The sequence below is a fragment of the Ischnura elegans genome, chromosome 7 (assembly GCF_921293095.1).
Source record: "Ischnura elegans chromosome 7, ioIscEleg1.1, whole genome shotgun sequence".
In the NCBI taxonomy this organism is placed as follows: Eukaryota; Metazoa; Arthropoda; class Insecta; order Odonata; family Coenagrionidae; genus Ischnura; species Ischnura elegans.
The window spans coordinates 61,513,472-61,585,560 of NC_060252.1; positions in this window are offsets into that span (position 1 = coordinate 61,513,472).

Sequence of the window (72,089 nt, forward strand, 5' to 3'; positions counted from 1 at the left end):
TCTTTCATTGATGACCGCCATATTTATTTTGTGCCTTTTAGGGATGTTATTAAGTTTTAACTCGTGATTGCCTAAGCCTTGTACATTCCATGTGGCTATGTATAATATATCCGTTATACCAGTATTCATGTACTTTCTTTTGCCTAGTCGTCGTCTATTGAATCCTAACCTGTTCCGAGGCTCTCTTTGAAGCTTATGAGTTAAAAAAGGTTTTACATGGGCAGGTTACCGGCCTGTCGCACAACCCCCAACCTGGAGGAGCAGTGGGCTACACTTAGTCAGTCCCTTCGACCTGTTTGGCTTGGGTGGCCCCACCAGGAGCATACGCTCCCGCCAGCATAGCTCTCCGGGTCATTGGGGCACTCAAACCTCTCCTCCACGGTAAGGTGATAGCCCATGGAGAGAATTTCACTAGTGGCAAGTGCTGGGACTAAAATTTACGCAAGGCGCACATCTGAACCAAAAATTCGCAACATACCGCCCACCTCTTCTATAACGAAACAATACGGAGCTTGCTAGCAACTTTATTTTAATTTTTTATCATTCTCGGAATTAAATTCGCAACAGGAGGGTAAATAAGTATATTTTGGAGTTCAGAAACTTTAGAGATACTGTTTGACGGAAGGGCTCAACGCTCTTGACTTTTTCACCACCGGAATGGCTGTTTGCTGAATTTTACTCGAATCATCACTACTTGTGGACAGTGTTACACCGTATAACACCATAGATTTCTAATATCCTTCAGCTGAACTTCATCAATATTGTATGAACAATTTGGGTTTGACCCATTACATTGGCTTCAACTCCGCATTGATTTGGCTTTCAAAGTACATAAGATGCATTCACATCGTTTGTCAATTTTTTATTCATATTATCTTGTAACTTCCCACCCTTAACATAACGAAACTTCTTTGATTCTTATTCTATCACCAAATACCACGATCATAATCTTCTTCTACTTTTATTAGAAAAGAATTGTCCGCATTCTTTCCCTCCATACTAGCATTTTATTTTACCATATACATAACTTTCCTGATATGAACTTTTTTCCTGCTGCCGTCCTTTACAATGCTATTCTATTTTTAAAATAAATTCTTTGCTTGATTTTAAAATTATTATATATTTATTTACCAATGTCATAATCATATTGGATGGCTAATCAGACAATTTTATATTTTAGCATAACAAAAATATTTTTTGAAAGAAGCAATGCAAAATTGGCAGTATTTTCATAGCTACGAGAAGAATTGCAAAAGACATTTCAATGGAGTATCAGAGTCAAAAAGAATAGACAAGACTAGAATTGCATTCAAAATAAATTCGATTTACTCCCAATGCTCTGGTTCTAACAAGCCATATTGTACGTTTCTGAAAGCGTAGCGCACTGTAACCGTCCGTCTCGTCGGTGAACTGAAGAAATTGGATTAAATGTCGAAAATTTATACTCTGCGCATAAAAATGAAGAGTGTAGCTGCATTGAAAAAAGGCTCTGTTTATTTACATTCTTCGATAAAATTCTCTAGAGACTTTCTTTGTTTTCTCTTACTTGGTGCAAGAGCGAAGTTTCATCATTTACCATAAAGCTGAGTACCAACCGGGAAATACTAACTAACGAAACGAAAGGGAAAAAATGAAATTAATTTTTAAATTTAAAGGGAAATAGTTTATTGTGGTAATAGATATTCGATCTTTAACAAAGATGAAACTTCGTAACACACTCACATGAAGTAAAGTGAAATAGAGAAGTACATACATATCGCATTATACCATGCGCAAACTCTCTTTGTGTCTCAGATATTTGGTCGTTTAAAAAATTTATTTTATCCTTAAAATTATTCGGGAATAATGGATAAAAGAACCTTCTTTTAGCTTAAAATACTTTTTATGCTAATTAGTGCAATAAGTATTTTATTTAAAAAGCTTATTTGAAAGCCCTTCTAAGATTTTACCGCTTCATATTCAAAGGTTATCAGATGCGTACAAATTTTCTTTCGGATATTTCACTCAATTACTTTCTAAATTATTTTGGTTTAATTAATAATTACGCATTATTAAGAATCGAATAGTGAGGAATTACATTGTCGATCGAATTCTCATATTCCTTTTTTTCGAAGGCTGGGTGACTATGATGTTGAAGAGTGAACTGAAATCCAAATATTCCAATGAAACGTTTTACCTACATTTTCCATTAATACCTACGGCTAGTTCCCTAACACCCTGTGCCACTTGCCCATATTTCAGATCGCTGGAAAGTATTTAAATGGCGATAGGAGGACAACAGCTGAACAGGTACAATGAGTTAAAAACGTTTCCCAAACAATTAAGAAACACCACCAACGTTCTTCGCCATAAATGGATTTTTTATATGCTTGCGTAAATTTCTTGAGCCACACACTAGGATATCGAAATAATTTGCGAAGGATATTTTTTTAATCATGCCATCAACCCAATGTATTTTTTCCTTCATGCGTAATGTATTTTCAGAAAAAAATCGAGGGTGGTCGTTTTTCGCTGAATTTGTCCACTTTTGGCCAAAAATATATTGTTAACGTGAAGACACAGGAAAAGAAATAATCTGGCAAGTTATGAAAAAATTATTTGAAAATATTTATGCGAAGTTTCAACTTCCTTGCTAAAAAAAATCGATTTGAGATTTTGGCCAGCTTTTTTCGATTCTAGCCCACTGTGCGTCGCGTCGGCATCAATGCAGTTCCTGACCCGGTTAAGACCCCGAGAACTCTTCACAATGTCATTCTTATAGTTTGGGATTCTCCCACTACATGGGTGTTAATTCACCTTTTCCGAGAATGTGAAACAGCGCGGCTTTATAAGATTTTAGCGAGCCCCTGTGACAGTTTTCGTTTGAGCAGTTTTTCGACCTCTTCGATTTTAAAAATGGCTGACATTAGAAAGGTGAAAATGGAATCGAAGGCGACGTTGCAAGGCATTGGAAAGAACGAACAGCAAAGGTGTTTCGTGAAGTGGGAAAAGGGTTTGAACCTATGCGTCAGTGTTAATGGAGAGTACTTCGAAGGTGACTAACATTTATGGCACAAACAAATAAAATCTGAATTTTTATAAATTTTTTGTTATTTCTGGGTACCCTCGTACCTTGAAGACTACCAGTATCGTGATAAACCCTTTTACCTGACACTTTCCCATCAGGGTGGCATTGGCAAAATATAGGACGAATTTAAACGGTGCTTGTGGTTGTTCGCTCGCTAGCTCATGACTAATCAAATGATCATTCACTTTCACGCTGCCTGATCCTGACCGCACGGATCGTCGCGTAAGTGGCAAACATCTCTCTGAAACCGATTCGCTGTAATTTCGTTGCCCGAATGATGGGCGAAAGGAACCCTTAATATGGCGTCCAACCGAACCTCACCTTTTTTTACTGCTGATATACATATATAAATACTCGGTTGGTAGCGGTACCCTCGAAGAGTGCGAAAGGGTTTTTGTGCACTCAGGAGGAATTTATCCCAGTTTGACACTTTCTTAGGTTTACGAGGTTTGATAAAATAAAAAAATAGGTAATAGGTAAGATAGAAATAGAAGAAATAGATACATAATAGATAACAAGATGTTTAAATTGTTATGTACACAATTTTGTAAAATGTGCCTTAAATATTAATTTTATTACCTTAATCATAACTCATCTCATTTATAAGTGATTTAAGGATTTTGTTTCTTAAAACTCAATGTTTGATTTCAATCTCTCGTGTACGTAAGAAGTATTTTACTTTAGAAAACACAGTTTCTGGAAATTTTCGTCATCAGTTTATTACCACGATTATGTTTTTACATTTTATTCTAAGAAAATACCCCGCGAAGTGTATGTTAACGATTTAACATGCATGATATACAGCTAATTCATAGCAATTTGTTAATTCTCCGTTGAATTGCTATTATAAGGAGCATAAATATTATTATGTTTCGGAAATTATGATGTCATTTCAAATACCTATGGAGCCAACTTTTCGCTTTAATTTAAAAGACTCATGAGGGATGATAAACCAAAAAAACTACACAGATCTTAAACAAAATTATAAATCCAACACAGGGAAGATTTTAAGATCATTTAACCAAACCCTCAAGAACTTTTCAAAATAAATATGTACTGGTCATTGAATCTAAAATATTTAAAATTTTATCTAACATCTAGGAAATAGAACAGGTTGAATTGTTGATATTTTGGTTTTCTTGTTTAAATCTTGATGATGAGATGGAATGCGAATTCTGATTTTTTAATTCAGACGATAATTTTTACGTTACGAGCGATGTTGTCTTGTGTGCGCAGGTCACCTCCTACGCCTCACAATCATTAAACCAAAAGCATTGATTGCTTCAACTCAAAAGAGAGTTTGAAAAATGTATTTCGGAGCGAAAATTTATCTCCCAACAATTTTGGTTTGCTCTGCGAGCGAAGAGTAAACGTGGGATGAGTTCAAAATTCCGCTGACCCGTTTTCGTTCTTTGAAAAATCGTCGGTAAGCCTTTTGCCTCATGTCACACGCACTTAACCCTTTAAGCTTAAACGCTTTGATCAATAAATACCTTTGTTTGCGCGGCCACGGAGAGGATGACGCTGTCGCCAAATCGTGACCAAAAACGACCGGCAATTGCAAAAATTAATGAGGAGGTCGTATTCCCGCTCTGGAATGGAGGCTGGATTTCGGGGATGGGCAAGGTGGCGGGGGAGCGGACAATTAATTAGCGCTCTTCGCTCGCGGTCATCCGCTACACTCGCACCGCCATCAAAAGGATCGGAATATCCCTGCCTCCTGGGGGGAGTAGGGGAAAGCGCGGAGCCGTAAGGTTCACCTCCCCGCAGCGTATACTAAAACTAGAGTATATTCCTTGGCATTCTGCTCAGGCATTCCAATCGGAAATGAATTTACATTCCTGGAATTCGGCTGTCGGATTTTGTGCTGCAGTCCGGTGATGATACTGGCGGTAGTCGGCTTCGCGAAACCTTCTCTCTCCCGTTGGAGGTGCGGGAAAGGAATATGTGAATGGTCCTAGTCCTCAGCTGCGTCCTATGCCGGGGACATGTCTCACCTGTGCTCCGTAATGTTGCGCCGTCCTCCCATTGCGTTGGTGATGGTCAAATGGAAATGATGGTCATCGTTAAATGACGTCGGGTTGGTCGCTGTTTTCAAGGGACGCTCAAGTATTGCATATACAAACCCCTACGCTCGTGGGGGCTTACGAGTTTGCTATTTATACTGGCAAATGAGAAGGGGGTCATAGCATTGCTTACTGGATGTTATCACAGATCACTGAAGAAAGGAGTGGTCGATTGGAACGTATTGTTAAGTATATTCAGAACGGCAAAATATTATATAGGGTTGAATGTGCTGATAATTATTCATTTCGAATTCAACTACATTAATTTAATAGCACGTTTTTATAGTTCAAATGTATCATTGCTATAAAAGCTCATAAAAATTCGTAATAGTTGTTGATATATTTTATGAATCCAATATTAAAACTTGAAATATCTTGCATAAAATATTCGGAAGCGGATATTTAGAAAAATTCATACGTTTTTCTTACGAGGAGGCGGAATGATCGCAAATGTCCAAACATATGTTTGCATAAAACTTGAGCTCTCCCTAACGCTTGTGGCGACCATAAGTGGTGCCATAATATATTTTATTGGTGCTCATTAAACAAGGCCCTTTACAATCACAGTCTCTGACTTAGATAAAGAAACAAACGCCATAACCTCCTTGGCAACAATAAAAAAAACATGATGGAACCACGTACAGTCGCAACTTGCTTGTTGGCAAAAAATTGTCTCGTCTCCATGACGGTGAAGAATTTACTTTCACAATGAAAGAAACAATTCTTCAGCTATTATCCACGCTTTATATTAAAGCCGCACCGAGCCATTTTCCCGTTTCCGGGTAGCTGTCATTTTGAAGGTGCCGAGCACCAGGTAAATACCAGTTTAATTACGGCTTATATGGAGTGAAGGAACGAAAATTCTAGGGAAGGGGTGGTGGAAGGCAACCACTGATGGTTCTGTGTATGACACTAACCAAGCCAACCTAGTACCGATTAGTTGACTAAAACCAAATACAAAAGAATATTAAATGCCCAACAAGGACGGAAATTTTGGTGGAGGGAAAGGGACTCATAAATGCGTGACTCACAAATGATGACGTTTAGGTAAGGTAACTTCTGTAACGGTGCCCAGAAGTCAAAAAATGGTCACACAGCAGTAACATGTTGTTAAATTATCATCATAATTATATGTTACGGTATCAATACATGTATATAGGTTGTTTGAATAATAATAATAGATTCTATGCATGCATATTTTTGACTGATTACTAAAGTGGTGTTTTTATTTACTATAATATAAAAACTCTGCAAAGTAAAACTTGAGTTAATTCTTTTAATTATATGAAATTGACCACAAATTACAGCTAAAAGCCACTGGACTCGATACAATTGATCTTGTTCCTATTTGAATCCATGAAATTTCGTAAAGCGCACCCAAGCTATCCGATAAACTCCGAACATTACGATTCGTTTACATGCATGAAGTTCCAATCGCATGCTGGTGATTGGTCACCCCCCGCCAAATACCGTAGGGGTGACCCGCAGGGTATTATGTAGATGTTGATATATGTAGTTTAGGAATTAATGGTCAAGTATAAAATATGAGGTTGGAGAAGCGTGCGAGAAATAAAAAATAATTTCAATGAAAAAATTATGGTTCTTTTTTAATAGAAAAATAAAAATAATGAAAGCACCGGACTCCGAAATTGCCCTAGAACTCCGTACTGCCAAAAAAATCACGGGGGATGAATTTGGTTGGCCGAGGAATTTTCATCATGAAAAGGTACTTTATTGCAGATATCTATCCTATTCATATGTCGAGTGTCGCAATTCCCAAATTTATTCATATCAAACTAAAAGCGCGCTATTAAAATTGCTGTTACCCAAGAAGCGGTAACTGAGCTGTGTTTAAGATTTTATCGGTCACATACTGAGGCATGAAAATCTGATGAATACAATTGCCGAAGCATAAGTGGTTGGAAGATTGATAAAAAAAGGACTCAGAAGAAAAAATTCCATGTTTTATGAAGGGCACTGATAAAAAGAAAAACGTGAGTTGAAAACATTGGCGGACACGAGAATTCATCGAAGAACTCCCTCAAACCGATTCCATTATCTTTAACTGATAATTTTATGATGATGATAATTTATTTTCCAATTGAATATGAAATATTACTAATTAATGTGGAAAAACTTCCTAAAAACCTTAGATATTTTGAAAACTTGTAACCAATGGCTTTTTCACAGATTTAAAAAAGATTATCATCATCATCGCCAATCAACAATTCCATGATTGGGTTGATGCAGCTGTCATCGCAATACTCCTGTCAAATCATATTTTCTTACGTATCTTTTTATCCTCTCACTCATCCTTCTTTACTCGTTCCATGTTACCGTTTTTTGCCACCCACTCGTTCCTGCATGATTGTATTTGTCAAGCCATCATGCCTCAAGATTTGGCCTAATTCTGCCTTATTTTAAAATTTCTGCGAGACTTCTCTTCTCTCCTAATATTCTAGAGAATTCTATATTACTTACTCACTTGACCCATTTAATCCTCATCCTTCGCACCGCATTTTGAAAGCCTCCATTCTTGATTTCTCCGCTGCTTTAATTTTCCACGCCTCATTTTCCGTAAAGAAGGAAACTGAAAGTATAAGTTATAATATATTGAGTTCTTACTTCTATTCAAGATTCAAGACGATAAATTAAGCATATTATCAAAAAATACGAAGCATGATGAGAATAGAAATTAAATTAAATTTATTCATAGAATAAATGCAAACATGTAAGAAATGTGGCTGTAAATGGGGAAGAAATGATCACCTAATCAGCAAAAGACGTGCTAAGGGAATTAAATTAGAGAAAGGTATTTCTTTGACATAAATATACATGCTGTAAAAAAATTCTCAGAATATAAAAAGGAATAGGTGTTTCCAAGAAAATCTTATCACACTTTTGTTGCCGTTTGCGAAATAAAAATTATCATCGTCATTTGAATGCAACGAACTCATTACACTTTTCCAGGAAAATAAAATGAGGATTCCTATTAAGAACCACTCGAAATCAGGAAACGAGAGTGACAACCTAATTATTTTGGAATGAAACAGATTGGAGAATTTGCGCCAGTAGATTTTAATAAATAACACTGCTTTAGGCTCGGTACATACTACGTGGGAAATTTAGTGTAGAGAAATAAATTTTTCTGACCCGTACATCAACGAGTTATCTGGTACCATCTGCGTAGAAAATTTGCTAGGAATCATAAAATTTATTCAAGCAATGTGAAAATGAAGACATATTCAGGTTGTACAATGAAAAGAAGTCGTAACGAGCCCAAGGGATTGATTCTATTGAGCTAAATTAATTATTACCCCTTTACTATGGAGTTTGTTGAGAGATTTTATGGTAACATGAGAAAGATTTCAATCGTAACTAAGTATTTCGTAATTGCAAAATTTTTCTAGTCAAGTGAACTTGGGAACTTGACGATAGACATGTTTGTTTTCATATGGTACAGAAAAGCTACTTCAAAAACTAGCTTAAAATCACGAAATATTGAATATTATACATTTTTGATTTCACTGTAGCTGTAAGTGTAAAAATTATCAATTAAACAATAGCTTTTGACCACGTTATTTAAACTGGTTACCTGTATGCCATGGAGTAAATGATTATGTTTGCATTGTTTATGAGACTGCACATTATGCAATCCAAACAAACGTTAGCCAAAAATTAAATATAAAAATATTAAAACATGCCGGTGACAAGGGTTCATTTCTGTTTTCCCTGTAATTTTGAGACTACTCCACGAAAAAGGCTAATCCATTTATGATATTCAACTTATGGTGCAGCAGCAGTTGCACACGTCATGTTGTATCGTATATGATATTGTGACACTAGAGGATGTATTTGCTGCAAGCATTAATTCTGGTTCAGCGGAGAGATTTACGGGAACTACACCGCGAGTGTTCATCTCTGAAGACAACTGTTTCGCTGGCATTGTTGCTGGCTTGGTCAAAGGCGGTGAAAATCCGAAAAAAAAATCTCTCCGCTGAATCTTCGCCACACCGCGAAAGCCTACACAAGGAATACATCCTGCTGTCTTACAGGTCCAGAATATTCATATTTTGAATAGTCAATGAAGGTTTCATGCGAAAGTTTTCGTCAGTAAATGGAACTTATTAAATTTATTAATTAAATCGGAGAACACTCCGCTAAGCCAAATGATTATTTCATGGAAAATTTCAACCTTGGTATAAAGTTGGAAAATATAAATTTTCAAATCGTATTTACATTCTGAAAAGAAATTGTGTGGGAATCGTATCACCATTAATTTGATTAAAAACAATTCGTAATCCGCAATCGATTAGCGATAGTTAACTTATGGAACAACAAAACCTGTACGCATAGTTTACATTTTAACGATAATTTCAATTGCTAACTGAAAATTAGCAAATTAATGTTGCAAATCAAAACATAAGGAGCTCTTTTTATATTCAGGAGCTCTGAAAACTCGTGTACACTAAAAGGAGGAGGAGGCGCAATAATATTTTTTCTTTTGTTACAAAATTGTTCAGGATTGTTTTAAGTTTATTTTGAGGATAGAGCATAAAAAGTTGACTTAATTTCCTTCCGACGATCCAGCCGTTATATGTAGTCCTCAAGGCTTATAACTTGATTAGGAAACTGGGAGACAAAAATCAAATATAGAATATATGAACAAATATTGTATTTAACTAGATTAGCAAGGAATTGCAACACTAAATGGTTGAACTTCGTCCCCAAGTTTCCACGAGGATGACAATATTACTGTCAGAAGGTTGGCGAAGAACAAAATCGGCAGTAATCGGCACGGCATGGTATTTAGAGAAGCCGACAGACAGCTGAAGTCACTAGCGCCGTGGGGTGGAGGGAAACCTGTAGAAGGCATTAGCTGGCTCTTAACGAAGGGCGTTATGGGGACCATGGCTTAACGTCCCATTCGACGGACGGAGTGTTGTACTTTAAATGTCCCCCACAATGCACTCAAGCAGGGATCGGGCGGTCACCTGAAAATCTCCGCCGCTACCGGGATTTGAACCCTGGACCACGGGGTGGGAAGCCAGCACCCTAGCCACCCCACCATCCGGAAATCCACTTAGCATTATTTTAATGTCCAGCCCTCAAAATACACTACAAATTATCCCATAAAACGTTTGGCCGAGAAACGTGCATTGAATTATAAAAATAAAAACACTTCATTCGATTTTTTGTCGTGTACATCCGTTTAAAGATTCTTTTTTCTTAGGTACTTTATGTCTCTATCGAAAACTGCAGGCACAAACACGATTGAATTATCGCTCCCAGACTGCTCAAACGAATAAATTAATATGGACCTGATAAGAGCAGAGTAGCAAGACGTTGCGACTCTGTAAGGTTGAATTTTTCCTCCGATTGGCCGAATTACTCCAAATATGGAGTTTTTCGCAATTATATTCGAAACTATGCGGAGGAACTTGACCAACTATCAAAATTAAGTACAACAATCCTGAAAATTGTTAGTTCAAGAAACACATTCAGTGAAACAAAGTATAAACACTTCATTCGTGTAAACTGTCTGTTTTATCCGTTTCAACATTTTTTTCTTACTTTAAGCCTTTGTGCAACATGGCAGACACACTTGATTTAATTCCCGCGCCCACACCAAAACAACCGAATAAATAAATAGAGAGCCGGTCCATCATGAAGTTTTTATCATGCTCTGAAGGGCTTGTTACACTCTGCGTTCACTCCACTCCACAAAGAGCATTTTTGATTTCCCCCCTGGTGATACCAGGGCCGAAATAGCCACCACTGGGCGGCCCCGCTTGGTAGTGAACGGATCAACACAAAGGCTTTCAGTCATAGGAGTAAATAGTAAACGGAGACGACCGCGAAAGAAAAAAATCGAGAATGGAAAAAGAGGTAAACGCTCTTCAAGCAAAGAAAGGGAGATTAGGTTAGCATGACAGTTTGAGCGCCGAATCCCGAGGACCGCGGTTTGAAACTAGGCGACGCGGATAAAGGAAAATACCATCTTTCATCTACATTTTTCATGTACTACTGATCTGATACCCATTTGTCTTTGCCTTTAAAGGTAACCACAAATAAACAATCAAGGGCGGAAATTAGTAATGCGTTTTTTAATAGAATTAGTCAACTGACTTACAATTCAAATCCGTTCACTCTGACCTTACATATTTTTTTAAATATAGCTTCTCATCAGTGCTACATATTGCTATACGGCGTCCGCCATTCATCAAAATTTATCCTGAAACTGCTGTTGACTTTCCACGTGTAATACGCTAAATATGACTGGAGAAGACTACACAAAATTATATGAATCACCGTGAGAAAATATTCCCCATAACCGGGAATCGAACATGTAGGGTGGAGGTGAAAACAGGCGCAAGATGACCTTGTTTCGCACCAGGTTGCAACTCTAAAGCCTTATTTGACTTGAAAAAAAACTAAACTTGTGAAACGGCCAAATGCGCAAAACTCAAAGGTGAGAAAACTATAGTATGAAGAGTATTAACTGTCGCATAGAATTTTGATAACAGACCCTCTACATCGGAATAAAATGAGAGTGGTGGAAAAATGTCCATATATGTACCTTATCTCAAAGAACGATTCTTTCTGAGAGGGCTGCCAAGTTTAACTATAACTGATGTCACCAATTATTGAAAAACGTTGGTAGCAAATGTAGCGATTTTCAATTGGTAGACTACGAGAGAGTGGTTGAATGGGAACAATTTTAATTTGCCATATCTTTAACTTCAATCTACTGCATGATTTTGATGAATTACAATATAGGATCTGAGTGAAGGACGCACTTCCAACGCTGTGTGGAACTCCATAGGTGATACTCATACTCAAGGGAACTCCATTCACCTCTTCCCTTCCTTGGATTGGACCTTATAAAGAGCTCCCCAACCAATCTTCAACGCGAAGTCTGGAGCGAAGTACTCTCTTATAGCCGGCTTGATTGAGGTCCAATTACTATGTTTATTAGGCAGAGAGGGTTGTGACTCTCTGTGTGTGATAGCGAGGTTTCCACGGAGCCCAATTGTCTCTAGAAGGTCATCCACTCTTCCAATTATTTCCACTCCTTCCTCTGCCACTATGCATCTTTCCTTGCCAATTTCCTTTCCTCGTGTGCAAACCTATTGCACCCACTTTACGATGCAATTCGAGGAAGCTGTAAATTTACCCGGCTGAAAACAGTCTGCCACCCTTCTAGTAGTTGTCAAATCCGGGCGGTGTAGCTGTTTTCATGGAAAAACGTCGTTTCTAGGACCCCTATGATTAGTTGTCGGATCCACTTTTGTTGCAAGCTCCTTTTATTCTAAAAGATTTTTCCAACAAGATTCAATTAGTTCCTTTCGGTCTACCAATATCCCTTATTTATTTAAGGTTTGTAGGAGTTTAAATACGTAGGATAGTTATAAGAAAAATTTGCATTGATAAAATATTTGAAATGTTGCTGGGAATTCTGATAATGCCAGAAAGGAGTTTTTTTTGCTACCGCCGTACGAGTGTTCACGTGGTTCAGGAAGTAAGAGGGAGAGGGATTGTCAAACTTTCCTCATTTTGAAATAGACTATCTTCCATCTGATACTAGTCAAACCCTGGTGGTGTCGCAGTGATAGTCGTGAAATCTTTGGGACGTAAGTGATTGAGGTCTATAACCGTCCCAAGTTTGAAATACCCAACTTGGAAGCGAATGTATGAGCTTCAACTTCTGTGAGCGCTAGTTTATCCTACTCTTATATTTTCCCCGTAAATAATCACTTCTTTAGTTCTCCTTGAGACGCTTAGTTAATTTCTAACGCAATAAAATTATTACATATTGTTTCGTCCAATTTAATTCTGACATCTAATTAATTAGACGGAAAGTTTAAACTCTCACAAGGATACAGCATGCAATTGGCAAGGAGAGATTTTATTTTCTTGGCATCATTGGTTTCATTTTATTCATAGCAGTATGAATAATTTTTCAGCCTCATTTGATTTAGTCTAATGTGTTTTCCGTAAATTCCCGAGATGTTTCCTGAAGCAACTTTATATTTCACAGATGTTTTTGGATAGCATTTTTCCGTCTTCTTTACGTCGATCGATATCACTTCTTTTTTGGTAAAGATAGAGTTAAATATGTAGGATGAGGAGATGAGAAATTAGTTCAAACTAAAATATCTCAATTCTATCTTGGAATGCAGTAAACACGAAGAACGAGTTGTGTTTTTCCATTATCATCACACGAGTTTTCACCTCGTTCCTGAAGTTTCGAGCGGGTGAGATCGCAAAAGTTTCCTCATTACGTTCCCCTTGTGAATGGCTTGACGCACTTTTAAGGGAAAAGTTTCCTCTTACTACCCCCCACCCCACTCTTTCACCTAAACGTAAAGCCTCGAGAATAGAAGGAAGTGTTTCACTATCCAAGACATCGTGGAGGATGTAACGGTTACATAATTCAACTGTACTTAAAACTACCTACGCAAAGCAAATTGGTCGCGTCAAAGGATTAACTCTTTTACAGGCTCGGGAACATCAGGGTGCGCACAAGAGAAGGTAAAGCTTGGCTCTTCTACAATGGAATATGGAAATTAAAATACATAGACCAAGAAAGTCCCTCATCTAGCACTAATATGTGCCTTCAACTTTTCAAATGTGAAACGATATTTAAAAATCAACTCCATCGATTAAAAAATAGTGAAAATTATGTAAATACGTTCGATTTAAAAAAATAAAAGTTCTATCATAAAACCAATCACTCAATGCTTGATTTTAATCAGATGTGAGATTTTTTCTCATGCAACAAATTTTTAGGCAGCACTACGACTTACCCTGCATATAACACGAAAGTGCTTAAAGTTTGCACGAAAGGTTGCAAAATGGAGGAAATTGCTGCGGATTAAAACCTAATGTCAAGACACATAATGCAAACATTCAATCCTTGAACGTGTATATCGGTTCAAATCCATCGTTTACGATGGACCTTACGCGTGAAAATTGTTCATAAAATATTCTTATGATCCGTCTAAAAATAGATGTAATCGCTATTTGCATGCATTGGAGATAATACTGGCTGCCGTTATTGTACCTTTCCTGCTCTCTGATTGGTATTTCTTGAAGTATTCAAATTATAATATTTCAAGGAAAATTTATGACTTGTCTCAAGTGAAAGCACGCTGGATAATTTAAAGTCCACCGATTAAAGTAATTTTGGAAGTATGGAACTCACTGGACTCATATGCTGTGTCACAGCCGCTTGAAAGGTTAATGATGTAATTACATCAGACATTTTACCAATATTCCATTGACATTTAGAGAAAGAGATTCAATAAGCTCTGAACAACTGACATTTTCACTTTGACATCATTAGGAGGTGATCAATCAAGACTCGCAGGAAGAAGCACATTAATTCACTTTCAAGTTGGAGATGGGAAACTTAGGGAAACTTCGAAACTACGCTACACCTTAATAATCACGAGACGTCAATTATTCATGTCCCAAAAATTTCTAGGCAATCACCTCAATACCACCTGGATTGAATAACTCGCAGGAGAGGCAGTCTATTTCACTTTAAGGATATTTTATCTGCCTCTTTTTACTTCAAGAATCACATGAAAGCTCGTACGGTGGCAATGAAAAAAATAAATTTTTAGTATTTACAATATTTTGGCTAAAATTGAAAATTTAATAGTGTATGACGATTAATCTTCATATTATTCTTCTAACATGTAAATTTCTCGGGTTCGCCGGAGAACGCAGAGGAAACGCGAGTAATGAAATTAAAGAATTAACTAGCAGTCCCCACCTTGCTGGGCTACCGGTTGTTACCTTGTTGCTTGCCATGACCCAATCGTGAGAATCATGGGCCAATTGCGAGAAATGGTCACAGGGGTTTTGGGGCTCATGAAATGTATTACGGTATGTCAGTGTCTTGGTCTCCGTTGCTAGAGTTTTGCAAAGGAAAACCACTGCAGTGGGGAGTCAGGAATGAATTTTTTTCACTTTTCGCCACTTTCGTCTTCCGTTTTATGGGCAGGCTGATTTTGGTCCGTTTTCCACGGTTTTTTCCCGCAACTTTACGCAATGTCGATCCAAAGTTTGGGGACCTAATCTAAACTGTGCGTAAATAAAGTCTGTGTAGAATGAAAACAACGCGGTGTATTTTCGAAAGCATGCATTGTATCATGCAAGCACAAATTTAATCATCCCACGACTTAAGTAAACGGGTAAAAATCAAAAAACGGGACAGCGACGCATGTCCGTCGCACATGCGTCGCTGCATGCTCTGTCGACGGATTGCATTTTATTTTTGCCTTCAAGCCGAGGAGACCATTTCAACTCCAATCCACGAATTCACTTTCAGCCGCTCTCGACACTCGCCATCGTGGGTGCGAGGAAGAGGACCACGAAGTTTATCTTCAATGCAGGCAAACTAACACGCTACAAGCTTAATTTATATGGGTAACAATCTCTCGTTTTTCCATATTTCTCGTTTATTTTTCCATATAATATACTCAGCCATCTCACACATTGCCCAAGCCCAACTGCGTTCCTTTTGGCCTTCTCATGATATATTACAGTTCCTAGCTCGTCCTCATCAGGAGCAGGGCGTGGGAGACACGAGAGGCGTTAAGTGTCTGTTTGCTTGGGAACCTCCGAGTGTGGGAATGCAAGTCAACACGGACAATTACACTTCCTGTTTAAATCTATACCAACCATTAAATAACCAAATATTGGTCGACGCGAAGAAGTGAGGTATACATTGCTGAAGGTCTGTATGATTGTGAGACTTGAGAATGATGTAATATGACTGACGCCGACGACTAACCATAACTGGTACTCACTTATTTTTAAGCTAATAAATTAGGGTTTGCGTAACTGCTAGTAAGATACCTGTAGTCTACGGAATATGTAAGTATTTAATGAAAATACTGTCGGACATCACTCGGGATTAAGGTAATAAGGGGTTCTTGTTCTGCTAGGTACCGTAAAAGAAAGCTGTAGAATGGGGAGCTGTAGATATAATGGTGATTGGTAGCAGCGACACTAGCTCTGTTGGAATACTTTTTCCCCCATTTAATGAACAGGCATTGATATGCCAGTTAGCTACAGGATTGCAGGCTCCTGCTGCGTTAGACAAGCGTTGACAGGTATATGACGTGAGGACTGATTATAGGAAGGCCAAAATTATGCGTTTTTGTAAAACATTGTAGGCAAGGAATTTGAGACTCAAGATAGAAATAGGTGGGCAAAAACTTTAGCTTGTAGAGCAATTCAACTATTTGGATAGCACATTAGAGGAAAACTCTACAATAGTAAATACACGAGGAACAGAATTGCGTCTGCGAAGGAGGCGTTCATGAACAGGAAGGAGATTATTTAAGCATCATTATGTAAGATTTATTTGAATAGGATTGTAGCGCTTTAGCGATTGTAGACTGAGAGGAATAAGAAGACGGCCGAGAAAAGACTGGAGACGTGACGTTAGAGATATGGCTATTGAGGAGAATGGATACGTGAACGGAGACGACGAGAAACGACGACGTGCTGGACATGGTGGCTGAGGAGAGACAACTAATGTTGGTCGGCAGTGGAGTGAGTAAATGTGAGCCTACCTTGCCCTTAATATCAAAAGGAGCCAGACTTTGATATTAGGGGACGCGGCACTTGTTAAAAAACTAACGCAGAAGACTGTCATTTGTCATCGTGCAATACCACGCATCGGCTCTCAGCTGATTAGCGACCTTCCTGCAAACTCTTCAACTCAAAATGCGTGGACGTATAATCTTTCCAACAATGCTTTGGATTGAGTGCAATGGATTCCTTAGCGATACTAGCAGCACCTTTCTTCTTTAAATTCGGAAAAAACCTATTAGTTGCATGAAACCGTTGTTCTTTCTGGGTAATTAGTTGTTTCATTGCCATGAGCATGATGTTTACTACGATCCAAACGTTCAGCTAGCATTGTAATACAGAGTAATACTAAAAATAGAGGACGTAGAGAATGAAGTAGTTCAGCATTGTGTGTACGAAAGAGAGCGAAAAACTGACGACTAACAGCCTCGTTAAAATATTCGCTAACCAGGGCGAGCAGCGCGCACATGAATATTACAAAAGAGTAGCCTTTAGTCTGATTCTAAAAGTGTTGTCACCCACCGTGCATTTAAAACGGTTTACAAAAGCCGATCGGTTCACAAAAGGACTCGTGCCGCTGACGACGAGTTGATCCAAGTTTCACGGGAAATAAGGTATAATTAAGGGTATCAACAGAAATTTACATTCATAATGATGTTGTTTATCACATTCATAATTTTTCAATGCCATTCCTCGCAATTGAAAATATTAAAATGGAAAATATTGGAAAAATGTGGATTGCATGGCACGCATCACCGCACCGTGGACATACTTGAAAACCGATTAAAATGCTATCGAAATGGTAAGAGAAATCAGCCTTCTATGTCATGGAATCGGGTATCCTCAATGCATCCCCTTGATTGTGGGCGCGAAAGCGAAAAACAAACAAGCAACTTCCTCGTGGTAAACTTCGCTAGCCAGAGCGAGCAGCGCACAGCTGATTTTGCGAGAGGTGGAGGAAACGGTGTCAGTGGGATGAGTGAGGAAAGAGACGGACAGCGAGGAGAGGGGAAGGAAAGAACAGCGAAGTGAGGGGAAGTACGGTATACTCACAATCAGACGCAGGAGAAGAGGAGTACGTACGAAGTCCACCATCCAAAAGTTTGGGTATGGGGTAACTCACTGCGGCGAGGCGGGGCGATGACACCCAAGTCCGCACAGACTTCCCTGGTCGAATGGCAGAAGAATTCTCACTGTAATGTAGGCTGTCTTCAATTACAATTGTAGCGTGGTGCTGCACTCATCAGAGTTGTTATCACAGTCGCGAATAAACGGGATACTGCCCGAATGTTCAATGGCCAAATAGCTTTTTTCGCACAAGTAACGTTTAAAAATACTCTTTCACTTCGACACGTGCGTTTACTTCGAGAGCGAACTGCAGACTGCCAGAAAATATCTCGTCCAAGGGGATTGCATAGAGGAGACCCAATTCCATCCCACGGAGGGCTGATTTCTGTTGTCACTTCGGCCACATTTGAATCTGTTTTCAAAAATATCCGCGGGGCGGCGAAGAGTGCAATGAGATCTAATTTTTTTCCGATATTTTACAGTTTGTAATAGCCATGAATAGCATTGTTGAATTATGTATTTGATAGATCACATCATCGTGTGTATAAATTTCGCATAACACCCCTAATCATACCCGTGAGACTCCATCACTGTGTCCGTCAGCGACGCGAGTGGCGACTTTTGGAACCCATTTAAATGCGCGGTGGTTGACAACACATTTAGAGGTCAATTTGAGGATCCACTTTTGTCATATTCGTGGTCTCGTCACTCGTCTCACCGACCAGTCTGTCTTTTAGGAACGGCCCGCCGGCCAATCACACGCGTACATTTCAAACTGGCGCGCCATGGCGGCGGGATACTTATTCACTTTGCAATAGGAATCCTTTGGCCGAAATTAAATCGCAATTAAATCCTTGCGGAACAGCCAATATTAGTGGCGTAATTATGAGGGGGGCTGAGGAGGATAGACCCCCCAAAGCCTCAGAGAAATAAAAAAATATGTATAACTAAGTTTGAGATGTAATAACTGCATCTAAATAAAGTTAAAAATTAGTTCCCAAAATTATTTAAACTGTATTTCCAGTCATATAATTTTTCAAAATTTCTGGAAGTCCCCGATGCTAAGGCCCTTCAACCCACCCCTTAAGCATATTCCTAATTACGCCTGTGGCTGATGTCACTTCCGTAATTTCTAGTAATCTCTCCTATCTATCACGAATATTACAAAAGAGGATCCTTAAGTCGGCCTCTAAATGTGTTAGCCTTTAAATGTAAACCACGCATTAAAATGTATTTACAAAAGTCGCCACTCGCGTCGCTGACGGACAAAGTGGTCCGATTTTCACGGGGAAAAAAGGTACAATTATGGGCGTTAACCTTAATTTATACACATGATGATATATTTCAAATCCATATCATATTAATGATATTCCTAGCAATAACTAACATTATAATGCAAAAATTGGAAAAAGGGGATCGCATTGCACTCATAACCGTGCCACGGACATTTTTTTAAACCGATTAAAATGCAACCAAAGTGGCAACAGAATCAGCCTTCCATGGGATGGAATTGGATCTCTTCTATTGAGTCTTCTAACTTAATATTATGGAGGTTTAGACAGACTGAGATTTCAGTGACGAAGAGTAGGAAAACAAATAAAAAAGTTTCTAAGCATACATTTTTGGGAAAATCTCTTTCAACGAGAGTACCATGGAGAACTTAGCCCAAGAGAGACATCGAGTGGGGAATATTAACATTTTTTTCGATATTAAATACTGCTGACATCATGTGCTTAAGACCCCAAGAGGGCTATGCTTTAACTTTAAACACAACTACGTAGGAATATAGGTAAGCTTCTAATATTGCGCAATATATTAATATTCAATATCATAGAATATAGTGAACGTATTGTTGAACCGTGGAGAGTAGCAATAGAATTTAATTCAAAATGATATCGTACGTGGAAAGGCTGTCTTTAATTTTATTTTAAGATCCCTAGGTGCAGGAATGTCATACTTTTGAGAAACCATAATAGACAGAAAGCATTAACCTGGCTGCAAACCCGAGAAATATTCGTCAGAAGTATTCACCAGGAAAAATTAAAATCGTTCATTATAGACAGGTTACTTTTTCTTTAATTTTACATTTTAATTTGCTTAAAATTATCTCGATTAGAAAGGCTTGGAAAAGAAAGGATTAGATTTCAAAATTCACTTTTTCGCTTATAATTCCATTTCTAATATATACGTTATTATATTTAACATAATATTGTGTTAAGCATTGAGAAATAACGCAGAGATCTGCATACATCTAGGCATGGTTAACGTGGAACGTGTACTATTGTGATTCATACAGTCATCTTTGTGAATATATTGGTCACCAATTGACAACAAGCAATAAAAGTGAAATAATTTACTCAAAAAGTGAATATATTTAATATTTTAATATCAGGTTTCAAAGGCAAAGGCCTTCGGCTTGAAATTTTTGCAATCACTTAAGATTTGTATGGCATTTTCAAGCTCAATTTATTGGTAAATGGTCTGAGAAAAATGTATGCTTTTAATACTTTGCTGTTTGAGTCTGCTTATGCGGAAAACGAAAGGCCGGTTCCTTCTACTGTATACCGAGAAAGGAAGCGTGCTGTCTCGAGAGCTTTTCAAACGATTTTTTTCTTCAACCATCAAAGAAAAACGAGTACCATTTCTGGAGTGTAACCTCGACCGCCAAAAAAAGTAGCCACGATAATAATGACAACCGTAAAAAAACTCGAGCACAAAAAAAAAAGAATCCAATCGGAGAGGCAGACAGTCTAGCCTCTCCACTAGGCCAGAGCTAAGACTACTTCAAGTCCATTTCTATAAAAGCCTCACCGTTTTCTGTGTAGCAGAGCAAGGGCACGAGCACAAAACGAACCCTTTGGGGAGGTGACTGGAGAAGAGGGGTCTTGGAAGAAATAATAAGGACACAAGGGAGAATTGCACAAAAGTGGGTTGAAAAAAGAGGCATAGAGAAATAGAGAGAGAGAGAGTTGGGGGTTGGTAATGGGAACTTGGGGAAGAGAGAGAAAAAGAAGAAAGAATCAAGTCGTCTAAGGGTTGGGGAGGAGGGAGGGACCATAAAATGGCGCAAATTGGCGCTCCTTGACTATACTCGTGAGGTCGTGGGGAAGGTTTTTTTTTTTCTTCTCCAAGGGATTGGTAGTTGAGTGGGAAGGAGGTGGAGGATGCCTATGGAGAAGTTTGGATCAGTCGAGTGTAGTAGCAGATAAGGTCTTTTCGGAGGGTGTGGAGCAAGGCTGTGTGGCCTCGCGTAGCCGCCCGGGGCAAGAAATAGGTGGTGGTGGGGGAGAGATTGACAAGGGGTTGATAGGCGGGTAATGAGTGTTAAAGGGGTACTTTTTCTGCACGTGTGCCCGCCGCCTCTAATTCGTTGTTTCCTTGCTCCGTCTTATCTGCCTCCTTTTTCTCCAATAGCGCGCGCACTCGAGAAAGTTTCTTCCCTCATGTCCTTGTCCTTCAAGTCCACTCAAACTGGTAGTGTTTCTGAAAAGACTTCTGCTTTCTCCGGATATTTGCTCTTTTCGTAGCTCTAGGTTTTTTTCCAGATTTCCTCCTCACAAATTTTCTTCCCCGCTGGGGAAATAATTTACCAGGTTTTTCTGATACGGTTGTTTTCATGAATTTCCTATTCATTCAAAGTTGCACGGTGAAATTGTCGTTGGTATTAGTTAGTTCTGAAAATTGGGCTCATCCATCAATTTCTCAGAGTTTGAGAGCCATATTTTTCAATTTTTCGATCCGCCGTAACTTCTAGTGATATTTATTGCGAAGGCACGATGGCCTAGAGCAGATGAGTTGATGACGTCACAAACGCATATAACCGACTCATCGCTTTTAAGCTTCTCGTCCGCCTTTCTCATATTCCTCTGGTAGATTTTTGCTGTTCATAATGTTTTGAGGAACTTCTCTGCTCAAGCTTCTCTCTGTTTCTGGGAGAAATAAAATTTCAAGACTTCTCATTTGAAAAAAGTTAAAATGTATCTACTATTCAGCCATAATTATGGTGGCAGCTACATATTTCACCATTAACCTTTACAGCACAAATGAACACGTAGTTTAAGTATTTCCTGATTAGAGGTACAAATGTATTCATTTTTATGTGACCTACAAGTAGCATTTGGTTATAATGATCAACAGCGCTTGAGAAGTGGTCGGAAACTTTCATTGATTATATAATTTATAAATAGAGAATGGATGAATGAGAATTATTTTAATTTTAGCTTATACTCTCCTTCTAACTACCGAATTCTTTTTACGAATTTTGATTCCGGGTCCAGGTTAATGGCCCCATCATATTAAAATTTTAGGAGTAAGTTAAAACAATGATTGCGTGCTTGGTATGCCACGAGTTATTGGCTTTGATTTCCATGAGGACACATGTATGTTTTCTTATGTTCTTCACTTTTTATTCGGTCGTATGGGTAAACAGACGTGCCCCTTTAGGCGCTTTAACATTGATGCAGTTAATCCAAAACTTCAGCACTTACTGCTGTCACGCTATATTTTCACCTAGGCACTTTCCATGTGGCGTGTGATGATAGTGATTTACGGCAAACTCATCATGATACCGTCTTTATAGTGGGACCTATAACAGCAACACATCTACGATTTACTTGCTCGAATGCTTCCACCCAGCATCTTCCAATTCTCTGCAGGCCTTCATTCCTTTTCCACATCCAGTATCAATGGCTTGCCTTGTATTCTCTGTTCACTCACATTTTCACACTGCAGCTTAGAAGAAATATTTTTTTCATTCATTTCCAAAGTGATTGATATCCGATATCATTGCGTCTTCATTTCTGCAAACATTTTATATTTTTTTGTATTTTATCCTCCATGCTTTATATATTATCACACACACACGTAAGGTATTTCTTGTCATTATTTAAATAGTTTCAAGCCTTAGGCTGCCCACTACTTGTTTCATAACATATTAGTCTCAATCAATTTGGTTACAGTTGTAGTATATCAAATTGGTTCAAAGAAGGGTAAGGTAGAAGAGCGGTTTTAGGGACTTTATGGTTTGGCTGCACGGTGTTAACACTTTATGGATTACTCCGACAGTAAAAAACACTGCTGCTCGCTTTAACATTATTTTCGTGAAGGTAAATTCGTCATGGGTTTTCCACCACATCAGGGCTACTTCTGCGGATGTTTCTATGGATGACTCTGTTACGCATATGCAGCAGACGACCTGATCCAGTGGAAAACCCGCGAAGAATTACCTTATCAGTTCGTCGGGAAAAAAACTTTATAAACTTACTTTTTGTCCTAATTAATTGCATGGCTCACGTCAATTATTGGATTTACTTATCAATGGACAAAGGAAATATCGTGAGGAAAAATAGTTCACAAAGATCTCAAGAGCCATACATGTTCATTTACAAGGCCTCCTCTGCGAAAAAAATATTAATAAGCTTAATGTACTTCTTTATGGAACGTAAGAGCCATTAAAAAATCCCTCTACAAATATAAATTAGTTGCACCATTCTGGAGTGCCCTTGAAGGAAATGACCCCCGTCTGAGTGCAATTGATATGGAAAGAAACGAGTATTTAGGGAGCGTGTGCACCAAGAATGCCTTTTATTAAATATATTTATGCATTGCGATCCAATCGCTTTCCCAGAGATATTTTCCTGCTTTGATATCATTCATACTACCGCCTGAAAGGATTCGAATGATCTCGACTTTGGCTCGTTTGAACTCGTCGAAGCGTAGTAAGCGTCGACTATCGGAGCAGTCTCAATTTCGCCAGAAACGAGGCTCTTTGTCCGCCCCCACCCTTTGAGCCACCAAACCACTTCTATCGGGAGAAAGACGGAGGAAGCGTGCAAGCACCCCGCAGATCTAGAAGGGTCCTCTTCGGAAAGCTAGTGGGATGAGTCAGACGGACTTACAGGAATGAAAGCGAGTTGTAGACCGCAGAGGTACTAGTCAGAGGAGACTGTGGTGAGATTGTGAAGAGAGATCTCTGGCGAAAAAGAGAGGAGAACGGATGCTCTTGAGATGTAGTAGAAGTGGTGCCACAGAGACTAGGATGCCGAGCCAAGCGAATGGAACTACTACCCACAGGTTTTGAAGATACGATATCGAGATAGCGATTTGGAGTGGAACTATAAAAAGTTAATGAGGACACGCAATTAGTATATTACTGTGAAATCCTCTGGTATTTTGGTCAGTCTATCGTATAGCAGCGACTGAATTATTTTTTTGGCCACTAATTATATTTCATTATATTCTTTCTTTATTTTCTTCGGAAGATTTTACGGGCAATATTATGAACTTTCATGTTTTTTGCTCTTAGCCCGTCAAAATCAACAACAACTTCCATTACTGCTTCCTACATGGCAACTTGGATACTGAAAGCTATTGAGTTTTTCACTACCATAAAGACAACATTTCAAGCACTGTTCTTGATTTTTGTTTCGACTATGTTCGAACATTGGGAATAATAGTGCAATGATTGCATGAACCTCCAATTCACCCTAATGACAAAATTCTCCTATATTTTTCAAAACTAAGTCCTTCATTGTTTGGATAATCATGAAAGTATATCGTAATTGACCATTTAGAAACGAATAATATCCATGGTATATAAAAAAACTATTAGTACTATCGGCGAGGATGGTTTAATGTGCTGAATCAATATTAAATCAGAGATATTTTTACTTTAATGGTTAGATTTAGAAGTCATTTTGGTGTGAAGTTGGAGCTCGTTCAAGTTAGGCTTTGGATCACCTCAGAATAGTGCTCAGATTGCCTCGTTTAGGTTAGAAAAAGTAGAAAAGGTCTTAAGTATCATTAAAAACGCCTTTTACAGTCTTTTCACCATATTCCGAACCGATAGCTTTGTCAAATAACGAAGTAGGGGAGAAATCTGGAAGTAGTAGAGAGAAATTTAAATTTTTATGGTGTTACTCCCTAATTTTAGGCTATCCAAACACAAACGGAGTCCATTTGATACTTGCCTCACTTAAATTTGGCAAGTTTTATCCCTTGAAACGTATTTTATAAAATCAGAACTGATATTTTTATCTAAAATCAAATTTCCCAGCTATATTTAATGACCGTAGGAGTACTTTATTCCCTTATGTTATTTTTTTTATTTGGCTCAATGTTTCCACTTTCTTCAACTTTCTAAATTTTTGCTACATTTGTAAGCATATGATTGTATACTTTTGCGCACAACTTCAGATTTTTGAACTTAAACAAATGCTGATAAATATTTTCATTTCCATTGTTTATATACCTGCAACCTGAAGTTTTTAAATAAGTCAATCCTATTTCAACCGCTTTTTTCTCTCCTTTCTTCGTCCTCAGTGATTTTAATGATTTTCAGAGTGCAGAAAATAACTTTATCTCCCCACACACGATTGAAAAATTGATGTAACAGAATTAAGTCCTGCTTAAGTCTGCTTCGTACATTGGAAATAGGCGTATATATCATTTTGAGAGTAAGGGATTTAGAATATAACCAAAAATGAAGGAGGAGAATGAGGATGAATTTGCATGAATCGTACAAATCTTTTTTAGGAGCAAAACCTTGAATTTATATTTTTATTCTATTTTTATACATTTTTGCTTGAGATACCACTCACCTGCTTCCTTATGAGGATATGGTATCGTCATGGCAAAGGTCTTTTAAGGAATTCCAAGATCAATGGCCTACGCGACTAGGAAAAGAAATGAAAGAGTATTTTTTAAATGATTTATTCTCATGCGAGATGCCTTTGCGTCCAAGGCAATGAGACTAGAGTTATCGCGAGTCCCATATATTCCACTTGGTGACAGTTATTGGTCTATCTTTAGTGCGATGTGTCTCAACCGAATCACGTCAAGGCAAGTCTCCAGGCGTTCGTAATTCTGCGACGGTGCATCTGGAAGACAAAGGAATCCCGGGTCGTTAACCTTGTTGCGCAAGGAGGCCTAGCTATTATGCCGACGAGAGCAGACGTGGCGAAGAGCGGGATTCACCTCTCCAGGCGGCATTAAGTCTTCCTTAACGAAGTGGGCTTATGCATCGCATTGTTTCACGCCTCCTCTAGGGATAAGGACCGACCTTTGCGAGGAGATGCTGTCTTTCTCTGCCAACCAGTAGGTGAAGGAATATTTTATCTACATATTAAACAAAGAACACCTGGGTTATCGAACTCGCGTCTTTAGCGGTCATTCTGATTGACTACGTATTTGGTTTAGAAAATTTCGGAATTGGAAAAGTGATACGGGGAGTCTCTGATAGTCTTCCTCCTACCTTAAAGTTTGATCTCGCTTGAATTTACTGGTGAGGTGTATGTTTTAAATCCACGTATATTTGGCCAAGAGTCCACAACTTTTTACCATCTGACTACAAAAGGGTGGTAAATCTTCATATTTTTCTAAAAACTGTAAAAAAATTGTTATTTACTTGCCCTAAAATTGTAGAAATACTTTTTGTAATCAAATTTATTTAGTCAAATACACTGTTTTTCTAATGTTGGTGCATGTCTTTTTTCCACTATTTATAAACCAGCACATGGCATGTTAAAATATAATGATGGTAACCTAAAAAAAGGTCCGCGTTCTAGGTTACCCAAAGATCCTTACATTTTTACATGTCTTTTTTCGTACTTAATATGGCGAAATAAACAATATCATTATTTTATTATCTGCATTTGAACAACTCATTTAGTTTGTAATTCAGAATAACTTTCAGCTATATTGAATTCAAACCTTTTAGTTTTACCTATTACGTCTATGATCATTGTTAATTTATTTTCTTAACACATCCGTAGCTTTTCGTTCAGCTGTGGCAAACATATTATGTTTTAGATATTTATCAATATTATATATCGCTATATTGACAGCTATCGTACTGTTAAAATTGAGAATTTCTTACTTTAAATTTTTTGCTTTTTCATAAAAAAATTTTATGCAGTGATTTAGACCTTCATGAGCAATAATGAGGTCCACAAAGTTTTTATCTTTTAATAAGAAGTACGTATAATCTATAGGAATTATGTACTTTCTATATTTATACATGTGTCAACAGTGAAAATTATATTGAAACGATTTTCGTGGTGGAATATTACAACCATTTAGCTAAAATCACAGACAAACTCAATGACGAGGGGGAAGGTCAAGATGTGATAATGGAGTGGCGGAGAACCACAGAGGCATGACCTCACGAATCCTTACATAGCTCCACCGGGATTCGTTGCTGTGGCTGTGTGGCAGAAGTAACGCCTCCCTAGGCCTTGGTTTCCTGTAGAAAGCCGGGAGACTTGTACCACCTACGTATTTATCTCTGCGGATCATTACTCCCCGGACTTGCCCGTGAGTTTTACTAGCCTTATCTTTTGTGTAAATTTGCCCCGCCGCAAACTTATTCTGAGGTGGGTGAATTAAAGCCGAGCTTTCTGGACGAAATGAGGCTCAAAACATCACATTTTTATTATTTTTGGTACAATTTATCATTATATATAACTATAAATCTGTTGCTCCATATTTTAAATTTCTAAGAAGTTACTTTGGGGTATATTTAATGACTTCAGGCCTTATTTTGTGAAGATTTTTCACTTAATGACGATTCCTAAGGTTCACCATTATGTTTCTTAGGTGCAAAACCCGAATTTTATAGCATAATTACATCTTCAGAGGGCTAGATCATGACGCATCCGTTTACTACAAAATAGGGACTGGGAGATAGATAAGGGGATGTTTCACTCTCACATTTCCCCAATCTTTCCCCTCTACTCAAGGTTTATGCTTACATAAGGATGTAATCATGCTCAAGATGCCTGAAGATGTAACTGTTTTATGTAACTCACGTCGTACCCATTAAACACAAAGTGAACCTTACGAAGTATAATTATTTTATTTTACAATTAGGGAGTTTTTTTATTAGTTTAATTATACCTCAGTTGCCGCGAAATATAATCAATTAGCGCAGAATTATTAAATGATCCGTCAGAGAAGAGAGATCCATGTGAATGCGAGAGACGGATATCCCCGAACAAAAATCTTGGAAGTGCCATATAACCCAGGGAATGGCCCTCTTACTCCGAAGGTATGTGTTTCGCAAGCCTTTAGCCTAGTTTCGGGAGATTTCCACCCTCAGCTATCCAAACAACTCCTTAGTTGTATCAATGAGTGAGTAAAAGAAACTATGTGTATCACTGGAAACACCGTGTTAGGAGCATTTTGAGTTAGCGATATTAAGATAGATGACAAGAGATAAAATAATTAATAAAATAATAATAATAATGATATATTTTAATTGGTACATATTTTATCGTTCACAGATCGCTAAATCCAATTTGAACTTTGTTTAAAAACAATTTACAGCTCAGCGATCAGTTTAGTGTTATAGTATAGTTTTAAATTTAAATCGTTAACAAGTGAAAATATACGACAAATAGATTACCAAATATCTTCCAGTTAAGAATAGTATCCATAGACTTTGTTTTTTTATTCTCTTGGGAATTAAATTAATTACAGTAGTATTATAGCATAAAAAGCATAAAGTATATACTTAGTATAAAAATAAATTTTAAATAGCTAATAAATGAAAATACATAACTAAGGAAAATATGCAACACTATGCAGAACATATATAAATGAATGCAAACCATTGCAAAGGGTCGACTAGTTTGGGTTACATAGAAATTTGCGTAATTGTTTTCTGGAATTTCGCCGGAATAAAGTTATTCAAAATAAGATAGATAAGATACTCAAAATAGAAAAATTATTTTTGATGTACTTACACTTTTAAAAATAAATATACCTAACAAAAAATAGTATATTTTAGAAAAAAAAATATTATTAAGCCCTTGGGGGCATAGGATTTTGAAATAGGGGAGGTTTACCTGAGATTTCTGGGCTCTTCTGGGGCGTATGGGAAATATCTAAGGGCAAAGGAGGTCCGAGGGTCCTCCCCCGAAAATGTTTGGAATTTTGATGTTGAAGACGTGATTTTTAGGACTCAAAAACAGCAATTTTGTACGAGTATTCATTAAAATAAAGTATACAATTGGAAGTCAAACCTTTAAATGGGTTCAAAGGAGGGGTAACATCGAAACCCCCCCGTGGATGCGCCACTGCAAGGGGGTTATCCCTTGAATCCGCCCCTGAAAATGTACGAAATGACTACTTCTTATGTTTTACATTGATATCAAAAGCAACATTTTTTCCCCGTGAGCGCCCATTCGTCCCTCTCTTATCTCGATGACATTGTCACACAACCCATGCGTACACATACATCCATAAATAATGACACCTTATTGTCGCCTCACATCAATAAAAATTGGAGGTAGGACCTGGGCGATGTCCCTTAACATCTCCCGGACGCGCGCAGCTATTATTTAATAGACGGAAAGGGGTAAGGCCAGCGTTGCTTGGGCGTTGTCTTCCTCTTTTCCTTTATTCATCCAGAGCCATGCTTCGGGGACTCATTTCCCGACGCATCCGAGACTTTGCGTGGACCTTCCCGCCCCGAAAACGACACAAGACACGGTAGAATCCCTCTTGGGTTGGCACCTAAACGGGGAAAGCTTGGCCAAATAGCATCAAAGTTTGTGCAGGTGAACAAAAAATTATATAGAATGACGGAAAACTTTAAATAAGTAACGTTCCTTCCACCCCAGTTGACAGGGCGGAATGATAGGAGAGTGGTAGGTATGTATGCCCACTTTTGGTGTTGGACGCATGAGAAATAATATCTCTGCTGGAACTGTCGTACGCATTATTTTTTCGGCTTTACGTTTAATATTTGATTCGCCTATTACAGGATCACTTTCGCCAGGTTATGTCGTGACGTGCATTCTCACCAAAGTGGTACGAAGTGGAAATATTTTATGATCTTGTCTCTTTCCTCATTCATCCGCTCCCTGGGTATTTCTTCACTTTATGTCTACTTTTCCTCTATCGTAAGAAAGCTTCGGCTATCTTCCTAGTTCATTGTGAGCAAATTTCGGCCTGCTTTCAGCCCTCTATTTATAAATTTAGCTTCTACATTGAAAATGGTAACTCAGGAGGGATGAGATTTAGGTGTAGCTGAAACAAAAAGTCGCGTACCCATTAAGCTCAATTTCTCTAAATTTTATACTCATTATTAGGGTGAAGAACTATAATTTTACATGACAAAATAACTTTTTGATGTGAGGCATCTTATTCACTGCTATGGAGTAAGTCAAAGATGTTTGAGAACTTTAAAAAGTTATTGAAATCAATCTGTGAAACAATCGTGGAAGTATATTACGTACTAAGTAGTGGCATTTTAAAAAACTTTCTTAGTGCTATTTCCTTTTTTATCTCCATTATTGCATTTTTTCTTCCATTGTATGTATTAGTTAATTTAAGAGTCAATTTTATTGATATTAATATATTCGTCTCACCTTTACTAACTCCACTCATGGCCAAAGGCGTCTGTTTTATCTTTTCAAACACCACGGTCCTCATCCGTCAATATTTTTTTTCTAGTCTTTCTTTATTCTTCTTAAATGGTCAAATCAGTGCATATTTCTACTGTACTATTGGTACTGAGTGTTTCATGAGGAAAGTCATTATGAATGGTACTTTCTTTTGAACTATCTCAAGGGATAACATTAGTATCAGCATGATTCTAATTATAAATAGCGGAAATTGTTCACAGATGAAAGTATACATACATTTATTATTACTACTAATTAGTCAATACAATATTTTTTCTTCGTTAATGTTGGTTTTTATCGGTGTCAAGTCAATTTTGTGCTCAAACTCATTGGAAGAAGGTTATAGTAGGCGTTAAAAATTTCGAACCACAAAATCTATGCCTGTCGTAAATTTGAGACATCTTATTGGGCACATATTTCTTGGAATTATTTAAACTCACACCCGCTAAAAATATTCTACTCTAACTACGACAATCAAGGAAAAGAATGAGTGGACATATCCTAACATATATTAAAACTTAAAACATATATTCCCTCCGAATTATTGGCTTCTCTAACTTCTGGATATATGCCTATTTTTTATACTTATAGGCTGCAAGAACGAACTTACTTCTATTTTATGAACTAGAAGGTGGGGCTAAAATTTTAAAAATATTTTAATGAAAAAATAATGAAGCTACATTTAATTCTCTTGGTGTGGAACTCTCATTATTCATAGTGTTCAAATGATAAACAATCCACAATTTTCAAGTTCTTTGGGGGGTACACTCAGTCAGCAGATAGCCACGGGGACCCCAGGACCCTTTGCCCTGGGAATTTTTCCATGCACCCTGGAAGGGTACCTAAACCTCCGGTAAACCCCCCATTTCAAAATCCTGGCTACGCCATTGTACTCAGTAGGTGATTAAAGTGTTAAGATATTGTAAGTTTTGTGGTCACAGCTTTCCGACTGCTGCCGTGTAGTTTTTACAAGTAAAGATTATTGAAGTAATCCGTTTCTGACACGAAAATTCGTTCCTATCAAGGAGTGAACTGTCATTATAATGCACGCCTCAGTAGATAACTAAGGTTTTAAGAAAATAAATAATGTACGTGGCAACAGGCTGTCGACAGCTGCCATGCAGCTTTTACATTTTATTTTTCCTTTTTGTTTTATTCCAAAACCACATAATACAGCTCATATTGGCCATTTTATTCCGGGATATTCAGAAAACGGAACAATTACGAACATGAACAACCATGCTCTGGATAAGGGAAACCTATCCAGGCGATATTCGAACCCGCGACCTCTTGTTTGGCAGGCGTATTTTACCCCGCCGTCACCGAGGCCGGCGTAAAGATATAATTAAAGTAATCCGTTTACGACACGGAAATTCGTTCCTTTCGTGGCGTGAATTGCCATTATGATGCACGCCTCGTTAGGGAATTCCTTTTTCCCACCAGAGGGAGCATGGGGACTGAGTGGACCCTTGCTCTCAGCCTTCACGGAGTGCCCATAAGTCACCACGGTCCTTCTCCCAGCTACTCTCTCAGCCTTCCTCACATTTCTAACCGTCACGCCTCTGCGTCTTCCCACGGCTTTCTCATCTCGGCCGCCTTCACTCCACGTCTCCCCCTGCCGCCAGGGGTCAGCATCCTTCCCTCAACGCCACCTACCAACCAACCACATTTGCCAGGGCGGAGAAACCCTATTTGTTCCCCTCCGACCCCTGGTGATGCCTTCCCACACCCACCCTTGTTCTCCATCGACGTGACCGGCCCTAAACGTCTGGATGTTGCAAGGACCTTGCTTTCGAAGGCCTGAATCTCTCCTCACCTTTGACTTCAAGGGTTTGTGAGGGATAAGAGGAGGTGGAGGAGAAGCTGGTGTTCCACCTGCTATTAAGCTCCTTACTGGACGTGATAATATAACAATAATGTATGCCTTTATTCGAGCGAGTTTGAGACTAAAATTACCCTCTTCCACCTAACCTCTCGTCAGCGCCAATGCAAACATATGTATATTAAGGTAAATAAGAATTTGAGATAGAAAAATATATCATTGGTACAATATACAAAAACGAAATTTCAAACAAGATAAACAAGTAAATGCATGTTTTTTTTTTGCTCAAAACGTTTCTGTTTGTGGGAATAAATATGAGGATAAGGGAATAATATCTTTCAGCGAAAAAACCCACGGCAGGAAAACGCCAACACAATTAAATTTCACATCATTATCAAGAGCCGTCTCTTGATAATGATTTGAAAACACTGAAACTGGTTGAGCAAATTAAAATGTGTGGAATATTACCGCACCTGTTTATGTTATTAAAATCAGAGATGGTTATCTTTAAGCATGTTAAGGTGATCAAACTCGTATACTTGATATGTAAACTCTTCTAATTCCTTGATTATACATCTACATCTACATAATACCCTGCGAGCCACCTCTAGGCTGTTTGGCAGGGGGTGATCAATCACCAGCATGCAGCATGCATTTGGACTCCCACATGCACACCACACCGTCCAAAGAACGTCCCGTATAATAACAAACTATACTACTATATGCTGTTAGAAATAGAATATAGAATAGAAATTCAGAAACATGCATTAAGTTTTACATAGGTTAGTAAGCTACACTACAAGTCATGCAATCTATTTACGAGTTCTATCGCTGCCGTTATAATCTCTTATCGATCGTGGAAAAAATGACATTCGGAATCTGTCTGTTCTGCAATCTATCTCTCTTATTTTATTTATATGATCTGATCTTCCGTAGTACGTTGGCGTCCGCAAGATATGGTTAACTTCGTCAGAAAAGACACTGCTCTTGAATTTATCTAAAAGGTTTAGTCTATTTTTCAATCTACGGTCCGACAGAGATTCCCATCCGAGTTTATCTAAGAGGTCAGTTACACTAACAAGACTATCGTAACGACGTTTCACATTCCTGGCAGCTCTTCTTTGCACGCGTTCTAACTCTGTTACTAAGCCTTTTTCATGAGGGTCCCAAACACTGGCAGCGTATTCCAAATGTGGTCTAACGAGGGAAAAGTAGCTAATTTCTCTCACTTTGTCGTCGCACTTTCCTAATATTCTTTTAACAAAACCCATTTTACGATTAGCTTGACCGGTTATTTCTCGAATATGTTTATTCCACGATAGATCATTATTGAGTCTAACTCCTAGATATTTCACGGATTCAACTGCCTTTAACTGGGTGTCCCGAATGATATAGTTACGCTGTAGGGAGTTATTCCTCTTCCAGAAATTCATTACGACGCATTTTTCCAAATTTAATTCTAACTGCCAAGCATCGCACCAAGCTTGGATAGCAGCAAGGTCATTCGTTAGTTCATCTATATCTTTGCTGGAACGGATTTCTCTGTAAACTACAGCGTCGTCTGCAAATAATCGTAACTTACTCTGCACTACTTCGCCAATGTCGTTTATATAAAGAAAGAATAGGAGTGGGCCAATGACACTACCCTGAGGAACGCCAGAAGTGACTCTAACCTCATTGGAGACTGCACCGTCTAATACTACTCTTTGGACGCGGTCGCTCAAAAATTCTCTAATCCAGGAAATGACATCTTCGTCTAGACCATAAGATTTCAGTTTTATTATTAACTTTCTGTGGGGTACTTTATCAAATGCCTTTTTGAAATCAAGAAAAATAATATTATTTAAATTATATTTAAATAAAAAAATTATAGGTACATAATATGAATGAGACTGGTTATATGACACTGCTTATCTACTAAATTAGATAGAGATACATCTACAAAATACCCTGTGAGCCACCTCAACAGAGTTTGGACGGGGGTCAGTATACAATATACAATACCGCATGTAACATGCAGCATGCAATGCGGTACGTCTTTGTAGTCGTCGAAAAAATAGGCCAAAACATATGCCAGCAGGCGGTGTGCGCTCTCACCGATCGTGAATTATTATTATCAAGTTCACTACAACATGAAAAAAATACAAATATCTAAGTGGATAAATATCCATGCAGCTGCAGAAAAATAGTTAAATGCCGAAAAGGAAAACTAGGACCAGCAAACTCAAACCAGAAAAGGAAAAAATATGAAAATGCAAGAATTTGGTCAACGTAGCATGTACAAGTATGCACTGCATTGATGGCACATCTGTTGCTATCCCTGTTAGTCATAATAAACATTAGAATCTTAAATATTTCTGTTCTGCAGTCCATTCCTTTAATCGTTCTCTGGTGATAACCTCAACCATAATACGATGGTAAGTGAAGCATACTTTTCTTGTGCAAACACGTCATTTCTGAATCTCCTTAGTAGATTTAGCCTGTAATTAGGTCTTCGCTCATGTAACGACTCCCAGCTTAACTCAATGCGATCACGCCGCTCCGTTTTTCGTAGCAACCTATTATAAATCTAGATACCTACCATGCGCTCTACCCTATTGATTTCCGCAATCAGATAGATGGAATTGGGATCGCCAACCGTCGTCTTAGCCCTTAAAGCTTTCAGCCATCGATCAAATTTCTCCCTTTTGTGCGAAATCACCCATGCCCTCTTCATAATGTCCGAAATACCTGCTCATTTTCACCCTTATTGGTTCCCTGAAAAAACTTCCCTTAGTTATTCTTCGGAATCCATGACCTCTGATTACTTTGCGTAACCAAGGAGTCCCGCTCTCCGCCAATCCCCTTGCGACGTCTGGAAACTTCCTCACTTCAACCGCCATGGCCAGCACTTCCTCGTTCCATTCCGTCCGACTCACTTCCTTATCCACTTTAGAGTCCCTAACTCCTCCTTCCATTCGCATCCATTTCCCTGCGTTTTCAAAACTTGCTAGGGAGCACTTCATATCAGGTTGATTGCTAATTTTATTTAAATGTATGCGTAACAAGCGCGTGATCGACTCTCTCCTGCGGGTTATTAGTGATACACAAGGAAAAATTAGGGTGAAATGTAAATTAAAATCTGGGTATTACGGTATAATATCACAATACCACACTCACGACACTATTTCAAATACATAATGAAAAGCAAAATTCGTAAAATATAACTTCACGCTTTCCCAGTGAATAAAATTTAGATATCGCTTTCGGATTTTCAGCCGGGATCATATCTCATGGCCTCCTAAGATTTTCTCAACTCGAGCACCGTCCTCAGGGAAACTCTCATTTCTCTACAGACGGTGCCCAAATCAAGGCTCAAAACATTCACAAGAATTAGCTCAAAAAAGAGATCCAAGAAAATTTCCTAAATAAAAAGTGTAAGAGTTAAGTGGAGAATCTAAACATTGACAAGAAATAACACAAAAATCAGCATAAAAAAGAGAACCAAAAGAATTTCCCTAATAAAAAGCGTAGAGTTTAGAATAATCACTCGCAAAGGACGTTAGTCTTAAACCCTCCAAGTGTATATTAGTTTAACTGAAATCGGTTTAAGACAGATGCCATTCAAATTTTTCTTTAGAATTTTCAATCCAATAGGTGTTATTGATTGAGAAGGGTCAGAAATATATCCTTCAGCTATGAGCTGACGCAGAAAAATATTATGAACGTCGTGGCTTAAACAATTTACCCTTATCTTGGTAAAAGAAAAGGACGTCTGTTAAGTAAAGAAGGTCATTGTGTTCTTGAACATTCCAAGATTAATTCAAAGATAAATAACCACATCAAGCTATAATAATTGTTCTGAGCTCAAATAACTATGTGTATCTATTCACGAATTTTTCCCCACGAGTACACATTAAATTATTACCATTAACAACTTTGCGAACAGATAGTTTTGAAGATAGTGTTGCAGGTAAAAACAATGTAATTTCAAGGCGAAAATAGGTTCGCAAATGGCTCTGCAAATTAATATTTTACAAGTTCTACATCTACGAATTACTTCAAAAGCAGTCATTTATCAGAGGTTACAGTATGTAGAAACATAAAAATGAAAGATTTAAACTCTTTAAAGAATCAATTTTGATTAATATATGAATTTGACAAAGAACGATCCATAAATTTTGATCAAAATGTTGAAAAATCACCTATTCAAAGAAATTCGAAGGATTGTGCACTGAAATCCATTGTACGAAAAGAAATGAGGAACTCTTCATACGTTACGATAGGCCCCAGAACTAAGCCAGATGGAATAACCTTCATGCTGGTCAGGGAGCGATTCGCGGTGCCATGAAGAATGGAGTTCTCTTTCTCGGAGACAGCAAGAAGATAAATCGACGAACACAAGGCAGCCGGCGGTGCAGTGCAGGGGAAAAACTTGTTCTGTTAAGAATGAATGTCAGAAGTTACAAAATTGCAGTAGAGTGCAGGTTAAAAGCTACCTTCCTCTTCGAGCCAACGGCGAACAAGAAACATATATGCGCAGATTTTGAGAAACAATTTCTCTCTTTTTCAAATATTCATTCCGTTTAATTCTTCCATATATTACAAAGGAGCTCAAGTATCTCAGGTTCGTGGATGAATATCTATCACTTATAGCACTTCTTAAAAAATATATAACCAATGTATAATTCTCTTGTTAAAGGCGCTTTTTTAAATATAAGTGTTATAAAGAATGCTTAAAAAAGAAAGAAGTAATAAAAACTGATATAAGTATGAGATATTGATTCGAAAAACCTTAAAATGGAATACCACACAATTAAAAATGAGTTATTGCATTTTTTCACACATCTCTCTTTTTATACTATTTCGCAAAACAGAAGTGTTAAAAAGAAACAAGAAATTACCTTTTAAGTATATAAAGGCAAGGAAAGGCATAAAGTTGAAGTATAATCAGTTAATGAAATAAAAGTTCGGAACTGTGAGAGCACCTGGTGAGACATGTAGGGCATAAAATTTTACTTCACTTGTTTCGGGATTCACTACAGTTTGTTTTCTTCACTTACTCAACTATTCCTACGGATTAGAGGTATTTTATCCCATTTGAACGTAGGACGTATAGAGCAAATGAAATTTTCCAAAAGAATCTCTTAGGCAGAATAGAAAACTTAAGCACTACTACTCATGTAGAGCCAAAATTCAATTCACAAATTATTCTGTAATACCGTTAATATTGACATTACAAAAAATGGTGTAAACATAGAATTGTCTTAAGATAAATATTCTTCGGAGCTCTTTAACTTAAAAATTTTTATATTTTTTTATTTTCGTACATCGGTTTGTGAAGGTGTAAATATTTGGGTATGTTTTTAAATTATTTATGTTTTTACTACAACAGAGGCGTGATCGCTGTGAAATTTTGCACTTAGGTAGCTCTACCGCTGATCAGAAAATATTACTCATCATATTATTTCATGAGCGATGATAATTCCAAACCCATATTTGAGAACACACAATGACTCAGCATTTGATTAACTTTTGTGCAGACGTTTTATTTGTGAATAGTTGGTTTAGCGTCTCTTTAATCAGATCAAGCTTTTCCATGCAATATTCCCGCGGGCGTTTCTGCTCCCAGAACTTTCTAGCCCATAACTTGCGTTCCGATGAAGAATCATCCTGTTCTTACGGTCTCTCTGGTGTTGGGTGGAACTGGGTGATATAAGGTAATCCTATAGGAGCTGCGATCGCGCGGCGGCATTTGGTCTTTATGGCGACTGGTCAGCCGATCACGGAGCCCGCAAAGCCACTGCCGCCGTGAGATTTGCTGTATCATCAATAAGGTTATTGCGGTGCGCAGGGTGTTACTCACTCGACGTAAATATATGCCATTATTCGAGGAATACTCAACAGACCATTCGAAATTACCTACACTCCGTTATTACGAGAGCGTATATATGAACAGTGTTGGGCTACATGCCTAATTGTGAGGCAATATTAAGTCGAGATACTTCTGATGAAATTTTAGTTAATGGAATTATTTTCACTTTCAATTTAAATGCTATAGGATTTTTGCCATCAATTAAAAAGGAACACAATAGTAAGGGCATCACAAAGGGAACTGAGTTAACAATGGAGACCTTTATTAATAGGAAAGAGCTAAGGAGTAGATCACTACTCAGCAATTAAAAAATGTAAGTGAAGACTGTGGCCTGAAGTGCAGTGCTTAACGATACTAAAACTTGGACACTTAAGAAGGACTATGAGAAAAGATTGGAAGACTGCAGGCGTTCGAGATATGGTCATGGAGAAAAATAAAGGAGCTGAGGCGTACGAAGAGGAGGAGGAACGGCGATGAGTTAAAATTGTTCGGCGAGGAGAGGAGGCTTGCAGATTAGATACGGGACTTACGTAAGGTTAGAATAAGGATAGTACTGAGCGGGGAGGGAATGTTAATAATCGTGCCAGAGAGAATTCTTAGCAGCAGGGATGGCAAGGAAACTAAACGAAAGCCAAAACCAGTAAAATTTCCATAGTTTCGTTCCCAGGAGCGAAATGTAGAAACGAAACGAAATGGATTTAAACCTGGGGAGATAAAGACAGGCTCGAAATGAAATCAGAGTCACAACTACTTCGGGTCGAAACTAAACTAAAACTCCGGGACGAAACGAAACGTAGATAATATTTCACTCCGTAAGGACCACGTGCTTCACCTTCGAACAGTTTAGTATCGACCCACGCACCGAGTACGAATTATGGTTGAATGAAGTAGAGGTTCGGCCTACCGCCATTAGCATGGGGCACTCATACTTTTACCACTAACTGGGGAACGGTGAACGCAAACCGGCCATTTGATTTTTAAGATCGATGTATTAACCACTCTACATGTATATAAAACGTAATGGGTCGAAACTATTCCCTCTTTTACCCCTCAACTCAACTTCTGGAATTGAAACTTAACTATGAGCAGCGGAGTTTCGATTAATTTAGTTTCGTTCCTGGGAGTAAAGTTTCTTCCCGGGTCGAAACTAAACTCCTTGGTGATTTTAATTTCATGCTGGAAGGAAACGAAACCTAGGCCTCGTATTTTCGTTTCCCTCCGGGTCGTAACGAAACATTTTCGTTTCGTTTCAGTTGCCATACCTGCTTAGCAGGTGGGAAATGAGGAGGACGAGAATAGGATTAATTGATAAAATGAAGTAGCCTTATGGTGCATTAAAGAACGATGGGAGGGAAGGCGGTCGCAATAACTAGTTAAGGTTCCATAAAAACTTACTTTAACCTTACATAATAACTACTCAAATAAAATGAAATGAATGGACCTCGATAGTATGTATGGGGGAAAGAAAGTATGCAATTTTTTCCATGCTCATTTGCACAACTAGTTTATTTGCACCCACGAAGCAAGGCATAAATCGATCTCGGTAATAGTATACCTTTATAAGACATGAGAATTTAGTATATTTTCTTTGAAAGGATTTATTAGCTCGGGATTTACACTAAATATTAGGATTTTTTTCTGAAATCTAATTTTTTGTTGCAATAATCAATATTTATAACTGCTGAAACTGTGGACGATCTGCAATTTCCTGTCAGCAATTTTCATAATTTTCTTCGCCACTTAACTCTTTACGTTTTCTCTCTATGAAATAAGAGGAAAAATTAAAAATAGTATTTAATTCTGTTTGGTTTATTTTGTAAAATATTGTTCCCATCGCTGGCTTAAGCGGTAAGCTCTTTGAGTAAATTAACTAAAATATCGTAACTTGCAGTACAGTCTATTACTGTATACCTCTACTGTGCCCAAATCTGTTTCCTCTCCGACGCTGTTTTCTCTATGTACTACCCAAGCAAGTATCTCTTCGTATTATGTGTTTACCAGTATTTCCCTCGAGAATATTTCGTACCTTTTTTCCTAAGACGGATTTTCATCTCGGGACTCTTGTTTCCAGCGTAAATAAGCTCTTTCCACTGCCACTGGAAATGCAGAGCTGAAATACTTTTTTTTAGTGCCGTAAATGCTCTCTGTCTTTTCTCTACCTTGGGAAGTTTTTCAATTTTTTTAACACGGCCGTAATGCATTCAAAAAATCTAAATTTTCAGTTTTCTCTCTCTCTGCGTAGGTGTTAGTACATTGTCATTTTTAAGGCCTCTTTGGAGCCACGACTCATTGCAGGAGAATGTTTAAGACGCCGGAAGAAAAATTATTGGCAAAAGTCGTGGGCATGCAATGGAAGTGTTCAAGATTATGCACGGGACGCAAACTTGGGAACAAGTTGTTGGCTTGAGAGGGAGATTTGCAATAATAAAGAAGAAAAAAAAGGGTCGGTTTCCTTTATTTTGTCGCTCTACTCCTCGTCGCTTTGCGAAAATATAATCTTCCCCCAGAACCTTTAGCTATTTCCACACCTCCTGCTCGCAAGCGTCTCGTATTCGTCCTGCAAACACCGCGATGAAATACGCGAGTACCGTGAATATCGCTTTGAATATCCTCCCAGAACGTGCTATGATTGGCCAAGTGCCTCTAAAGACCTCGGAAGGAGGTCGGTTTCTTGGATTTTCCGAATATATTTCTTTCCATCTTCATCCTCCTTACTGCCTCGCATCCGAAGTTCAAGTCCTACCGAGTTAACTTCCTCTCGGGTCGAAGTCGTGAAAACGTCAAGGGGATAACTACCGTGCTTATTTCTCAGGGTCGAATGAATTTGGTTTTAGAGACTGGAGCAATATCAACCTTGGGTGTTATTGTGTTTATTGCAGCCGTGATATATGGCCGAGAGACCAGGTTTGTTATTATTCCGAGGGCCGTACATATACGTGGGTGCAATGGTGTACCACGAAATTAGTTTTTGTCAACTCGTGAGACTGCTTATTATCTGAGTGATTGAATTTCAGAAAGGAACTCAGAAAAATAGAGAAATTTAAATTAGTATTAGATTCTCATCTAATTCTATTATTGGTATTTGACACAAATATCATCGATTCATATATTTTGTGGATAATTCATGAAATGAAAAATTATTTTTGGGCCAGCGAAAGTTAACTCTTTTGAAACGTTGACCTGGTATGATACATTGCTGAAAACATTTTTGTTCATATGATGTTTTTGTCAGGTTAAGAGAAATTCAGCGTCGTGCATGCCGACGTTAAAAATGTTTGTTGCTCTTGATATTCCCCTCTTTTCGGCTGACCAGTTTTATCGACTAAAAAAACATTAACAGTAACAAAAACAAGAATTGCATAACGGATCAAAAAGCAGGAATTACCCTGGGGATGGTCATTGAAACCCTTATAAAAGCATTATACGATATAAATTGATGTGCGTTCAATTACAGTGTAGCATTTCAAGACTAATTCTGTTCCTGCTAATATGTTTTTCATTCATTCATGAAAGTGCTGCAGGTCAGGAGATTTATACCAATGCTTGTTTTCTGATTCCTACCATTTTAATTCTCCTTTATTTTCTGCATTAATTTCTCTCTGATGCAGTATTTTGTCGAATTATCTTGATATTTATAAATTTATGGAATAAATGAAAGCTACTAGGCCTAAGTTTGAGTAGAAGAGGTTTTCGGTTTTAATGCACGAGAAAGTTAGACGGTGTTGATTCGTAAAACTATTCTCCATGTATATCTACGTTTATCGGTAGAATATCCTTAATTTAAATTATTTTTTATTAAAGTACTGTTCCGAGAAAATAACCGCAGATTGGCGGGTTTCATCCGCATATGATTACACCTACCACTGCACACAAGACGCGATTGCTTCACTGGCAAAATATCGTCCTTGATGGAAAAAATTGCTTTTTCATTATTTAAGTGCGCTTATGTGATTTCGAAACACTTTTCCTTAATACCCTTCATGTTGGCACGTGTAATATGAAAAATATTTACCAATCATACGACGCGAGTGAAGATACAGTCCGAAACAATAATTTTTCACTTCGATATTTATATATAATAATCGATAATATAGGTTTAGAGGTCACAGCTGGAAGACCTTAAAGTGATTATCCCAAGCATATAACTTCGACCTCAGCACCACTAAAAAATTCTCCAATTTCTAATTCCCTTCCTACAGCCAATTAATCACAAATACTCAAATCCCTTACAGTCCATTACGCCTAACTACTCCTCATCCCTTTCACCGGTTGTGTTTTCATTTTCTCGACTCTGCTCTTTTTAAAATGAGAGAAAACCTATGCTTTTAACAGTATTTCTTGCTTTCAGGACTGGAATCAATAAAATTTTTATTTTCTATCCGGACGTAGCCAAATGGACCGGGAAATCAAAACTTTACTCATTGCAGATCAAGGAAGCCATTAATCTCGACATATCAAGCTAATGATGATCTACATTTTTTTCTTCTTGGGAAGAGATACATATATATTACTACAAAAGTTTAGAGTCAAGCTGTATATCAACGGGTATTTCACTCACAGTAATTATATTCGTAAACCTAAAAACTTTTCATTGCTATCATATTGCAATTTCTCAGAATATTCTGTTTTTTCATGAAATCAAGAATTTCTGGAGTGAAAGTAAATAATTTTTATTTTAACCGTACTTTATTCCACGGCAAATTTTCTTTAGTCTCAATATTTACCTCAAATTTTCTGGAAATAATAGTTTAAAAATGATATTTCTATGCATCTTGTGCCATCTCTGGCATCCACGCATAAATCACCTATTCCAAATTTATCTATGTATTGGAGTACCTTTGTGGTGCGGTAATACCTAGGAATAGGAATTGGCCCCCGTATCCGGAATGTATAAATCCATATTAATGATTTATTTTGTATTTGCATTGCTATTTTTATTATTCTTGAATTTCATCTATTCCGATCTTGCGCAGCACAAATATGAATGGTGAGAAGCATAAGGGTACAATTGATTTCTTTTTTCTATACAGAGTTAAATACAGAAATAGTGCATAGAAAACAAACGAGATCAATTAGATATTTGGTAGTGCATTTTATTTTCCACTCAATGTCAGCACAGAACAGAGACTCCCTCGTTTCCCTTGGCAACCAAGTTTTTGTCTATTTATTCTAACAATTAACTTTACCCAACTCTGTTGAGAAAAAAAATCACTTATACCCCTTGGCCTCTCACCTCCTCATATATTTGGTTATCAAAATTGTTTTTGCCCCATTATGATTTTTTTAAGTTTATAATTCAGCACCAGCCGCTGCCTTAAGATATGACGGTTACCCCTACTCAGGTATATATATCTAAGGGATTCTCTTATATTGTTATTGATATTCTACTTTACTGTTTTATTTATTGTGTATAGCTATTTTGCAATTTATGAATAAGTGGAATAAATATTATTATTATTAGAGTGCGGGTTCACACCAAGGTAGCTATTTGCTGTTCTATTGCGTTTAGAAATTTTCTCATGATATGGCAGGCTGAAATTATTACAGCCTTTTGCAATTTGATGAATGTATTTGGGGGAGGGTTGAGTATTTTGAAACTATATTTCTTGGGATGATACCGGTTGCAGAGATAACAAATGGAGCTATAAAAACCTGTTCCATAACACATATTCTTTTTATTTCTATTGCCAGTCCTTGGTACTTATTTATTTTTCCGGCTATTGCCTTTTGGATGCTATGCGACAGTGGTATAGCAATATCATCTATGCAACAACTTCTATATTTCTTGACAATCATCACTATATGTAGTCTATTATTTAATATAGTATTATCTGTTTGACCGGCAAATCGTAGTAAAGTTTAAATGAACTGTTTTCAAGCACTATTTCGGGGTGGTATCCATAGTATAGGGTTTTGGTATTTATTAACTGGTGGACGTATGAGGGAGGGGGTTAGTGTATGGGTGTCAAGTTAATATTTAAGTGTGATACCCTAAAGACCTTTGACACTGCCAGAAATCTATGCCAAATATATAAGTGGAACCACAATAAAAACAATGCGAGTCCTATGATGGTATTCATTACGGAAGAAAGAGTTTAATAACGTAAATGCGAAGAGCAACGGACGACAGAGTCCAAAAAATATATAGGTTTCTTGGCCACTCCGGAACTTTGATGCATTTGTATTTAATTTTACTCTTTACTCCATGTGGTATTCCACTGATTGCAAAAGAGGCGAAAAAAAACTTAAGGCTGCGTTGCGGAAGTTCAATCTGTTGCTGTGAAATATACAGAAATGACGAATTAAAATTTAACCCGGGGCGATAATATATTACCACTATCCACTTCTCAAAGGCCTACATGACAATAAATGAGTGAGCAGATACGAAGAAAATGTTTCCCGCTTGAGAGGATTTTCCATTTCTCTTGGGCAGTGGCGTAGGCTTAACCGAAAAATTTAATTCCCAGTGCTTTGGCAGACAAAGACTGCATGTATATTTTTGCCAACTTCAAAATTCGTGCCGAAAGAAAAAACAACTTAATTGAAATGGTGCACCATTGCATACAACGACGCATAGTGATACATGCATTCCAATTTCTATGATTTTACGGAGGGTCCAAGGCAAAAAGAAGAGCTTCTTCCCAATTTCTCTGTCTAAAGGAGGCAAGAGTCCACAAAATGATTAGCATTCCTCCCCATTGCACGTGAATCGATTTTTTTGTGAATGAAAGGATAGTCCAACGATTACTACGATCAAAGCTTCTTAAATTCTTTCAGAGTCAAACCATAAACTGATACAAGATACAACACGAAAAAAAGAGAAATTTTTCCTGAATAAGAAGCGTACAGTTTATATTAATAACTCAAAAAGAGCGTTTATTTTAAACTATTGAGGTGTATTTTACTCATATAAAAACCGTTTTAAGAAAGATTCAATTCAAAGTTTACTTTAGATTTTACAATTGAATGGGTGGTCTTGATTAAGAAAGGTCAGATATATAACCTGAATACTCTTTTTATTGAAATTCATTTGCGGAGGTATAAGCGCCACACTTCCCTTGCTTTTTATTATGGGACTATAGCAGCATTTTTCAGCCAAGAATTGACAAATAACAATATTATGAACAAAGCGAAAAAATAGGAAAAGAGGCTTCAAAATGAATAGCATTCCTTCCCATTGAACGCGTTACGATATTTTTTCAAATTAAAGGCGTCCCGGGAAAACTACGATTTCAGCATTTTCCATTAAGGGTGACGCCGTCTACGTTGTTCGATCGAAAGGACCCCCTGGTAACATCCCTTCGTTCAGACGTTGATAACGTTTTACCTCGCCGACGCACCTGTCCCTTCGCACTCTTACTCACCTTCCTTTGTGTAACAACCTCATCTAGCACGACGACGTGAACATTTCCACATCCAACTTAGAAGATTAGAAAATCCTCTAGGTCTTTTATGAGAGACAAGTATTGCGGCAATAAATCGTTCGATTCACATGAAAAATGTCTTCTTCTTTTTAAAACCTTGCGGTGGCAGGTGAAGCTTTACCAATACGCGCAAGAAGGAATGTTACTTAAAAAAGAACATATATTTCGTAGATTTATTTTTGAATGAAAATGATGGAGATGGAAAAATTATGATAAACGCATCAATTTCTTTTTAATGATTAATACTCTATAGTATTAGCCGAAAACCTTGCAGCAATAATTAGCAGAGGCGTTGCCAACGAGATTTTCATCTAAATTACTAAGAGATAACCTTTCGGTCATAAAATATTTCCATTAAAGATTGCTGGCAAAATTCACTCCTAATTCATGAACAAAAAACTATGCTTCCTAAAAGAAATTCATCCCTGGACGTGGATGGTAAATGCGTTTTAACGAGCAGTAAATTATCAATAGTCTGATCTATAGTAAGTACCATTTATACCAGCAATGCGTTTCTAAACATTACATATCGCCGTCAAAGTTTCCCTTATCTCAAAAATTACTCATTAAACGTCATTTCAACATTTTTCTCGTTTTTAGAACCTTGAGTCTAGCTCAACCCTTATGAATATATGCTTTCTTGATAACGTAGGCAGCATTTTCCGTGTTTCACCGCGTCGTGGTTGTGTTGGAGACAACAGTTTCTCCTGCATTCCAGCAGGCGTCTTCAGGTCGATGACAAACCAAGAAATCCTGTTGGTGCGGAAGCCTTCGTACCAACATGATTTTTTGATGCATTTACTACTAAATGCTCTATTTAATTCCAACTCTACATATAATCGTTCTGAAACTTGATGCTTCCTCACCGCTTCTTGGTTTTTTATCTTATTTTAGTCTAAATCCTCGATGCTGGTCCCTTCACGCTGACTTTATTAGATGACGATCGCAAAGCTTAACCATCTCCTCGCCCACCTTTTGAGGTAAGTCCTTAAGGTAATGGTACAAAATAATCCACTATTAGCTTTAATAATTTCAGCATGGAATACCTTCCTCTTACTCCAACGGTAATTTCACTTCACTTTTCGCCTACCTTTACCCCTCGACGCGTTGTATCATGCTACAACCAGCGAGGATCAATTTCAGATATCTACCAGCTTCCATCAGTCGAGCTCAATTGGCAAATGTGTTTCTTGCATAGAGGAAGAATCTAGGTATAGGAGATGTCCGCTTTAAGTTCTAAAATATTGGGTGGTGCTAATCGAGTTTTCACTTTATCTATAAGAGAGTACATAATAAGTCAAGTAGGAACAATGTAGAATGGAAATATTCTGTTACCACCCTAGATCGTTGCCTTTTGCCTATTAACTGTAAAAGTTCATCCCCGAACGTATCCTCCTTTCTATCCTCCTTGACCTATACCAACTGAGGGACATATCAACTAACCACTTATATGCGAAAGAGATAAAAATTACCCATAAAAGCGATCATTGCGATGTCGTTCCCTCCACTATGCCAAAAAATCTAATCATGCCTCGCTTGTCGTCAGAAAAAATATTAAAATGGAGGTGAAATCTTAGCAAGTATTATACTTTCTATTGGTAAAGATGATTATCATTTTTCCAACATCTATGGTGAAGTTAAGCGAGAGAATAATCCTCAGCCACGCTTCCTTCAGTGGCCATTTCGGCCAAGAAACCCATTCTCGAAGGTGAGTGGAATCTGATGGGAAAGAAGGAACGGAGAAAAGGGAGTTTATAGCGCGGAAAAAATAGGATGGCGAGTGTGCTAAGCGCAAGGAACGATGGGAAGGAAACAGTTTTTTTTTCTTCTTGAGAGAGCGAGACGAAATTTCCTCGAGGGCGTAAGGCACAGAATTGCCGTGAAAAATTCACTCGTTGTAATGCCAGGGGAATGCCCACGCACACCGGCCGCAAGCCACGATCCATTCACTTATTTTCTCCTCTCTTTTGGCTCACAGGGCCCATGTCCCTCCCGAAGCGTTGAGGAGGTGGAGATTGGGTGTTTGATCACGTGTCTGCAGGCCGGAATGTTCGGCTATGGGAGGGAGCGGTTGGAAAAGACCTAACCTTCTCAGCTCTCTATTACCTATCCCTTTTTCCGGGAGGCCACTAATTTTGGCTTAAGGGGGGGTTCTACCGGAAAACGAAGGAAAATTCATTTCCTCTCGCAACTAAAGTTACTAATAAATATTGGTCTGCAACTGTTTCTGAGATGGGAAGAAAATGTCAACCAATATTTCAACTATTCCTTTTGAAAAAAAATTGAACTCAAATTGGTTGGAAGTGAGTGATACTAACTATATAATGCCTAACTATATTGAAAAAAAATTATTAAATTCCCCTTACATAAATTTCGTGGCCACAGAACAAATTCAATGTAACAACTCCATGAGGTACGGTATATTTTGACAGAATATGGCTATTTTGGCACAATGTTTTTTGCTATTAGCTACTCAATACATAATGGAAACTAGAATAAGAGCTAGAGATCTGAAGATGAGTGGGGAGTCGTATTAGGGTAGAAAATTATCCTCGCAAAATACTGACTCCCCAGTTTTTATTCTTCGAATCGAAATTTCGTTGAAAAATTTTTCAAGGGAGGAGCTTAAAATAATTTCAACGAAATATTCTAGTTGGCCTAAGTACTCCTAATTCCCTCACTTTAAACGACTTCCTCTACACATATTTACATTGAGTTTGCACAAGTTTTGCCACAAAATAATGTGGTAGCTTTACTAGGAGTATGGTGCTGCACATACGTGCCCATACTTTAGAACAAAGGGTGGTGCGATGGGAGAAAGTCAGCCCCCTTTCTCTCATTTCCAACTATATGCTCATTTACTCGGGCATCAATTGCCGCCGCAAATTGCCGCTATACTCGATTGCCCTGTTCCCTCTAGCAAAAAGGCTGTACTATGCTCTTACTCGGGATGGTTACCACGGGCCAAGTAGTAGTACTCTATGGTAGTAGTCAAGACCAACATCCAAACAACAGCTTTAACAGCAAGCTTTCTCCTAACACGGACGAAGTTTCTTATAACATCTAATTGAAGGAGTAAAATGGAGCAAGAAGGCAAGGCTTGCGATGTAAGCCTATCCCTACAAGTTATCGTATAACCCACCGACTGTAGAAGTATTTCCATGCATTTTGGCTAACACACATAAATGTGTATTTTCTAAAAGTCTAGGTATTTTTTTAATTAGAAATTGAAATCGACGGGACGGCCATTTTATTCCGCGTAAATTATAAAGAGGTCTTAAATTGTTTGAAATTCTGGCGATTAAAGGTTTAGCAATTTAATCTAGTGATAGTAGACGAGCCATAACACAATAGTTTTGTTTGATACGCCACCGTATACAAAGCAAAGTATTTCACGCATTTTAATATTCCTATTAATAATTAGAACAAAGCCATGCATCATCGTACAATTTGGCCTAAGAACACTAAAAATACATCAAAAATATATAAAACTTTATGAATATTGGACCCCTTTCTACAGTTGGGGGAGAGGTTTTTCTCAACCAACCAAATTTACTCATTCACTACTGTCTTTACACAACTGATCTTATTTAACAGCCAGGTATCTTCAGCAACCTCAAATTCTAGTTAATGAAGTGAATTTCAGCCAATTTATAAGGCCCTTGCACAAGTTAACCTTCATTTTTGCATGCGTTCTTATCATTTCTTCATCCACTCCAAACTACAGTTTTTCTTGTTCCCTTCCAATACATTTCTTTCCGTCGCCGACTACTTCATTACCTCATTCATCAGTTTCTCTTGACAACCTCCGACCCAGGGAAACACTATAACGATGTCATTAGGCCATGTCTTCTAGAAGGGAAATTAGCTCTCATTGATTTATAAACATTTCAAAAATTCACGTTTTCCAAGAATAATTGTGTTACAAGAATAAAATGGATTTTTAAATCTCAAGTCAGTCATTATATCATGTGTTTAGTTAGTTTAGTTAAAATTCAGGTTGCCATATATATTTATAACTGCATGATGGGAAAACAATTGTTACATTTTCTGAATTTGTTGTTCATTATATCACCCGGTTGCGGTGGCGTAGCGGTGGGAAAAAATTGGACGTCTCGGTTTCGAGTCCTGCTTGAGTAGGTACCCCCTCCAAGGTATGGGAGTCTGTGGTTGTACATCGTTAGTAGTTCGTTTCCCGTATTAATAGGCTACAGGTTGCTCTTTTCGGGAAGCTTGATAACGAAAAAATAAATGTACCTACATTTTTCATTTTAGTATAAAAATCTTGAAAATTCATTAATCACACCAATATTTCGCAGTCTAAAATACTCTGCTTAATTACAAAAGTTCCTAGTCAGATAATAATATCCTACTTCAAACTATATTTCAACGAATTTTTAAAAAACCTACTTCAACTTAAAAGTCATTGAATTATTAGCTACTGAGTTTTAAGCTTGCTATCAACTATATTTTTTAGAATACAATCTTAGGTGAAGCTTTGGAACCTGAGCAACATGAGCAATCTAATCAGCAAAATCTGACCTAAATTTCGGGGTGCCACCCAGAATAACTTTACTAAGTCAATACCCCCATATCCCTTGCCTTCCGCGATTGTACTCAATTAGCTGTTTCGATGGTGATCGGTTGGCTTTCCACGGCCGTGCAGTGTTCTAAACGGGTCAGCGTGATGACGTAAGCTAGGCTGCTACTCGCGGGCAGTTGAGTCGGTGCATAGGCCGTGGTCCAACTCCTCCCTCCGCGGCCGCGCATCTGTGACTGGCCTCCCTACCCGCTCGCCGCTGTTTCTCTCCCGCGCTTGAGGGTCCGATCGATAGCCGACTGCACAGATCGGCCGCGGGAGAAGGACGTTGTTGCCGCCGGAGAGACTTTTCGCAAGAAGACCGCCGAAGTTATTGGTCTGCATTTTTTGTTGATACACCCAGAAACGTTAGTCATTTTTCTATAACTATTTTCATCTTCATCATCATCAAGAGTCAAATATTGAATGATAAGCAAAAGATATCTCACTCCCCATTTATTTTATTTTAACAGCTTACAATACGTGTTTCGATTGCTACAAATCATTATGGGGTATTCAGTACCAGATGATTAAGTACCTGATTAAGTAGCAATCAAAAAACTTTTTGTAAGTTGTAAAAATATAATACTCCAATTAATTTTTAAAAAATAATAAAATATTGTACACCAATCAATTAAAAAGTATTCAGTACCCGATGATGATTGTGTGGCAATCGAAACACGTTTTGTAAGCTATTAAAATAAAAGTAGTAGGCAGTTCGATGTCTTTGATTATTATTATAACATATCATTCGATATGTTATTCCGCGATATCTATCCGCAAAAAAGTTGACTTGATTGAGTTAAACATCACAAGATTTGTTTTGATGCAGCTCAACACCTCATGCTCCCCTGTCGTCCAACCCTTTCATTGTTACGCATTTCATTTTTTTCATTTCCTTCGCAAACTGTCCCATTTAGCTCTTTCTGTGCCTTCCTTTGCCTTTCATCCCATTTAAAACCCGTAAAATTGGCAAATAACGAGTCGGAATAGCTCTAATAATGAATTTAAATCAGAAAATCAGACATTTCTTTGGGTAAAATATTGCGGAGGTAAACTAGTCCCCCATTAAGATCTTCGGGCGGGGATAACCCGTGAGGGTACATTGGTTAAACATATATTATTGGTTACGTATAACACTTTCAAATGGAGATAAAATTAAATATTAATGATTTAATCCGATAACTATAGGAAATGCTAAATATCAGCATTTACCGTCGTAAAATAAAAACAAAGTCTTGAGCTATCCACCAGGTGGTGATTTCTGTGGACAGCGACGATTCTAAGACCGTGTCCTTAACGGTATTCGGGAGATATTGTATCTACCCTGAAAACATTGGTGGACTTAGCCGTCGGAAAGACGGCATTCAACAAATTTACCACCCGGTAGAATACCCGAGAAACCTCCATCGAAGGGAAATCCATGAAAGTTGCTTATGAAAACTTCATAAATGCTCAATCTCATTGCACAATGTAAAATAGAATTAAATCGTAAGCTATATTGAATTGTGCATTCGCTTTTCTGCTAAATGACTATACTTGTAAATCAAATGGTAATTTCCCACATTAAACTATAATTTCATGAATTTTTGAAAATCACACTTAAACTCAGAAGATATAGAATTTTCTGAAACTGACTTTAAAGTTTGCATATGTATATGTGTAGGAAATATATTTAATGGAATACAATTCTTTAAATAGGTAGGCATATATGGTTGACTTAAATCGAGCTATTGACAAAGAAGCGAAGCCCCGATTTAGCGTATTACCTCCTGCTCCAATAACCTCTCGCCTTGCCATTCGACCTACGGCACTGTTTCCCTCGCCCTATATGCAACCCAATACCTCCCCTCTCAGCGTATCCTCTCCTTTGCCCTATCTCCTCGTCGACTGACACACACGGACTTGTCCTCATCAGTAGGCATGGTCCGGACGAGCCATAAAACTCTCACAAGCCACCCTTTTGTGCCGGCAAAGATGACTTCGTGATGGAAATACGAATTGGGTGAATGGAGAGGACACGCCTATACTCTATCCACCCGACCCTTTCAAGCTGCGCGTCGACGGACCATCAGGGCCTTTCGTTCCGCCCTTCCTTTACACATGTAGCTCCGACCTATCGCCTCCGTTCCTCGCCTCGAATCTTCAAACGTTTTGCGTTCCCTGGCAATCTGAAGAATCATCGGCGGGGCGAAAGGAGATGTCAAAGGGAAGGTGAGGGTGCGGTCAACTACACGGATTCTTCACTCAAACCCGAAGTCGTATTTTCCAAAAAAATTGTGTACATTGAAAGATAATTAACGGAGAAGTAAAAAAAAAATTTCATACGCCTGATATACTCTTGTTAAATATTTGCGTGAAGGTGTATGGAAGGGTAAAATATTTGCTTGAATGTATATATCACGCCAAAAAAAATCTTACTTACTGACATTCCCTCGTAAGTTTAGCGTTAATATAACCGTGAAATTTGCCGCCCAATTTGCATGAGTTGTTGACGTCATTAAAGTCCTGGCACTATTTCTGAGAGAACCGCTCGTTGAGGGAGGGAATAGCTAAAAGAAGTGCTAACACGTGAGGACGAGGGGTGGTTAAGAAGCGCTTTTTCGCGAAATATTAGTCCCTGCCATAATCTACTTATCTACGGAAGGGTTGAGGCTCATGCTTTTTCGCCGCTAGTAGATTAAGAAATAGGCCCCGGATAAAAAACAGAAATATTTTCTTAATTTTTTAAACTCTCACACTACTATTAAAAATAAAAACATTAAGGATACATTCTCGCGTCAGTTTTTTGGTAGTATCAAAGTTTCCTGACTAAAGCTGATCGTTTCTTAGGAATAATCATATATTGCTTCAATATTGATATTTATATCTTTCTTGCGTCAGGTTGAAGAGAAAGGAAGGAAGAGAAGGGTGGTGAAGGGGTCGAATCGTAAACTGGACGTCGTTTATCGGGATTTTATATGGGTACGTGTTGCTTATGTTGAGGCTGGTGTCCCTATTAAAATTGTTCTGCCTTTTTTGACTTATGTTCCGTCTTGTACTAGTCTCTGTTTAGAAAGCTTTGCTAGGGAATCGAGTGTAGTTTTTCCAGATCAATTTCCTGGTCCTGTGCCTTGTGTTTGGCCACCGTGGGTAAACCTCACATCAACTATCGTGGAGATAACGGTAAGGTGTAGTTTAACGGGAGGTTGAGTTTTAAAAAGCAAATCCTACCTGTTTGTTGGTTGGCTGATGGGAACTTTTACGAGAGGAAAGTGCAGCTACTGCAATTCTCATACCGACAATTGATTGGGAAAAGTGAAACAAATGAAAGTCGAAACTGAAAAATCGAGTGTGGAGCTGTGGCGCAGCGAGGGGGGGGGGTTTGGTGGATGAAACTCCCCCCAGGGCTCAGAGAAATTTTAATTTTTAAGTTTAATCCATTTTCCTTAATGGATTAGTATTATTTATAGAGTAGCGTTAGGAAAAATGAAAATAATATCCCTCAGAAATCCGTAAAACTCGGTCTTTTATCTTAAAATTTTTCTGGAGGAGGGCCCCCGCAAATTCCACTTACCCTAGCGGCTATGGAATACCCCCACACCCCGAAGTATCAGTTGCGCCTAAAATCCCCCCCCCCCCAGCATTAATTCCTAGCTTCACCCCTGGTGTGGAGTATGGTGAAAGATTTCGTTTGTTTTGAAGCGATGGTTAGGCTTGAAAACGAAGATGACGCCAATATTTTCGGTTTTAATCATTGATGATCTTATGGTCAATCGTCATTATGTCGTTAAAATTAAAATACTCGCGTCAATTTTGGAAAAATGGGCAAGTAAAAGTGTAATTCAATGAGTGCTGCGATACGAGTAAAACATAAATTACGCGGAGATAATGAATGACCATTTGTGAATGGATCGAATCAAATTGGATTCCCTTTGCAAGAAATAGTGGGAAATTAACAATGTTAGTGCTTATTACACGGGAACAAAGATTCATATTTGTATTGTGAAACCAATTGGCGTGCTCAATAGAAAACCAAGGAAATGGTTTTCTATTAAGTATTAGTGAGACGAAAACCTCCCGCACACCACAAAATTTATACCGTATAAACGCTGCATAAATGGATTCGTAAAATATGCTAATAATATTCCGTCGATTATGTATATAAGATTCGAATAATATGCAAATATTATGCTATTGAAAATGTAAAATATTTTACATAATAGGTATATTATTACGTTGTTAGTAACATTTCATCGTTAATTTTGATTCTTATAAAAGTCATAAGTTAACGGCCACCCAGTAAACTCAAAATTTATTCCGTACAAAAGTTGCATAAATGGATGCATATAATATTCTAATAATATTCCTTCAATTATGTACATAATATTTCAATAATATGCAAATATTATGCCATCGAAAACTGCAAATAATATTTACATAATATGTACATATTTTCTCATGGGTATATCCCACACAGCACAAAATATCAATTGGATATCCATAACAACCCGTATATGCAACAAAATGTATCCGTAAAAATCGATATACGTATATAACACATCCTCTGTATAAAAAAAAACCTTGTATTATCACAATCCAGTTCACTAACCTCCAGTTAAGTAACCTCAGGTTAAAAAACGTCAGGTTAACTTAACATCTGGTTAACTAGCCTTTGTTTAACTAACCTCAGGTTAATTAATCTCGGGTAAGCTAACCTTTGGCTTAGCTTTCGGAAATGAATGTGAAATATTATACGCGATGATTACCACAATGTTACGAGTTACACAAATGAACCCCAAGACATAATTTAGTTACAGCAGTGAAATATCGAATTTAGTAAACCTTATAAATATTGGTCTCCTGTCTCCTGAATGTTCAAGTTCCGAACTTTTTCTTTTGAGTTGTGAATGATTTCACTATTAACAAATGAAGATATAACGTGAGGGATTTTATCAGAAATCACTTCAACTTTCTTTCCGAATCATGGTTCTTCTCTCCTTTTTCCTCATTGTCTTAGCCGAGATTAGGGCACCCGTGCCACTCACGTCTACGGTGACTGGATTGGAGTTGTTTCTAAGTGTTGATCCCTTCACTTCATTCGAGTAAGAATGTGTGTACGTACGTCATTCTCGATGTTTCATTTTCTTTTTTAATTATGTTGTACGCCCCTGCGTTTTGTTTTCCCCCATGCTTTGACTTCGCTATCCTTCGTTGTGTTTGATTATGTGGGTCGCCTAGGGAATGCCCTCAACGAAGGAAACGAATTTTGTCGTCATAAAAAAATACATAACGTCACTTCCGTCATAGGGCGTCGGTCTGAGGGCAGTCTTTCCGCGGTGAGCTGAGAGTGACGCCGGGAAGTTTACGACCACGACATAGTTTTCCCACTCTGAGTTGGGAGTAGGATTGAGGAAAACTTCGGAGCCAAACTTGGTGGAATTCTGGTTCCACAGTGTGAGAGAGGAAAATTGAAGGGAAAGGGTTAAAGAAAAATGCATGTCGGATGAAAATAGTGACACACCTATTATCTGAAGAATGGTCTAGGACGGCGGTGATAAGCGTTCCCAATTGGTGGTACCCCTTGGGGGTACGCGACGAACCAGTCTGGGGTACGCCGAATATAATCTGTAATGGCGGAAATTGGTAATCGAAAATAATTTATAGCTGAGTAATTAAAAATCTAAAGTTTAAAATGGTGAAAAATAAAGTCTTAACCTGGGAATATGCATGCATATTATATGGGGAATTTCAAACAAATTTTCCATTTATATAATTATTTATGACTAAAATTGTCACCTGCGTGTAGTGAAATTATGTAATAAAATAAAAAATAAAATAAATAAAAATAGTATGTGAGCGCTAAATTTTTGGAGTAACAGTACTAGTAATATAAATACAGGGGGGTACGGAAAAAAAAGTTTGGAAACCGCTTGTCCAGGAATAAATGATATAACGTGAAGAGGGAATATTGCCCCATGTTGTAAAGTCATACACCATACCGTTGACGGTAAATCGATATAGGTCGTGACACTGTCTTCCTGTTTTCGACCTCATACTTAATAACTCATCCAGGATCGCTATTATCACCGAAACGACTTCTTAGACGTAGTTTCGGTCATAATTCATTTTGTTATCAGGACTACGTTCAAAGAATATTTTAGGGCCAAAGAAGTTTCATAATTTTTAAGTGAGTCAGAAAGCATTTGGCAATAATTTTCTTATTAAATAATTTCATCAATGTTTTGCAGCATCGTAAACAAAAATATCGTTGAACACTGTTGAACTGTTGTTCAATGAACAGGCAAGAACTATGGATTTTACCCGCAATATTAAAAGCGATAGGAACCGTAATTTTGGATTGCCGGCACTGAGTACAGAAAAAATTCTTAGGGGCAGATAAATTTACAACGTGTTACAGAAAAATATAGGAAGAGCATCAATCTCCATCGTTAATACAAGCAAAGGCTTAACGGGAGGGAAAATAATATGGAAAATATGTGAAACGTGCAATATGCCTGTAATGTTCGTCAAGATCATATATTTAATTGCGTTATTTTTACTGAACTGAATGAAAATGAACAGTTTAACCCACCTTCTAATATCAAGAGACGGACACTAAAGAACCCGTCAGAATCTATATAAATCAATAAAAACTATAGAATCCGAAACGGGGAAAAACAAGACCAACAATTTTACCTGGAGAATAGGACAGAATATGAGCAATTCATGGCCAACAGCATTGAATGACAGCATGTTCAAGAAGGATAAACTCAACCACTCTAATATTTACCCCACTTACCGGAACTCACTTATTAGTCATTTATGTGTGCTGAGGATTTTTGTAATTTGGTTTAAATGTTTCTGCGTGAAAGGGAGAAAATATATATTTTATTTTTTTGCATTATCTTAACCATTGTGAGGTACTCGCGGAAATAAAATACTGAAATGTGATTGAAGCTTGTACTTCAAATCACGTGATTTTTACATGCTGGTAGAATACGTATTTTGCGTACAAGGTGTCAAATAGTTATAAATTCGATTTTTAATAAATTTGTTATTCTGGAAGGTAGTTTAAATAATATGTAAATAGTGGTGATAAAATCCTGTAAAAATATTCCCACTTATCAACTTCCAAACTGTTTGACAAGTCAGGGCTGCGATCCACACTCGTAACTTGAACTTTGATGTCACGTATCGGTGGTCAGTGATTTAAATTTTTTTGTACACGGCGTTATTTCTCGCCTCGCAGCGTCAGGGGGCAGAGAGGAAGCCATCCATCTGTGCCACGCCCCGTTAATCTATTTCGCCGTGACCACATCGTCATCAGCGCACCGATGCATACATAAATGATTCACCAAAGGCGCGGGGAATTGATGATTCGTCAATTTTTTTTCGCTTTAGTTTGTTTTCCTTTTTGGCAAACCGGGAGAGGTGGTCGGGCGTGCTTCAGCAAAGATTTCGAGGGAATGCTCTTTTCTCTGATGTTTGCTCCAGTGAAGAATGGTATTGGGTGATTGTTAGGTGGATTTTCATGGCAATCAATAATTTGACCATTGAAGATTACCCCGGGGTTAGGGGCATTGTGGTGAGGAAGAAAGGAGGATGTTTAAGAGTGGCTTAATAGCCTGGAGTTTGATGGGCTGGAAGAAATCGATGCGCCGTGGAGCAATGAAAAGAGGAGGCGTAAAAGGAAACCACAGAAGCCCTATTTTATTCCACTCCGAATGATGCACTTCCTTCCTACACGTTATTTCGACTGCCTCCCCAAAAAAAATATGTTCGCTATCGCTCGTTTCCTATTGAGCCAAATAGCCCAAGTGATTTCCTGTGCGGCGAGAATACCCAATGACAGTGTTCCATGCACTTCTTTTGACGAGAGGTTAAGCTGGCGATCCCCGAAAGCAGCTTTAAAAATTCTACTCCCGTTCATCGAGAGGTTTCTAAAATTGGTGATCAAAACTTTTTGGATTATTTAAACACGTCAAAGTTTGGGTGGCCCCTACGTTTCCCGACCGATTTTTTTCACTTCCTGAAGGGAATCTAGTTCGTTGAAATTATGTATTTCCATTGAATGCCTTCGGTAAATGTGCATTATATGTTGATTTTAGAGTAGGTACTGCGGACAGCTTAATGCAAATGAAGATGCTCTCTTAGTACAGAATCTAATCTTTGTAAAGACCAGGAACCATGGGGATAGGGTTCGTTTGAGATTAAGCGGAAACTATGAGTTAATAGAATAAACTAAGCGGCATTACCTTCTTCTTGCGAATTTTTAGTAGCAAGAACAACGCATTTTAAACTCAATTTTAAGCGTGTAACTTATTTTAATGATATATAACAGGGCTACGTTAATAAGATTAGCTGCGGTAAATAACTATTGTATGATATATGTTGCCCATACATCGCATGCTGCTCACGGTAGCTAGGGAATACTATTTCAAATCACCTCTCTTGCGTTTAAACTAAATTCAATTACTAATATTTCCGAGGAAGTCATAAAAATATGAAAGAAGGGTACCCCCATGAAAACCTTGACAAAAAGACGGAGCAATCTTAGAGGGTGTATATTAAGATATGATGGCTTGATGAAAACAAACGTCGAAGGACAAGCAGACAAGAAGATGGCAAGGATGGAAAAGAAATACCTCGAATGAAAGATATGGAACAGGCAAAGATTGATATGAAATAGAAGAAATAAATAGGTGAGAAGAGATTAGCTGATAGAGGAATTGAGTGGAGAGCTGCGCCAAACCAATCTCAGGATTGTTGTCCAAAGATGATAATGATATCTAATCTAATTATCATATGAATGTAATCTTTATTTTTGCTTACGATACATTTAAAATTGCAGTATATATACTGACGCATATTGCAAAGTAGGCAGTCTAAATTTTTAATGGAAACTATAAATCATCAAAAGGAGAATAAATTTTTTACCACGTGATCTGAGCCTTCACTCATCAAGCCTGCAAAAATGTGAACGTCGGTCTTCCCTCATGCTATCCGTTCTTCTATTTTGGAAGCCTATTCATTATGTATCCCGATACTTCACCTTTTTCTGCCATTTCAACCATTTTAATGACGTCCAGACCACCTAAATGCGATAAAATGAAATGTAGGAAAGAAAACAGCGGAAGAGATTTCGCCTCGTACACCGTCCCATGCGAAGCCAAACGACGCCATTTGTTTTTTTCTTCTTCTTTGTCCTTATTTAAACAGCAGTGTCGCTGCCTGGCGAACGATCGCGGGAACACCTTAAAAATACAAAAAAAAAGAAAGGGAACGGTTGCGCTTTGTGGGAAATGCTTTTTGGATACTTTGGGCGTCCGCCGGGGAAAGGTTGCCTTAATGCCGTTTCCTTCGACAGTGGATGCTTCCGATTTTCTCATTTTACTGCTTTCCGGCTCTGCGAGCCGTTTCGAATCGATATGAGTCTGACGATTATTCCTTGGTCGCATTGGAGAGGAAAAGGGAGTTATCGCGAACATATTCGGTTGAACGTCCGGCGAATGTGCCTTTTTCTGTCTGAAAATTCTACAGAAAACCGGGTCATATCACATTATATTTTTTTATTTGAAAGACAGAAAAACAAGCAGTCTTCTCAGGGTATCGGGGTACTTCTAGGAGGTGACCGGCAGCTATGGCCATGTACCATGAGGGAAGGATAGGGAGGGAAGGGTGCAAAGAAACCAGGGGTCGGGATAAGGCTACTAATGATAGGCTCCAAGAGTACCACGGCTTAACGTCCTATTCGACGGACGGAGTGCAGCACTTAAAGTGCACTCCACAAAGCAAGCAAGCAGGGATCGGGTGGCCTCTAAAAAATCTCGTCCACCCCGGAATTTGAACCAGGACCATCTGCGTGGTAAGCCAGCACTCAAGCCACTATACCAGCCCAATCCTCCAGTTTCCTCAATCCAGGCCGTTTCGAGGAGACCTCGTACAACATATTATAAAGTGATATGCATAATTTAACTCAATGAATTTTTCTAAGATCCACGCTTTCATAATGCGAACTTCTAATGCAATGCCAATATTTCTAGCTAATATCTATACCAAAATTTTCCGTGAAATGGGGAGTAATTTTCTCCTGGAGTCAGCGAAGTATTTATTCAGAAAATATTCGTTGGAGTAACCAACTTAGTCCACAAAAAATGCTTGCGGAACTAGCAGCGACATTTTGAATCACCTTTCCACAAGTAACCATTATAGTCATCTCATTAGGACGACACAGGACACTGAACTAATATCTCAAGAGCCACTAAATTCGAGATATTTATTTATCTAAAGCACGCGTGTACTATTAACACTGATGACCATAAAATAAGATAAACAGCCTTCCACTTCATACTTTCTTCACGAAAACATAATTGATAGTAAAAAAATTACGATGAAATGAACTTGAAATATTTCTAATGAATTAATTTTTCCGTCATTGATACGTGCAATCCAATTTTTTTCCAGAGAAAATTGGGAACTCTTGGTTGCATTTAGAATGGTAAAAAACATGTCTATCATATATTTCAAAGTCGTGGGTTGAAGTAAATCTGACCCCTAAAAGAATTAATTTTTCCAAATCGTTCTTATTGTGTTGTTTGCCACATGAAAAGTGATTGTTTTCTTTTGTTAGCAACATAGATATGCGATCTCCAAATTATTCTCCAGGGAAATTAGGGAGCGCTTAGTTACATTCCATATGGGAAAAAAATTATGCCTATTGTACGTTTCAAATTCGTTGGTAGAAGTGGAAGTTGCCTCTTATCTGTTTTATGAATTACGTGTCTCCACCTCAGAACAGAGACCGGCATGTTTAGAGTAAGAATATATCTCTTTAGACGAATTTGTTGAAATTCTCATTTATATGAAACGACTCAACACATAAGTGAGTAATGAAGTTGGATTCTTGGAAGACGTACTAGAATTTCACGCTAGAGATTCACGAGCAGATTCAGAACAGCATTCTTATTTTGCTCGTTGGCGCAAGTTATTTTAATTCACCACCGGAATCTCTGCCTTGGATTCTTCCATATCGTTCCTTCATCCTCTCAGCTCCAAAAAAAATGACTAATATTTAAGCTTCCCTTGTGCCAACATGACCCAAATCGTATTTCCTGGATGTGGACCGGTTGAGATGAAGGAGAGGGGTATGCAATCCTGCATTATTGCTTAACATCTTTGCAAACTTTTCCGCCAGGGCGTAACGCAAAACGCCTCTTCGTCTCGTCTCCATAGAGTAAGAGGTTGGAGTGGGAGAGATGGGAACGTTGGGTGGGCTTTTTGGGAGCCGTATAAGATGTCGACAGAAGGTTTAATTTCAAAAAGTTGCCTCGCTTTTGATAAGACCGTCGCCGTGTCTGCGGGACCGGGTGTAGGGGTTTTTAGTACGGGATGGAGTTGGGTTGGGTTGGGAGGTAGAAATAACACTTGAAATGCCTTATTTGGGGGATTTTCGGTGTATTCGAGCGAAATGTGCAAGTCGAAAAGTTTCGGCTCGGTGAAGATAAGGAGGAGATGAGGTGGAAAAAGAGGGTGCCTCGGTGAGGGAGAGGTTTTTGGGGGGGGGGGAGGATTGGGGGTACAGTTGGGGTGGGTGGCTGACGGGTGGTGTTGGGTAGCTTCTCGAAAGAGTCTGCGTGGGACCGGAATGTGGAGGTGAAGCGCTGAAGGAATGATGCCCTTAAGCTGTTTTTAAGGAAACGCATTGCTCACGCTCGATCTGGTCTTTTTGTGGCGTTTTAACAGCCCTAATATCTGCAATAGAAAATTTTCTCCGTCCTTATGTCGTAAAATTCTAAAATATAACTGAAATTAAATCTGCTGGCTACTTTGAAAAAATTGTAATACGATTTTTTATCTTTCCCAGCGGATAATGCTGGTGACATCGTTTCGGGTTTTCCACCAGGAGAGTTTCTCATAGGCGGACGTTTCGATGGCTGCCTCTGCCATGTCCTGAGGGTGATGGTCATCAAAACGTGAGCCCTCAAGATGGAAACCGAGAAGATTTCACATACTGTATTTATGCTAGTAATTGTAGAACATTGCCAATACCTTTTAATTTCTTAATAACTACGCTACCTCATCGAAATTTTCGGAGGCAGAGCATTGAGTCGTCGGTAATTAATACAACTCAAAATTACGATTAATGAAAATATTTCGGAAATGTAGAATGGAAGTGTAAAATTAAGTCATGATGCATGAGAAATGTTCCTTTTCAGCATTTCTCAAATAATCTTATTTAAAATAAAAAACACTGAAATGCCCCCCCCCCCCGCTTTCCATTATGTGATTATGTCATAAGAATTCCGGTTCGGTAACTTGTTTGAGGCTAACTGCTCATCGAGGGAACAAATACCTTGTATCAAAGTGAAACGCAATAGTAATTTGGTTTGTGATTATTATGGATAATTTTTCTGGTAATTGGGCTTTTGTAGTTCAAATATCCTATATAGTTCTAATAGCATCAATTTAGCGCCTTCTTGGCGGCAAGGGCATTATATTTATTAATGGGGACTAATAGAATATGAATTATCCACGATAGTAGTTAAATTCGAGAAATATTAGCATTATAAGGTTAACGGCGAAGGATTTCTGACCACGATAGCTAAAATTACGAATTGTGTACCATTAATAGTTCAGTTACAGCATTATGATAATGTGAACGTCGGGACCGATCATTTCATTTACAATTTAGTCGAAACTTTTACGGATTTCAGTATTTTTTCTACTGTTAAAGTACTGTGGTATGAAATTAAAATATTTTTGTGGCGACGCATAGCATTTTAAATAATTTAATTTTAGTTACCAACTTGTGCTGCGGTAAGAATGTTAAAGAGTATCTGTTTGTCTGCCCATCTATCGAAAACATAAATCTATTGCTGGGCGTTGGTAGAGACAATCATCGTTAAAATATTACTTCTAAACCAAAAATTGCTAAAGAAAAGTTTTCAATACGAATTCTCGGTACTCCGGTAAGTAATGAAAAATGAAAAAGCAGGGGCGATTTCCACAATTTTACACACACACACAATCCCACAGTAAAATTGTGGAAATTGCTCCTGCTTTTTCATTTTTCATTATGCCACGTTTCCACTCCATCTCGCCTGAAACCTCAGATTATACTCCAGTAAGTATTTACTGGATATAGCCTCAAACTGGAAAATCTATCTTATGAATTTACCAGTCGATACGTTTGTTTTAATCACAAATTATCCATGCAACGGCTTGAAACAGAGAATAAAAGTCAGCGTTTCGATTGGAGTTAATTTTACTTGATACAGTGCTCTTATATGCATTATATTACACGTAATTAACGTTATCTTCCTATTAATACATCCATATTTTGCAAGTTTCTTGGAGTTGATGACCTTAGAAGAAAGTCCGATTCTGCTCGAAGTCTGTTTTTCGGGGGAAAAAAGATGTTTGGGTGAATGAACGTTCATTGGCAGAAAGAGAGCGAAGTCTGAGAAAGTAACTAGGGGGGGATGGGGTGAAATTGGGGGAATAAAGATGATCGGCGTAAGGCGTAAGAGATGGGATGACGTGGGTAGAGAAATGAGGGAAAGAACGTCCGGGCTGCTGGAAAGTTTGGAAATCATGCGGCTGTTGGTGAGCGATGGTTTCCTTCAGCGTTCTTTCCCCTCTTTCTCTTATTATTTTCATTCCTGAATATTTTAAATCCTCTCGCTGTATAATATCATAATCTACTCAAAGCCGCTTTAACAAATGCCTTGCTTTAATAAATGCTTTGGTAGGGGTGACTTTTTTTGTTCATTCGCTGACTCATCAAAAACTTTTATTTTTTCGTCTTTGAAGAAAAATTTTTCGGGGGAAAACTTCCTTTGAATTTTTTGTTCACCGTCGTATCAATATAATTTTATAACTTCCTTCTGTGACGAAATTAAAACTGAGTTAACAACTATTCTTCTCCGTTAAAAGAGGCGTGTCTGATTCATCACTGCTAGTCTCTTAATTTTCCCGTAATTGAATGACGTGCGTAGTTAAGTGAAGCCCCTTGTGATCTGAGTTTTAAATGATAAAAAGGGATAACGTTTACATTTTAGTTTGATTATATGGCGTGAGTTTAATCATCACGTCGTTCTTGTCTCACCTGGAATGACAAAAAAATCTCAATGAATCTGTTGAATTTTCTATCTTTTATGCATGATTCGTGTGAATTATTAATTTTTTTGCCTTATCTGCACGGAGTTATTTTCCTTCAGGTTCATTAAAACACAAAACTTCAAATAAGCATTTTTGCCAACCAAGGTTCAAAAATTCTTTATACTTGCGTTTTCCTCGCGGTTGACTTAATATTTCTGCTTATTATTTCTCTTTACTTATTAAGGTATATATTTAATGAAGTATAAGTATGTTTAAGCTCCTTGAGAGTGAAGGATGTAGAAACGCAATAACTAGGAATTTCTCCTCGAATATGACTTTATGTACTAAGAAAACACTTTACAGTGTACATAATTATTTTACGGTTGAATTTCATCATAAAGATAAACTAAGAAATGGACTTGCCGGGAAACTTGTTTCTGGAATAAAGGCCATATTCTCAGCGTGTAGCCGTATAAGAGTCATTTTCGGCATACTTCTAATCCTTATATGTATCTAACAATTCAATTAAATTCGAATTTAACGTTAAAACTTCATAAAGGTTTCCGCAGAAAGTCAATAGAAAGTAAATAAACTCTCATTGGACACTTGCATCGACTTTTGCAACCTTTGTTTATTTACTTCTCATGATATTTAAATATTAAGCTTACTTCCAGTTGATTTATTCAAAATTGTAAGATTAACCCAAATATATAATGAAAATTAAATAACTTCCCACCCTGTGTCTCTATTTGATTGATGTAGCGTACAAAAAAGAACTTAATAGGGTAAAAGAACAAATTGCGCTATAAATCTCAGTGAGAATAGTCTGATTTACTGTTACTGCCTGCTGACCATTCGTGTGAATTGAAATAAACTCGTGGAAGTCCTGAGGGATTGGCTGAGGGTTTAGACCTTTCTGGGTGGCGGGACAAAAACACCTTGATTCGGTTAATTTATTTTCCTGAAAAAAGTTTCACGGGGTTTGTATAACTTCCTTAATTCTCCAGCTCCTGGGTTCCTCTGATTTCTTTAACCGTGACCCCTACCTCTTGCGGTTTGAGGGCTCCTTAGGGACAAGAATGGAAAAGAGCCGAAGAGGAGGAGGAAATAATATTACAAGGAATGGAAGTGGGTACTGGCTTGAAAACGCTTTTACTTAGGTGTAGGACTTTCTCGATCGCCAAGGGTAATCAATCTCGAGGATATTTCAACTGGAGGAGAGTTACGTGAATGGGATTAAGCTTCACTGATTCAAGAAGGATATAGAGAGAGAATTCCTGAAAAGTAATAGGAAAACTAGGGAAGGTCATGAAGATGAGGCGAAGGGCACTTGTGAATCAAGAACAGCGTATAGAAAAAATGAATAGAAATATTATCAGTAAATTCAAGTGAACACTCACCAAAAAATTGACTTCGTGCCCTAGTGTTGTTTAAAATAACAATTAGCACGAATTGGTCACTATTTGTCATCAACCTTGAAGTTCATTTTTGTTTTTTTTTAATGTTTCTTTTGAAAATAATTTATCTACCGTACTTTCAAATTGATATTGGTCCTTATTATTGAGAATTAAGGCTTATAATTATACATCCTAGTGACCTCAGTCCTTTTAAGTTGTAGTTAAAGGCTTGCACTCAATAGAGCAGTAGATTGTCTTCTTTGTGCTTCTATGATGCTTCCCAGAACAAATAAACTTCATCTATCTGACGATGGAAAACGTCATACTCTGAAAAGTAGGCAGAGAGTTATTTTTTATCGTCTAGTAAAATATTTACTCGAGAGGACAAGTGTGGAACACACTAGGACTGTTTTTAGTTACTCTTGAGGGTTGGCCAATACAACAATATTTAGTTCTTTAGCAATATTTCGACAATTACATTCCCATGCCTCTCCGGAGGGAGCTTTGAGAGCTGACGTATGCCCTTGCTGGTCCTGTTGGTTACAGTGGCGAAGTACTTGCTCAAAACTATTGTTATCCTAATGGAATTTTCAGGGTAAAAGAAGAAAACCCTTGTCAACATTTCACTGTTTTTCAAATTAAGAAATATTGCCTCGGTCTTTCCTCGGATGAGTTTTTTATATGAGATACAGGCAAACATTGACAAAAGTCTGCTCTACACCCTGAAAAGTTCAATATTATCACCTAAGCCTCCAACAAATACAAATACGCGGCTAGTCATGGCTTGCGGTTTGAGTTCTTTCAATAGCTTTCCCTTAATTCAATCATCTACAAATTTATAAATGGGTAATTCTACTCAAATGCTTATTTCAATCATTTACATCAGTTACAAATACATCATGACATGATAAAGGGAGAGAGAAGTTTTTTTAATTAAATGATCATCCACACTGTTAATACTTTCCGTAGACATTTTTCACGTGGAGTTAGGAAGAACCAATCAATTGAAGTTCGCAGCTGTGGCGGACCGTGCATCTTTGATCGTGTCCGATTATTCGCAATATCCTTGCGCCCACAGTTGAGGTGTACTTTGAGGCCGGGTTCACGGTCTTGGCGAAGTGAGGCCGCCGGGAATGCTGGGAAAGGATTCTAGTCGTAGTGGTAAAAGTCGGGGCTCGAGGAGGTCCTAATTAAACGTCCCTCCCAATCTCCCTGCACGGGTCCTCGCACAGCCCTTTCCCCCTACTCTAGGGAGTCTGGCCCCTCCTGTCTGCCGGCCTTGGGACTCCGATTAAACTCCAACCTTTCCCACGCTCCTCGGATACACCACTACTTCCCATCTCCTTCCGCCTCCTCCGATCCTTGGGTTGCGGAGTGCGCGGTAAGAAGTCGGCCGAGCCGGATCGCCTGAAGGACACCGCTCGCCAAATGTGTTGCTAAGTGAGAGAGAGCTATTCTAATGGATTCCTTCTCCAATTATCCACTATCATTATCGATTTTAAGAGCTTAAAAATAAGGAGATTCATATTTTTGTTTTTAAATATGCCACCTCTTTCTCGAGATATTTGCAACGAAAAAATTCGCAGGCATAAACCCTCTCGCATTAAAGTTGGTGACGTCACAAACTGATGTGGGCTGATTCACCTCATCCTACCTACTCATCGGCCTGATTTATGAATTAAATGTAGTTCATAATTGTTAATTCTCTTGTAGGCGATTCCTTTCTTCAACGAAAGTTATTTTTTTTAACAAGTAAACAAATCAGCAATCTAACTACGTTATCACCTCCTGAAAAGTGGTCGGCCACCTTTGCGTCTACTTATCTCACGCTGAAGAGGGATTGGCTGCATGTGAAAGATTTGTACGCCTTAAATAAAAAGTTCCTTATATCTACCTAATCCTTTCAAGAAATTGCGATTCCGCATGTGAATTAACGACCGCATTCTCACGCCACGGCGCAGCGCCTCAATTCTTGTAACAATGATTAAATGTAGCCAATGAATAGTTTTTTCAAACCCAATAATTACTTTAAACTTGGAAAGAAAACTTCAAATATTGCTGTGGTGATACGTTTGGCGTAAGGTCATAAATATTGGTATTATTCCCGAATAATTTTTTATCCTTAGACCCATTTCCATTCTAATGAAATCTTTTACCTTTTATTTATTATTGCCATTGTGATGAAGTTTAAGAAATTATGAGGACCATGTATTTTTTTATACGTCGCATCGTCTACTTACGAGCACTACTACATCTCTACGAGCAATTTTAAGCAAAAAAACCACCTGCCTCAAACCTTTTGCAGTAGACGCTCCTAACTGATGACTTCACTAACTCATACCCTAAGGATCAGGGTAGATAATAGGCGAAATTGCAAATTACAAAATCACTTTTAATTATCAGATAATAAATTTCAATAAAAAACGGAACCATACTTCAGGAATATGAGCGAAAAATGAATTGGAATTTTTATATCGACGTAAATAGCTGGCCAGTTTATAATGCTTCATAACCGTGGCACAAAAATAGAAAATATTACTCTCATTATTTGGATTCATTTATTTTTAAGTGAAAAATTCTTAGAAATATTTCATTTATTTACGAAAGCTGTGAAAACTGTAACATCACCAATTGAATTGTTTTGTATAAAAACATAATGAAACTTGAGGCAAAGAGTAACATAAGCTATTTATTCAAGCGATAATTTCATTTTCCAGCGTGAATAACCTTGTGACGCAATGTGTTTGCCCGTCCAACCACCAAAACATAAATTCTACTTCTCAATCACGAAAAGGAAAAGTATTGATGAATACCGATTGATAAAATCGTGTGAAACATTCGGGAAGGGTAATAAGCATTGTAATGTCCATGACACATGGATGGCTTTTTTGATCGCCACTCGTTTAGATGCGAGATTTTAATTTCACGGGTCATCAATTCACTTCATCCGCAATCACGGCGTGACGTTTGTCGATAATGTCGAACTTCTACTCAAGCTTCCGCCCAAGGGATTTTGGATGTTAGCCATTAGAACACGTTTTAAAGGTTTGAGGTCTTAAAAAGCAGATATCGCTGATTAAATGATTTACACTCTCTGTACTTCTATAGTAGTAAGCCTTGTACCAGCACAAGTCTAAAAAATATAGGCCATTAATGTCGCTGAATCTTGTTTATGCTGACCATCGTTCAACAATTCAAAAATGCACAGCGGATTTATAATTGTCAATAATGATGAAAATATTAAAATATATTTATTTTTATTGGATGATACCTTTCCCGACCTCTAGAGTAGATTTAATGGGGCACATATTTACCTGAAACTAACGCAAAATTTAAGCAAAATAAACTAATTATTTGATTAATTTAAGGATACCTGAACTAGCCACGGTGATAAATTTACAACCGCAATGCGAAAAAGGTGCGATAAATCCGCAGAGAAAAAAATATTCCAGCTCAAAGAAAATTAATTTTTCTGTGTGGATTTTTTGATTAGTGGATGGTAAGGAAGCTTTCTATTACCTACTTACGTACACGAGAATATTCATTTATATGAATAAGGCTAAATAAAAACGTGGCAACTTAGCGTCAAATAGAAGTATTTTTAGACATTGCAAGACCCATGTAAGTGTTAATAAAATATGCATACGTATAACGTTTTTGCATAAGCTCATATGGAATTACGAAGAATTAAATTCGTAAGCAAGGTGATTAAATGTGTTCATATGTCCACATTTACAGTGAATTAGATAATCGAAACATTTCAGCTCATTTCAACAAGGGACGTTTATGTTTTTCTACTACAGGTTTCTCGGTAAAGGAGTTGCTGACACTGAATGTGATCGTTGAATTCTTTTCAAATACAAAATTCATTTAAATGTTATCATGGTAGTGCTGGTAGAAATGGGTATTATCAAACTGCAGATATCCCAAAAATGTCTGCCCCAATTTGTTACTAATGTGCCGAATGCTTGTAATCCTTACATTGACTGCCGATCACATTCAAAACATGGTTGTGTCGGATGTAAATTTAATCTCGTGGAATGAATACCATAAGCAATCCTCTATAAAACATTCAGGGCGCTCGTAAGTAGTGATTAACCCATGCCACTGCGATAGCGTTAGGGAGTAATTCTGAATTAGTAGAGGTCACTATCCGCAGCGCCACTGGCGTAGTTGGCGAACCGCGTAAGCTCCGCAATGTCCGATTCCTCCCCTCCAATAGTCCGATTTCCCTCCGCTTGAGGCGCGTGGGTGGAGTTGTAAGCCGCAAAGTGGTTGACCCTTCTCTATCAACGAGGAGCTACGCCTTTTTGCTATTCCTCCGATCCTTAATTGAAGCCATTTATTAGGGGTTCGAATCGAAGCGAAGACGATACTTAAGCTTCAGCGTGCTTGCCGTCGTGGTGGGATTGAACTAGCACTGTGGCTATTCAAATGAGCACCCTGGGTCTATTTCCAATCTGTATTGAGCGGTAATTTCAGGGCAAGCAATATTCAATTTCAGATTGAGCTATAATGCGAAGAATCCATGGAAAGCGTGTGCGTGCCATTGCGTGTGGACCTGAGGGTGACATATGTTCTACAAAGATAAATAATCCATCAATAATGCAATTTTAGTGGCATACATTTCAGGCATTCTATCTTCAGTTTATTTTAAAACATAATACGTTAAGCCTAAATTGGTCGCACCCAAAAAATTACGTAACTGACCGCGTCGCGTCATTGTCACCCGAGTTGAGTTTATTGAGATTTACAAAACTTATTGTCAATTCATTTTGTCATTTTACTGCTACTCAATAAGTAAGTTGTTTGAATAAGGTTCATAAAATTTTATTACTAAAGTTGCAGTTAACATCAACATCGGTGGCAGCGAAACAAAGCAATAGTAAAAAGTCATCTAAGAAAATCCAGTAGGATCAAGTGTTCCTAAGCGTCCATAGTAAAGCGCTACACTCCAGAACAGGCAATTTTATTCCTGCTGTATCCATTTTCTGCATTAAGGTTTAAAAAAGGAAAACACCCTCTTTTTCCGTTTTTCAATCCATAAGCTAATTTTTGAGATATTCGCGAAAATCCATGGCTTTAACCCTTTCCAAGGTAAGTTGATGGCGTCACGAACTTATGCCCAGCGGGCTGGCGCTGGTCCACGGCTTATTGGTCTCGCGTGGTTACTTGTTTTTTACACTAATTTGAGTGTTTCCTTCCCTCATTGAAAGTCGTTCTCCTTGAATGAGAAAAAAAACCTGGTATCAAATGACGTCATTAACTCATGAAAATTGGGTGGCAACCAGTGTTTTCTTATATTAAACTTTTAGTAAATACTGAGGGGGAAGTTTATTTTTCTTCGTAACTAATCTTTAACTTCATTCCCCCGAATACTTTTAAGGAATTGTGATTTCGTGTCTCAGAGATTGACCTTATATTGATTATGAAAATCATTTAGTTATTGCTTATCCATTCTCCGTTATCGATTATAAATATCTATGGTACATAATGCGTCATTAATTGTAGCCGGCTATATGCTGACTTCCCTCATCAATTCTATCTATATTAGAAATTCCATTCCGTGTGTTATTGAGTTTTAAGTCTTTGAATTTCGTATTACGTTCATAGGTAGTTATGTTTTCCAAGATTTTTCTAGCAAGAAGAATAAGCCTAGAACACAAAAACATTATTCCAATTCTCTTAAAAATAGTCTTTTAATGATAAAATCTTCATTCAGCCTGTTTTAAAAAGTCTTGTGTAAAATATTAAAGGCTGTTAAGACCGACATGACTGCTCTGTACTGCTGAAAAGCTGCTAACCAATGAACTGATAAAAATTCTCAGCATTTGTTTTTATTGTAATATATATAATTGATATAGATATACATATATTATAATGTGATACATATGTAATGCAACATTTGTATTCCTAGATGAGACTTCGGATGTCAAAGTAAACTAATATTAAGATTTTTATCCTCGTAGAGAGGCGGGAGGTTATACTTGCCTATTCAGATAGTGCTCGCAATTCATTACGATGGTATTGCTGATCATTTCCTGTATTTTGAATGTTCTATCCCTTTTTTAGAATTTATAAGTGCCGTATTTCAAACTACGTCATAAAAAAATGTAACAGTCAATGTTTACTGTTTCGACTGTCATTATTACTGCCAGCTATAAGTAAAACTGTGTCGTGGAATTTTTATGCGTGGGATGAAATTAGTGTTTCGCTGAAAAAAATGCAAAATAACGGTCAATATTTCGGGAAACGATTGGGGATACGTGCAGTGCATAAACTTAGGATTTATATGGAGATAAACATTGCTGATGAAAAACTAGAAATATAAAAGAATAAGTTTCATGTTTTGAAACCTTTAGTACAAAAATTAACTTTGTTTGGTACCTGTTATTCCATTCCTATTTTTACTGCAAACTTGATTCGCTTCCGAAAAATAAAGTTAGAGAATACTGACTTTTGTATTCGTGGGGACATTAATCTTTCGCTGCAACTGTTCCCGCGCCTTTGTGGGCCATCCGCAAATATCGGAGGGAGTGCCGTTTAAGTAAGATTCATTGGATGTACAGCAAGCGCAGTGTGCTTCAAACTAATGTACGACATAAATTCTTGGATGTGAAATGCTTGACACCAAGTCGTTATAACTGGAAACTAATCTCATTCTTTCTTTGGGAGACTTTGAAATTTTTCAGCGTTTAGTTAGACGTTTT